The 64,775-nt window shown below is 46.1% G+C and overlaps 2 protein-coding genes across 2 annotated transcripts in view; one reads left to right on the top strand and one right to left on the bottom strand.

Annotated features, from left to right (window-relative positions):
- The first annotated feature begins 9,638 nt into the window (after positions 1 to 9,638).
- Positions 9,639 to 26,833, top strand: LOC144484288 (NACHT, LRR and PYD domains-containing protein 3-like). Its single transcript, XM_078202816.1, has 3 exons — positions 9,639 to 11,370; positions 18,654 to 18,740; positions 26,659 to 26,833. Exons 1-3 carry the CDS (start codon positions 9,965 to 9,967, stop codon positions 26,831 to 26,833), a joined length of 1,668 nt encoding a protein of 555 aa, XP_078058942.1. The 5' UTR covers positions 9,639 to 9,964.
- A 36,909-nt stretch (positions 26,834 to 63,742) lies between these two features.
- LOC144484287 (EEF1A lysine methyltransferase 3-like) overlaps positions 63,743 to 64,775 on the bottom strand; it is an 8,565-nt gene continuing 7,532 nt past the window's right edge. Inside the window, exon 3 of the mRNA XM_078202815.1 lies at positions 63,743 to 64,137. Coding sequence (XP_078058941.1) covers positions 63,743 to 64,137 — 395 coding nt within the window. The remainder of the gene's footprint in view (positions 64,138 to 64,775) is intronic.

The following is a 64,775-nucleotide window of genomic DNA, read 5'->3' as shown; positions in this document are numbered from 1 at the left end:
AAGTCTCATAATCCGGTTGGAAGCGTGGCAATGAAATTGCCTGCTGGTTTCAGCCTACAATGCCCACTATCTGATGAACAACTGCTCCTCCATGTGACACACTGTTTGGAGGAAGCACTGAGGATGGCAAGGGCAGGAAATATACTCTGGGTGGGGACTGAAATATCCATCAACAAGTCATGCTCAGTAGCGCCACCATTGAACGAGCGAGCAACGTCCTAAAGGGCATAGCTGCTGCACTGGGTCTGCGGCAGGCGGTGAGTGAATCAACAAAAGGTTTAACTTATTTGACCTCCTCCTGATCAGGCTGTCTGTTCCAGATGCACATGGTCAAAGTTGTCGGAGTGACCAACAAACTTTCCATTAGGAGGCAAAGTCCTGACTTACCTTCAGGTGTTGTGTGGATTTACCAACGAGTTAAATGTGATAGGTTTTGTACAGATCAGTTGAGTCAAAACTGCGCAGCCATTAGACAGTGTGATCAATCAGTAGGAGCAGCAGAATTGTATTCGACCTTCACGGCCCAGCATATCATCTGCTCTGCTATTGCCAGTGTATCAGTCCGAGTGAATGAACAGTGCAGGAGGGGATGCCATTGATAGCGCCGGGGGTACCTCAACAACAGGTGTCAAACTGGTGAAGGTTCAAGGCGGGAATGCTTTTATAGCAAACAGCAGAACAAGCATGAGGGAAGTGACCCGAAAACTAATGAATCGGATCCAAAGCTCTGCATCCCTGCCGGATTCGACCATGGCTGGTGTGAATTATTAACTAACCATCTGGAGTATTAGGCGCCCCAAATATCCACGTCCTAAATTAAATATGTTTCAGTATGTCTGAACATTCCAGTACAAAAGATAAAGCTGAAACATTGGCAAATATTATTAGCCAGAAGAACGCAGGAGGTGAAAGAAAGAATTAAAGCAAAATAGTGCGGATGCTGCAATGTGAAACAAAAAGAGAAAACCCCGGAAAATCTCAGCAGGTCTGACAGCACCTGTGAGGAGAGAATAGAGCCAACGTTTCGAGTCTGGATGACCCTTCATCAGAGCTCTGACGAAGGATTATCTGGGCACGAAACTTTGGCTCTATTCTCTCCCCACAGATGCTGTCGGACCTGCTGAGATTTTCGAGCCTTTTCTGTTTTAGGAGCCAGTAGATGATCTATTGTGACTGTCTATTGAGGTCCCTGTCATCACAGATGTCAGTCCTTAGCTAATTCAGTTCACTCCAAATGATATCATGAAATAACCAAAGTAAATGTAAACTGTAAATAGAACATAGAACATAGAACATAGAACATTACAGCGCAGAACAGGCCCTTCGGCCCACGATGTTGCACCGACCAGTTACAAACAAAAAAAAAAAAGTGACCCTCCAACCTAAACCAATTTCTTATCGTCCATGAATCTATCTACGGCTCTCTTAAACGCCCCCAAACTAGGCGCATTTACAACTGATGCTGGTAGGGCATTCCAATCCCTCACCACTCTCTGGGTAAAGAACCTACCCCTGACATCGGTCCTGTAACTACCCCCCCTCAATTTAAAGCCATGCCCCCTCGTGCTGGATTTCTCCATCAGAGGAAAAAGGCTATCACTATCCACCCTATCTAATCCTCTAATCATCTTATATGTTTCAATAAGATCCCCTCTTAGCCGCCGCCTTTCCAGCGAAAACAATCCCAACTCACTCAGCCTCTCCTCATAGGATCTCCCCTCCATACCAGGCAACATCCTGGTAAACCTCCTCTGCACCTTCTCCAAAGCCTCCACATCCTTCCTGTAATGTGGGGACCAGAACTGCACACAGTACTCCAAGTGCGGCCGCACCAGAGTTGTGTACAGTAGCAACATAACGCTACGACTCCTAAATTCAATCCCCCTACCAATAAACGCCAAGACACCATATGCCTTCTTAACAACCTTATCTACTTGATTCCCAACTTTCAGGGATCTATGTACACATACACCTAGATCCCTCTGCTCCTCCACACTATTCAAAGTCCTCCCGTTAGCCCTATACTCAACACATCTGTTATTCCTACCAAAGTGAATTACCTCACACTTCTCCGCATTAAACTCCATCCGCCACCTCTCGGCCCAACATTGCAACCTGTCTAAGTCTTCCTGCAAACTACGACACCCTTCCTCACTGTCTACCACACCACCGACTTTGGTGTCATCAGCAAATTTGCTAATCCACCCAATTATACCCTCATCCAGGTCATTAATAAATATTACAAACAGCAGTGGCCCCAAAACAGATCCCTGAGGTACACCACTTGTAACCGCACTCCATGATGAATATTTACTATCAACCACCACCCTCTGTTTCCTATCCGCTAGCCAATTCCTGATCCAATTTCCTAGATCACCCCCAATCCCATACATCTGCATTTTCTGCAGAAGCCTACCATGGTGAACCTTATCAAACGCCTTACTAAAATCCATATATATCACGTCCACTGCCTTGCCCCCATCCACCTCCTTGGTCACTTTCTCAAAAAACTCAATAAGGTTAGTAAGGCACGACCTACCTGCCACAAAACCATGCTGACTATCACCTATCAATTCATTACTCTCCAAATAACTATAAATCCTATCCCTTATAATTTTTTCCAACATCTTGCCGACAACAGAAGTGAGACTCACCGGTCTATAATTCCCGGGGAAGTCTCTGTTCCCCTTCTTAAATAATGGGACAACATTCGCTAACCTCCAATCTTCTGGTACTATACCAGAGGCCAACGACGACCTGAAGATCAGAGCCAGAGGCTCTGCAATCACTTCTCTTGCCTCCCAGAGAATCCTTGGATAAATCCCATCCGGACCAGGGGATTTATCTATTTTCAGACCCTCCAGAATATCATGCACATCCTCCTTATCAACTGTAATACTGTTAATTCTACTCCCCTGCAACCCAGTGTCTTCCTCAGCTATATTCATGTCCCCTTGCGTGAACACCGAAGAGAAATATTGGTTCAATGCTTCACCAATCTCCTCCGGTTCCACACATAACTTCCCTCTGCCATCTATAACTGGCCCTAAACTTGCCCGAACCAGCCTTCTGTTCTTGACATACCTATAGAACGCCTTAGGATTCTCTTTAACCCTATCCGCCAAAGTCTTCTCATGTCCCCTTTTAGCCCTTCTAAGCTCGCTCTTCAACTCCCTCCTAGCCAATCTAAAGCTTTCTAGTGCACTACCCGAGTGCTCACGTCTCATCCAAACATAAATGCTTTGGGCCATGGCAATATTCTGGCAGGAGAAAGACTGGAGAAAGTGATCGTACTTCTAACTTAATCTCAGATGTGGGGTGTTTGCTGACGATTGCACTGTTTTCAGCACAATTTGCAACTCCACAGATGCTGAAGCAATTACTGCACATATGCAAGAAAACCTGGACACCAGTCAGGCCTGGGCTGCGATATGCCAAGTAACGTTCGCGCTACAAAAATGCCAGGCAATTACAAATGCCATCAAAAGAGATTCCACCCCTCCCTCCTTGGCGATTGAATTTCATTACAATCATTGAATCCCCCACTATCACGATGCTGGGGGGGTGCAGCTGACCTGAAACTGAATTGTACCAGGCACAACATACTGGTGATGAGAGCAGGTCAGATTCTGTGGAGTGTGACTCACTTCCTCACTCCCCAAGACCTCTTCATCGTCTAAAAGGCACAGTCAGAGTGTGATGGAATCGTCTCCAGTTGCCTGGATGTGCGCAGTTCCAACAACTTTCAAGACGCTCGACAGCATCCCGGACAAAACAGCCACCTGATTGACACCCCATCTCACCAACATCAGCATTCACGCCCTCCACTATCGACACACATGGCAGCGGTGTTTACCATTTACATGATACACTGCCACAACATCATAAAAAAGTGGATCCTATCGTCTATCAGCAATCTGATGTCATGTTGGGCACGGAAGTTCAGATGAAATTAATCCCATTGAAATTATTGCTGGTTCTCTGGGATTTCTCACTCTCTTTGAAAATTATTTTCAATTAACTCTTTGGTTTATTTATATGTCGTTTAAATTAAGGACGAAATCAAAATGTGATCTTTATTCAGTGTTGAGAAGGGATCAGGACCCAGTCCAGGGACTGCCTCCTGTCCTCAAAACACCTGGGAAATCCCTGAACAGATCCTTTCCTTCTCATTCCCAGTGCTTACCTTTCACTCTGTTTTCCAATACGCTCCTTATTTTTCTTTACAGAAAGTAAAGGAAATCGCAGACAGTGGGAACCTCGCAGACTGTTCCAAACTGCTCCTAAATCTGGTGATAGAGAAAGGCCCTCGGGCTCTCAGGGTGATGTGGGAATCCTTTGTGGAAATGCACCGTGGGTTACCAAAGTTGGAGAAAATACTGAGAGAATTACCGACACTTGGTACAGTAAAATCGCGCAGTGAATTAACCATTGCAGATTGTTCTGATCTTGCACATAGCTGATTTCATGACTGTAATTCCTTTAATCAGGTCCTGATGCATTTGTTTACATGAACATCCCACAAGATTTATCGGAAGTACCCAGTAACCTAAAAGGTAAGTGATGACAGTGAAGATTGCAAACTAATTATTTCACTTCTAAGAGTCTGAATAATTAGTTGTCAGAATTTGGGAATCAGAAAATCGAAGTCTCGGAATCAGGGTTAAATATTGTTTGAATTTGTCGTCCATCCTCATCTGTTCTGCACAGGTTCAAGTTTGCAATTCATACGACCATACACATTAGGAGCAAATGTTGACCCCTCGGTCCCTCTAAACTGCTCCACCATTGATCAAGAAGGCAAATGGGATGTTGGCCTATATCGCAAGGGGAATAGAATATAAAAGCAGAGATGTCTTGCTGCATCTGTACAGGGCATTGGTGAGGCCGCAGCTGGAATACTGTGTGCAGTATTGGTCCCCTTATTTGCGGAATGGTATATTGGCCTTGGAGGGAGTGCAGAGAAGGTTCACCAGGTTGATACCAGAAATGAGGGGTGTTGATTGTGAGGAGAGACTGAGCAGATTGGGTTTGTATTCGTTGGAATTTAGAAGGCTGAGGGGGGATCTTATAGAGACCTATAAGATAATGAAGGGGCTGGATAGGGTAGAGATGGAGAGATTCTTTCCACTTAGAAAGGAAACTAGAACGAGAGGGCACAGCCTCAACATAAAGGGGAGTCAGTTTAGGACAGAGTTGAGGAAGAACTTCTTCTCTCAGAGGGTGGTGAATCTCTGGAATTCTCTGCCCACTGAAGTGGTGGAGGCTACCTCGTTGAATATGTTTAAATCACGGATAGATGGATTCCTGATCGGTAAGGGAATTAGGGATTATAGGGATCAGGCGGGTAAGTGGAACTGATCCACTTCAGATCAGCCATGATCTTATTGAATGGCGGGGCAGGCTCGAGGGGCTAGATGGCCTACTCCTGCTCCTATTTCATATGTTCTTATGTTCTTATGAACAAGTCCATGGCTGATCGCATCACAACCTTCACACTGCATTCCTGTTTTTCCCAATCATCTTTCGTCCGTTGTGCTTTATATTTTTTCACTTCAGCAACTCTAAATTACCAGAACCTCATTTTCTTGTTCTGTGTATTTTCCACCATAGTCCAGAAATACTTCGAATGCCTGAACTTCACTGAACCGTTGTCAAGTTTGTTTTTTCAAGTTTATTCTTTAAATAGTTCAAATCCTCAGTTAACTAATCCATTTAGGGGGATTAGTGGGGGTAAATATGTGGAGTTACGGGAAAGTGCTTGGGTGGGATGTTCTGGTGCAGAGTCGGTCCAGACTCGATGGACCTGGTGGCTTCCTTCCCCACTATCAAGGCTCGCCTTGTTAAGATGCTCGTAATGTCTCTGTTTTGCAACTCATAAACACCCTTCAACGTGTTCTGAAAGTCAAGTATCGAGAGCTCGGCGTGCCTTTGTGAGGGTGACCATCAAAGCTAATGAGTGCTGCTTATTGTGTTGCTGTTCTAAATTATGAATTACCTTTTTGCATTTGATCACTTTAATTTATTCTTCTTCCTTTTTGGAACAAGTAAATGATATGATGCGGCCCCTTAAATGTTCCCTTACGCTGTTTCATCGGGTCAGAGACAGTATTAAGTTATAGACAACGTTGTAATTATTTTCTCATCATCATTTAAGAAAGATGCATTCAAACGCCATCTCTTTGCAGTAGATTTTGACCCAGGTCACAAGTCTATGGACTTATGATCAGAGAGAGTTATAGTGAGAATGTCACTGTCAATGATTCTATGAGACTCTGACTCAATTGTAAATAAATAGTCAATGCGAGAGTGACAGCAGTGAGTTTTGGAATAAAATACAAAGTCTCTGTTACTCGGGTGCAGAAGCTTCCATATGTCCAGCAGCCCAGATTCAGTAACACGATTGCTCAGTGATTTGCTTATATTGGAGCAGGGGTTTGATGATGCTGAGAGCCAGTCTCCCATTTGGGACAGAACACAATTCGAATCTCACCCAATAAGAACAATCCTGTACTTTTAGCTGAGATAAGGTTGAAGAATATTTTCATGAATTGTGGGTTATTCTCATTTGGGGCACATGAATGAAAGTTCCGTGCCTTCTCCTGTTCCATCATGCAATACGAATTTGCCTTCATTGTCCGTATGTTGTGAGTGGACACAAAACTTCACCAGTCTGTGAAATAAGATTGTTAAACCCCTTATTCCCCCTGATGGGTGAGAGGAAAAGAAGACCTGGTTTTCCCAAGATCTGCCCAGCTACTATGTTCTTTATCTGACAAATGTGTTTCTTTTAAAAATGCAATTTTGCAGCTTTGATGTTTCAGCTGAGAGAGAATTTTTCCCTTAAGAGGTTTATATCAGGTTTACATTCGAGCTAATTACTTTGAACACATCCATAATAATCTGCATTTAATTGATCTGACCGGAGTATCCAGCTCAGCAAGTAGCCTGATATCAGAGAAGAAAGCATTGAGAGAGGGGGAAGGAGAAAAAGAAAGAAAAATGTACTGCCAATACAATGGCTTTTACATGGTTCCCTTGGGATCACTGTGAGATAAAAACTATATACATAAAAAGTTTAACTGCAAATTTGATCCATTTCCAAGTGCTGAAAACCAAATGTGCTTAAACCAACAAAAGTGGCTCGCTATTCAACCCATCAAATGTCTACTTGAGTCTCATAACTATAATTCTCCAGAGCAGATGTTCCGACTCTGAGGCCTACAGCTCCATTGGTGATAAGCCACATGAGTTAACTCTCCCGTCTAAACAAGCGCAGCCGTGTCCATGGATACGGTCAGCTGAGACTGCTCCACCCCGCCCATCAAAGTGTTCATATCCCCACCCGTTATGTGAACTGGCTAAAACTTTCTGAACATCACTGAATAAAGCAAAGTGCATATAAAAAATAAATCTCAGCCACTTGGAAAATAATATCAGCAAATAACATGCCATGTGGTGCAAGGTTCTTTCCAGCTGCTAACCCTCCAATCAGCTCGCACTGATGCCCAGATGTTGCAAGTGGACCTGATGGTTTCACCAAATGCCCAGATGTTGCAAGTGGACCTGATGGTTTCACCAAATGCACACCATATCTCCGTCCCTGTCGCTGTCTTCATCCAGCTCTATGTTCCCAAATGTGTAAAACAACCCACCATAGGCGACAGTAGCAAATTCAATAATTCAATTTATCACTGATTCCATCCAGCCCATGGTTCTTAAAACTGCACATCATACCATTTGAACTGAGAATAGAGACGTCAATTTATCACTCTCTATGTCAGCCTCTCTCTCCTTCTGACACGTTGTGTCGTTAGACAGTTTTTGATTGTGTTCTATGTTTCACTTCACAGTTGCCTCGAATTTACTATATTTCTGCACTATCTCCCCAAATTCTTGTTAGCTGCATTCCTCTCTATCACAGCTCTCTATCTCATTATCGTCCTTCTCACAGTGTGTATGAAAGTGACTCACCCGTGACACTTGCATATCATTATATTGTTCAACTTCTAAGGCCACATGACAATTTCAAGTTTTGCTTCACTAAACTTCTGTTTTAACCTTGCATTTTCCAGCTGCTCCCCCTATGCTGCCTCACAGGCGAGGGACACGGGTTCTTTTCCTGGTTTGGGTTACTGTCTATGTGGAGTCTGCACGTTCTCCCTGCGCCTGCATGGTTTTCCTCCGGGTGCTCCGTTTTTCTTCCATAGCCCGAAAGACGTGCTGTTCGGTTCCTTGACTTCAAGAAGGCAGCTCATCGCCACAATCGCAAAGGCAATCGGCGACGGACAATATATGTACCCTAGCCAGTGACATCTGGATCCAGTAAATGATTTAAAAAAACCTCTCCAATGGACCCTCTCGCACAAACTCTCTTGCACAATTTCTGTCACAATACACTCTCTCTCACACACATACACGCTGTCCCACATACACAGTTATACACATGTTCTCACATACACATTCTCATACTCACTGTCACTCGCGCACACACTCTCACACTCTATCCCTCACAGAGACTCACACACACGCACTCATACACACATTCTCAGACTCATCGTCACTCAGTCACACACAGATTCTCTGTCACATAATCTCTCGCATGGTCTTCCTCTCACATATTTCTCACATACTCTCACAATCTCTTTCTTATGTACACCCACAACACCCTCATTCTTCCTCTCACACGCACTCTCTTCCATACACGCTGTGTGTTTCTCAAACACACATCGATAACTCTGTTTTGCTCTCACATTTTCTCTCTTTATCTTATATCGACATTCTCACTCTCACCTACTCAGTCTCACAATATTATCTTTTCGCCTTTCCTCACGCACACTATCTCCCTCTTCATCGCTTCCTCTGTCATTCTCCCGAACACAGTCTCACAACCTTTATCCCTCAACCTTTCCTCTGTTATTATCGCATTCTGTTTAACACCCACAGTCTCAGGGAATTTTTCACTCTCATGTTCCCTCCCACACGCTCTCTGTCAGTTGTTCTCCTTCTCTGTCACTCTCACATAATCTCACACACACTCTCTCGCACACACTCCGCTTCTGTCTTTCTCCATCTCTCTCTCTCTCTGTGCACTCACTCACACGTATATTTGCACACACAAACTCCCCACTCATGTGCGGTAATTGTTCCTCAGGATTCTCGTCCTTTCTCTGCCCTGACCTGAACTCTGCTATTCGCTGTCGTGATACGAGCTCTGTAAGATTCAAATTGAAATAGAAAAGTGGAGTTTTCAACACTTTGCTGCTTGTCCAATCACAGCCTCCTTTCTCCACATATTTTCTTTATTTGTGGTCTAATTCTGTTGCAGGACAAATGACATAAAAAGAGAAAATTGCGGAGAAACTCTGCAGATCTGCAGAGGCAGAAAGGGAGACCGGTGTTTGGATCAGATTTGACTTCTGCAGAGCTGAGCTGTCCAGCCATATTTATTAGGCTGAATAAACAGTTCAGTGGCTGAATTTGGCCCATGGGCCATTAGTTGTGAAAGCCAGTTGTACAAAAATCTATGTTGGAACTGAACTAATGCCTGCAATATTTAATGGATTGGTCAATTTTACCGGGATGTTTGTAAAATGCCAATAGAACTAACTTTCTCTCCATTCTTATTGAAGATCTCCAACAGAAACACAAGGAGACACTCCGGGTACAAACTGAAACACTGAGAGTGAACACTATCCTCATAAAGGAGAAGGTTAAGATTTTCCAGCTGGTTGGTCGATACGCTGAGCTCACGGTTATTTCTACTGTTCGAGATCGGACACTTGTCGAACATGAACTGCTGGCAAGAGGCCGAGACCATGAAGAATGGAGAGAGAAAGATCTCCGGAGAGAACTGGAAAAAATCCGAACTGATCAACTGTTTCAGAGCAGCTTTTCCCAGAGAAAATTCAAATCTGGGAATTCAGCAGCAGTGAGCGGAGTGCCGGGAATTGGAAAAACAACAATGGTACAAAAGATTGTTTATGACTGGGCCACTGGGAAAATATACCCACACTTTCAATTTGTTTTCAGTTTCAAATTCCGGGATTTGAACACTATTAACTGTAGAATAAACCTGAGGAATCTGATACTGTTTTTCTATCCTTACTTTGGGAATATTCTGGGAGAGCTCTGGAAGAACCCAGAGGGATTGCTGTTTATATTCGATGGTTTGGATGAATTCAAGGACAGGATTGATTTTGCTGACAATCGGAGAAATACAGAACCTCAGTACATGTGCACAGATCCCGAATTCTGGTGTGAAGTGTCTGACATTGTGTACAGTTTAATACAGCACAAGCTGCTCCCAGGATGTTCAGTGTTAGTGACCAGCCGCCCCACTGCATTACATTTATTGGAAAAGGCTGACATCAGTGTCTGGGCTGAAATCCTGGGATTTGTTGGTGATGAACGGAAGGGATATTTCAACAAGTTTTTTGAAGATCAGACGGTGGCAGCAGCCGTTTTCAAACACGTGGAGGAGAACGAGATCCTGTACACCATGTGTTACAACCCTTCCTACTGCTGGATCCTCGGTCTGTCACTGGGTCCCTTCTTTACACAAAGAGACAGGAAACGGCAGCAAGTTCCCAAGACCATCACCCAACTATATTCCTACTATATTTACAACATTCTGAAAAACCATGGCCGAGAGATTGAAAACCTCCGTGATGTGTTACTGAAGCTTGGTGAGATGGCCTTCACAGGAGTGTCTGAGAAGAAGATTGTGTTTCGAGATGGAGATTTGACTAAGTACAAGCTGGAACCTTCCCAGTTCCTGTCTGGATTCCTGGTGGAACTTTTGGAGAAAGATGAATCTGCCCAGAGTGTGGTTTACACATTCCCACACCTCACCATCCAAGAGTTTGTAGCTGCACTCTCACAATTCCTGACTCCAGATCCCGGGGAGATCGGGAAACTCCTCAGTGAAGCCCACAGCGAGAAAGATGGGCGATTTGAGATATTTCTCCGTTTTGTTGCTGGTCTGTCCTCCCCACAGTCAGCTCGACCCCTGGTGGAGTTTCTGGGTCCGTTTCTTTATCAAACAACCTGCCGAGTGATTGACTGGGTGAAGGAGAAGGTTGAAGGGCAGATTGGAGACTCACAGACTGAAACTGGGAAGAGGAAGCTCCTGAACACATTCCACTACCTGTTTGAGTCTCAGAATAAAGCACTGGCTCAGAACACAGTGGGATCGGTGGAAACACTTCCATTTAGTGAACTGCGACTGACCCCGATTGACTGTGCGGTCCTGTCTCATGTCATTGGACTCTGTGATACAATAAAACACCTCGATCTAGGGCAATGCTACATTCAGTGTGAAGGGCTCCAGCGGCTGGGACCCGTTCTGCACAAATGTCAGGAATTGAGGTAACTGTTTGGTCTCAGAGCGGATATTTTCATTGCTGAGAAGCCATTTCCTTTGTTCCAAATAAAACAGAGACATGTTCAGTTGAGGAAGTCAAGAGGGAAACAATGTCCAATGGTCACAGAGAAAGCGCGGGAGAATGGCACAAAGTCATAAAGCTCATTTGAGAGCAGATGCAGACATGATGGGCCGATTGGCCTCCTTCTGAACCTGTAATAAATTTTTAATTCTCTGATAAAACTACAGCGGTTCAAGAAGGCAGATTCTCGTGAGCAAATAGGCATCGGCAATAAATGTTGGCAAAACCAGCGATGATCACGTTCCTTGAGTAAATAAAAGCATTATTGGGATAAATTTTAAATAATTAGAGGTGTAAAGGCCTCGTTACAAAATTTTAAAAAAGGATATTTCACTCTCCCAACAGAAACCATCTGATTATGTATGATGCTGGAAGGAAATTTGTTTCTCTTGTGTTCGGTACAGCTTACAGTTTGTGGCTAATTATTGTCAGGATTATTTTCCTGCACGCTGCCTCTGTTATGTATTATAGTTGGTATGTGTTTTATCGGGACAGTGTCCTTTTATAAGTCATGTGATAACTGGTAACATCAGTCAGGGTCGCAGTGGAGGTTCAGTCTTGTATTAAACCTCACAGTGTGCAGTTATGAAAAGAAACCTCCCTTAGGTTACAGCAGCCCACGCTGTTTCTGTTCCATGGTTCTGACTGCAGCCTCATAAAACCGGAATCACTCGCTGTGTTTAAAAAAAATAGCTTTATTCACACTGTATTTGCATCTTTTGCAAATCACTTTAAATCTTGTTGTTGATCCTTGTCCGAGCAGCAACATTTTGATTTGCTCCCTGTTCTCTCCAGCACCATCACTATTTTGAACATTTCTATCAAATGTCCTCTCAGCTTTCTTCCTTCCAAGGTGAACGACCTCTCCTATCGATCCTCGTGTCTGAAGTTTCACATCCCTGTAGCCAATCTTTTAAACATGTTCAGCGCTCTCTCCAATGTGTTCTAAGCCTTCCTAAAGTATGACGCGCTGAACTGAGATCTAACTGATGTCTTTTGCAGGTTCAGCACAGCCTCCTTGCTCTTGTACTCTATGCCCCTATTGACAATGCTATGATCCCAGCTGATTTCTGGACAGTCAGGTCGAAGAGCAGAAACCCGGCTCAGTAAATCATAACTTTTATTTATTGTTTTATTCTTTAGAAATGTAGATGAACAGAATAACAAGGTAGGCGATTAACTTTTAAGAAAAGAATAAAACCTTTGTTAAAAAAATAACTGCAATGCACCACCCCATCTAACTTCACAGATGTCTGCAGATCTGTAAGGATGACACGTGTTACAAAATAGATCTTATGCTTTAATGTTCCCAGTCAGTACACAGTTAATGTAAACCAACAATCCACCTGTGGTTCAGATATAGCACTCTCTGAAACTCAGTGACAGATGCCACCCAAAGTAACTTCAGTGGATTCTTCTTCAAATCCCCCCAAATGTTTGTAACAGTGTGAGAAAACCCGTCTCACTGGGACTGATGCTTCCGCTCCAGAAGCTCCACTCGAGAAACAAAAAGCAGCTTTTGGAATCTTTTCAATGCTTTCTCTCAGGTGCCTTCACCAAGGATCCCTGTCCAATATTTCAATGTTTCCTTTCATTATTCCTCCAGACTCAGCCGTGCCAACAGACACCAGCGCCTCATAGTCTGTATGAAGGTGTCACCAACTTTAGGAATATATCAGATATCTGGATTCTCGTGAGCAAACTTGACAATGTCTGCACCTCGCAGCTCTGTCTTTAACTAGAATCATAGAAACCCTACAGTGCAGAAGGAGGCCATTCGGCCCATCGAGTCTGCACCGACCACAATCCCACCCAGGCCCTAACCCCACATATTTACCCGCTAATCCCTCGAACCTACACATCCCAGGACTCTAAGGGGCAATTTTTAACCTGGCCAATCAACCTAACCCGCACATCTTTGGACTGTGGGAGGAAACCGGAGCACCCGGAGGAAACCCACGCAGACATGAGGAGAATGTGCAAACTCCACACAGACAGTGACCCGAGCCGGGAATCGAACCCGGGACCCTGGAGCTGTGAAGCAGCAGTGCTAACCACTGTGCTACCGTGCCGCCACTGGGAGCCTCTCTCTGCTCCTCTCTTTAACTTCGGGAGCAGTCGCTAGTTCAGATTCAGGTTTTTTTTGTCTCTTTGACTTCTGTCTTCCTGGAACTCCTCTTTTCCTCCTTGGTTTCTGACGGTGATTTATCTTGTGGGTCCTGCTTTCTGAGTCCCTGCATTGCCCTGCCTCTCCTGGCAGCCTCTGTGAACTCCATCTCGCTTCTTGGGTTAACTGGTTGCAACTGAAACTCAGTGTTTCTATCATTCATTGTGGACTTCTGAATAGAAACAACCATTTTTTTAACCTCTATAATTCTGACAATGTCGTAAAACTTAAATTAAAATGCAGGGACACAAAAAACCCGCAGGCAGGCAGCTTTGTTTAACACGAAGTGAAATTAAAGTTTTGGCTCTTTCTTAACACACAAGCACAGAAACACAAATTCAACTTAAACTCATGAATTATTATCTGATGCCTACAAACACAAACTATTTCACAGCAGTAAAGCCCAAGATGCTGTATTCTTTATTAACTGCTCCCTACACTTGCCCTGCTAACTACACTTGCCCAGTCCCTCTGATCCTGCAATCCATTAACAATTCCACCGATTATTTTATATTCCTTCCTCATGTGCATGTTTCTTGAAAGTATCACCTCACCCGTCTCTGCATTGAACTTAATCTGCCACCTATCTGTACACTCCACTATTGTCTGTTTTTCAGTCCCAAGCTCCCCTCCTCACAGTTTACGACGCCTCAAAGGTTTCTGTGATCAACAAACTTTGAAATTTTCCTCTATACTGCAAACACCTAGATCATTCACATATATCAGGGAAAAGCAAGGATCCCAATACTGACCTCTCGGGTTCTCCACTACCGACATCCTCCAGCCTGAAAAATATCCATTACTCTTTGTTCATCCAATTTTGTATCCACGTTGCTACTTTCCCAGTTATTTTATGAGCTTATGGGCGGCACGGTAGCGCAGTGGTTAGCACTGCTGCTTCACAGCTCCAGGGTCCCGGGTTCGATTCCCGGCTCGGGTCACTGTCTGTGTGGAGTTTGCACATTCTCCTCCTGTCTGCGTGGGTTTCCTCCGGGTGCTCCGGTTTCCTCCCACAGTCCAAAGATGTGCGGGTTAGGTTGATTGGCCAGGTTAAAAATTGCCCCTTAGAGTCCTAAGATGCGTAGGGATTAGCGGGTAAATATGTGGGGGTAGGGCCTGGGTGGGATTGTGGTCGGTGCAGACTCGATGGGCCGAATGGCCTCCTTCCGTACTGTAGGGTTTCTATGATTCTATGATTATGCCACAAGTCTGTTGTGTCACTGCATCAGATGATTTTTGATTATCCATGTACACCACATCAACAGCAGAACCATCACTGACCCTTTCAGTTGCTCCTTCCAATTCACAGCAATATAAAGCCAGTCACAAATGGCATTTCTTTTTACCAACCAATGAATTTAGTTTTCTGTGTGTCATTATTAGACTTACCATTTCCCTTTTGAACTCAGCGTGGGCCGGCTCAGAGTAGCTGAATGATCAACTGACCCTCGGACCTCAGCTAAGTTTAACACTACTGCTCCAGGCTGGAGCCGCAGACTTGACTAAATTGGATTGACCCACTCTTTTCGGTTGTGGTTACTCCCTCCTGGCCCTCTCTTCATCCACTCCAACAAACTGAGGTAGCTGGGAATTAAACCCGTATCAACTGCTTGGAAAGCAACTATGCTCATTATTATATCACTGTCATTGCATTTAGTGACTCCTGTGGTGTAGGTACACCCACTGTGCTGTGAGAAAGAGAGTTCCAGAATGTTGGCCCAGTCACTGTGAGGGAACGGTGCTATATTTCCAAGTCAGGATGGTGTGTATCTTGGAAGGAAACTTCCAGGTGATGATGTTTCCATTCATCTGCTGCTCTTGTCCTTCGGGATAGAAATCCCAAGATTGGAAGGTGCTGTGTAACGGGCCATTGGGAATTGTTGCACTGCTTCTTGTAGATGGTACACACTGCTAGCTGTGTACCTCTGTGGTGGATGGAATGAATGTTGAACGTGGAGCACCAGTCAACAAGCAGAGTTATCCTGGATGGTAGCGAGCTTCCTGAATCTTGAGCTGCACTCATGCAGACAAGTGGATGGTATTTAATTAAATTCCTGACATGTGTCTTGTCGATGGTGGAAATGTATTTGGAAGTCAGGAGGTGAGTTACTCTGCGCAGAGTTCCTGGCCTTTAATCTTCTCTAAAATCCACAGTAATGATATGTCTAGTCTGTTTCTGGCCAATGGTAGCATCGAAGGTGCTGATACTCAGGATTCAGGTGATGATAATCCCATTGAATGTAAAGGGAGATGATTGTATTCATTCTTGGTGGAGGTGGTCATCGCCTGGCACTTGTCAGCCTTCCTTGAATATTGTTCAAGCCTTGCTAAATATGGACAGATCCTGCATTACTATCTTGCGGAGTCGAGAATAGTGCTGAACGTTGTACAGACATCAGCAAACATCTCCACTTCTGACTTTATGATGGATGAAATTTAATTGATGAAGTAGCTGAAGATGGTTGGGACGAGGGCACTCTCCTGAGAACTTCCTGCTGTCATTTCCTGGAGTTGAGATGACCCTCTCTTCACCCACTCCCAACAAACTGAGATATCTGGGAATTAAACCCCTATCAACTGCTTGGAAAGCAACGATGCTCACAATTATATCACTGGAATTGCATTTAGGGACTCCTGTGGTGTAGGTGCACCCACAGTGCTGTGAGAAAGCGAGTTCCAGGATTTTGACCCGGTCACTGTGAAGGAACGGTGATATATTTCCAAGTCAGGATGGTGTGTATCTTGGAAGGAAACTTCCAGGTGGTGATGTTTCCATTCATCTGCTGCCCTTGTCCTTCCAGGGATAGAAATCACAGACTGGACAGTGCTGTGTAACGAGCCATGGTGAGTTGTTGCACTGCATCTTGTAGATGACCCAACAACCATAACTAACTTTGTTTGTGCTGGTGTTGCTCCAACCGGCAGATAGTTTTTTTTCTCTCATTTCCATTGACTTCAGTTTTTCTCTGGCTCCTTTTTGCTACATGTGGTCATATTCTGCCATGATGTCAAGGGCAGACACTCTCATCTCACATCCTGAGTTCAGCTCTGCTGTCCGCGTTTGCATCAAGGCTGTAATGAGGTAGGGGACTGAGTGAACCTGAGTAAGCACAAGCTCAGAGTCAGCGAGCAGGTCATTGCTAATTAAATGCTGCTTGATAGTCTCGATGACGCCTTCCTCTGTTGGTGATTGAGAGGAGACTGATGGGGTGGTAAATGGACAGATTGGATTTGTTCTTTCCTTTTTGTTTACGGTCATATCTGGGCAATTTCCCACTATTTTAGGTAAACATCAGTGTTGGAGCTCTACTGGAACAGCTTGGCGAGGAACAGAGCAGCTTCTGGAGCAGTAATCTTCAGTACAGTTACTGGAATATTGTCAAGATCTGTGGTCTTTGCAGTATCCATTACCTTTAGCTATTTCTTGACATCATGTGGAGTGAATCGAATTCGCTGATAAATATCTGTGATGCTGGGGACCTCTGAACGGTTTAGCCACTGAAGTTAGTTACTAATATTTGAGCCATATCTTTTGCACTGATGTATTAGTCGTCTCCGTCATGAGGATGGGATATTTGTGGAGCCTCCTCCTTCTGTTGTTTCATCATCCACTACCATTCACAGCTAAATGTGGCAGGACTGCAGAGCTTACATCTGAGCCGAGGAAACCAGAATTTCCTGAATGAGGAAACCTGCTGCTGGAAAATCTCCAGTCAAACTGTCAGTGATATGAAACCGGGTTTGCGGATAACCCTTTCCCTGGGCGGCACAATAGCACAGTGGTGAGCACTGCTGCTTCACAGCTCCAGGGTCCCGGGTTCGATTCCCGGCTCGGGTCACTGTCTGTGCGGAGTTTGCACGTTCTCCTCGTGTCTGCGTGGGTTTCCTCCGGGTGCTCCGGTTTCCTCCCACGGTCCAAAGATGTGCGGGTTAGGTTGATTGGCCAGTTTAAAAAATGCCCCTTAGAGTCCTGAGATGCGTAGATTAGAGGGATTAGCAGGTAAAATATGTGGGGGTAGGGCCTGGATGGGATTGTGGTCGGTGCAGACTCGATGGGCCGAATGGCCTCCTTCTGCACTGTAGGGTTTCTATGATTCTATGATTCAATGTGAGGATCGACTGGAAGTAAGAACTCCCGGTAATTCCCGGAGATAGAACACGAGCCAGACCTGCAGAAAATGTAGAGCCTGTTTACTGTGGAATGTAGCGGGAGACACCCCTCCCCTATAAACTAATCAAACAGAAATATTTCAGCTTTCTAATGGGAGAATAATCATTCCTTGTATCAAATCTCGGGGATGGATCTTAAAGCAACAGTTAGCACAGTTTCAAACTTTAACTCACCCTGAGATATTATACAGATGATATAATGTCAATAGTTAAGAAGCACGGGGAATCCCGAGCGATCCACTCTCACAGCTTTATCATTTAACCCTCTGTGAAATGTACAATTCTCAGAAAATCCTGGATTTATGTAACCAGAAATGATTTGAATTTCCGGAAACGTAGCAGGGTCAGTGAGATTCAGGAGGGTAATTCTGATGATCAGGAAATGAGACCAGAATGTGGGACATGTTTAAACGTTACTTGCTTGTTTACAGGATGTCGGCATCACCTCCTCGAGGGGCCATTAGCAGTGGGAAATAAATGCTGGTCGAGCCAGCGACACCCATATCCCATGGACAATTAAACAAAATATACATTTTGAGAGGTGTAAAAGAGTTAATTGTTCATCATTTTTCAATGCTGACTATTGCCTTTTCCATTCAACAGAAAGGGTTTGATATTATCTAATTTAATATTGTCACATTTATTAGTGCCAAAGCATACCGTACATAGGGAAGGAAAGGAAAGAGTCCAGAATGCAGTGTTACAGTCACAGCTGGGGTGCAGAGAAAGATCAACTTGGATGAGATATAATATCGTAACGTGAATCAGGTCACCACTCGTGCTAAGTTTCTGACACAAAAATAGATCCAGCTATTTTTTCTGCTGAACATTAATCTGAATTTAATGTGTTTCTCACTTTCTCCATTTAGTCTGCGTCGCAATGAAGTGGGAGATTCAGGAGTGAAACGACTGTCTGCGGCTCTGAGGAATCCAGAATGTAAAATACGGAAACTGGAGTAAGTATCAGACTGAGAGATTGTGTTAATAATCAGTGGATGGTCTGACACTGTAAATTATTATCAGTGTCAGTAATCGTGTCATTAATAAGCATTCCACATCATTCCTGTCAGTATTCGTGTTAAACACCACGGATTCGCTCTGATTCCTGAAATCTTTCTCTCTCTGATCTCCAGTTTGGAGAGGAACAGCCTCAGATATTCTCACCTCTGCTCTCAGTACAAACCCGTCAGTGATGTGTCTGAACCTGAGTTACAATAAACTGCGAGATTCAGGAGTGAAAGGTTCAACTAATCATTTATAGTTATTCTCAAATCCATTCATGAAAATAAAAAAGATGGACAAAACGATTAAATGTTTAGAGAATTCCCAGATATGGCTGGTCACATGTTCAATTTAGTTTAATTTGTCATTCAGATTATAGATGTTTATGTCTGTCGGCTTCTCAGTTTGATTAAACATAGAAAACTGCAGTATATCGGTGAGGCAGATTACAAACTACATTGAATTCTGATGAGTTTTATTCCGAGGAATCCACTCTCAAATTTACGTTAAATGGAGCTTAAGGAGCATCTGAAAAGAGAATGCAGAGATGGAGGTGGGGAGGGTTATGAAGAGAATTCCAGAGCTCACAGCCCAGCAGTTCAAGGCACAGCTCAGCTGGCAATGGCAATAATCCAGTAAGAAGTTTACCAACACCAGGTTAAAGTCCAACAGGTTTATTTGGTAGCAAAAGCCACACAAGCTTTCGGAGCTCTAAGCCCCTTCTTCAGGTGAGTGGGAATTCTGTTCACAAACAGAGCTTATAAAGACACAGACTCAATTTACATGAATAATGGTTGGAATGCAAATACTTACAACTAATCAAGTCTTTAAGAGACGAAACAATGTGAGTGGAGAGAGCATCAAGACAGGCTAAAAAGATGTGTATTGTCTCCAGACAAGACAGCCAGTGAAACTCTGCAGGTCCACGCAACTGTGGGAGTTACAAATAGTGTGACATGAACCCAATATCCCGGTTGAGGCCGTCCTCGTGTGTGCGGAACTTGGCTATCAGTTTCTGCTCAGCGACTCTGCGCTGTCGTGTGTCGCGAAGGCCGCCTTGGAGAACGCTTACCCGAATATCAGAGGCCGAATAATGGCAATTCTTTAATGGCAATAATCACAGTGCAGAATAGTCTGAATGATGTCCCTATTAATAATGGACATTGTTTTTAAGAACACAAATAATGATACTAAATATACCATTGCTATCAGTATTCGTGTTATTAAAAACACTGTCCGCTATTAGTAGACACAAAATAAGCTTGGGAGCAAAGTTGGAGACCATGAAATAAATGAGGCAAAGGCAGCCTGGATATGAAGTTATCTGAGTGACAGGAAACAGGCAGGAGAGGTGAACTGTACCTTTTCATTTATAGGAAGCTGACAGTGGCTTTCCCCAGCAACCAGTACTGTGTTACTACGACTAATTTTCTTTACATGTACTACCAAATGAGACTTGGGTTTATCTAAAGATGAGATGTGAAGCTCCAGCACACGGCCACCAGACCACAGAGCGGACGCAGCATATGATAGACCGAGCTCAATCACACCAAAACCAATGGATCAGATCAGAGATCTGCTGTCTTGCCATATCCAGTCATAAATAGTGTTAGACATGCCACAAAATGTTGGACATGCTGGTTACATGAGGCAACAAGGTGGCACAGTGGTCAGCACTGCTGCCTCACAGCGCCAGGGACCAGGGTTCAATTCCGGCTTTGGGTGACTTTATGTGTAGAGTTTGCACGTTCTCCCAGTGTCTGTGTGGGTTTCCTCTGGGTGCTCCAATTTTCTCCCACAGTCCAAAGCTGTGCAGGTTCGGTTGATTGGCTATGCTAAGTTGTCCCTTGGTAACTCAGGGTGTGTAGGTTACGGGGATTAGTGGGCCATATATGTGGAGTTACAGAGATAGGGCCTGGATATGATATTCTTTCAAAGAATTGGTGAAGACTCGATGGGCCAAAGGGCCTCCTTCTACACTGTGGGAATTCTATGATTCTATAAACATGCTACAAGAATTCCATCATTACTGATGAGGGAACCCAGAGCATCAGTGCCATCTTCAGCCAGAAGTGCTGAGTAGAATGATTAATCTCGGCCTCCTCCTGAGGTCCCCAACATTACAGATGACCATTTGATTCACTGCATGTGAGGTAAAGAAATGACTGAAGGCGCTGCATACTGCAAACTCTGTCAGCCTGGCTGTACCCCAGCAATGGTACTGAAGAATTGTGCTCCATAACTAGCCATTCCCCTAGCCAAGCTGTTCCAGTACAGCTACAACACTGGATCTACCGGACAATGTGGAAAAAAACAGGGCAAATCCAATCTGATGAATTGCTGCTCCATCAGTCTGCTCTTGAACGTCAGAAAAGTGTCATCCTTCCAGTGCCTCATGAACATCACTGCAGGAGTTCCTGAGGGTGATGTCCAAATCCCAACCACCTTCAATTGCTTTATCAATGTCCTGCCTTCCATTATAATGTCAGTAGTGAGGATGCTCACTAATGATTGCACAATGCTCAGTACTGTTCACAATTCCTCAGAGACTGAAGCAGTCCATGCCCATAAACAGCAAGACCTGAACAAAACAGAAAATGCTGGAAAGGCTCAGCATGTCTGACAGCTTCTGTGGAGAGAGAACAGCTAACCCTTCGAATCTGGATGACTCTTCGACAGAGCTAGCGTCTTAAGCTCTGAAGAACGTTCAGGCTTAACCTGATAAATGGCAAGTAATGTTTCACTGCACAAATGCCAGGCAAGGACCATCTCCAACAGACGGGAATCTAACCATATTCCCTTTACATTGAATGGCAGCACCATCGCTGAATCCTCGACCATCAACATCCTGAGTGGTGGGGGCGCACTGGGACCATTGAACAGACACTGAACTGTAAACACTATGGCTCCAAGGGTAGATCACAGTCTGGGAATTCGGAGATGAGGAACTCGCCTCTTGTCTCCCAAATTTTTCCCACCATCTCCAAGGCACAAGTCAGCAGTGTGATGGAATCCGCTCATCTTGCTGGATTGTCTGCAGCTTCAAAAACACTGAAGAAGCTCATCCATGGAAAAGGAGTCCACTGGATCAGCTGGCCATTCACCAAACTAAACATTGGCTGTCTCTACCACTGACGCACAGTGGCAGTATTTTACCACATACAAGGTGGAATGTAGCAGCTCACCAAGGTTCCTGAGCCAGCATCATCCACACAGGCACTATCCATCACCGAGATGGCCAAGGATATCAGAAGGATGGGACACCAACCAGCTTCAGACTTCTTTCCAAACCACACACCATTCTGACTTGGAATATATTGCTTTTCCATCACTGATGCGGGATCATAATGCCGGATGCCCCTTCCTAGCGGTTTTGTACCAGATGCTCTGCAGAATTTAAGAAGATGGCTCACCACCTCCTTCTCAAAAGCAATTGGGGATGGGCTGCAAGTGTTGGCATTGCCAGTGATACCATCATCCCTTGAAAGAATTAATAAAGACAAGCGCTACCCACTGTAGAGGTGGGTAATTGTGCCTGTGTGTAACCCAAACACAGTCACGGAAGAGAGAAAAAACAGCTGCGACAGGACAAATAGTGTGACCATTGCACAGGCCAGAGGAATTCTAAAGATAGATCTGGTGGAACTATTCAATATACTCAGCGAGGGTCTCAAATGTCCAGGTGTTGTGCTGTGTTCCATACAACCTGGATCTAGAGTGGAGAAGCTTTGAACAAAGTGTGATGCAATACAATGTTGACCAGATGCTTCATGATGAGGAACCCCATGGACCACAGGCCAGGGACATGGGATATGTGTCAGGGAGGATGGAGATTCAGTAATGCAGACATGTTTTCCAAGAACCTTAACTCACACAGCCATTCAGTGTAATAAATCTTCACCATCTCCAGCACTGTTGCTGTTTCTGTGAATGTTTTATATTTTCCCTGGAGCCGTCACGACATGAAACAAAGGTATTGGAATTGTATTGACCTGATTCAGTGCTGTATTTCCCATCTCACATTCCCAGTGAACTGTTAAGCACCCAGTAATATGGTGAAGGAGTTTTTTAGTGGTGCTCCATCTCTGAATTTACTGAAAATACATACATAACCAAGTGACCAGTAACAACAAAGTATAACCCTGTGAAACCCAAGGAAGCAACCCCACCATGACAACCACCCCCATCCCCGCACTTTCCGCTGAGCTGCAGGCAGCATCTTACCTCTCTCCTCTCCTCTGGGAATTTCGATGACCGTGGCCTTTGTCCTCGGATTTCCTGAGTCCTGGAAGGATCCGGCCAACTGCGGGTCCTCTGCACAGATGCTGGAGTTGTCTCTGTCATCATAGCTTCGTGAGGTGCTTGTGTCACAGTCGGAGCAGAAGAGGACCCACTGCCCACACCAGGGGCATCCTGAGAGGAGCTCCCAAATGCTGCAGGCAGCCGCACGTCTATCCATTCAGGGCAAACTGGACCCTCCCTGCTCAGCTAGGGAGGTCCTGACAGTTACTCCAGGCACATTTTCCCACCCCTCCCGCAGCCCGTGTTCCACAGAGCTCATGGAGGTGGTGAGAACATGCAGGTTCATCTGTATTTCCTGTGGGTGATAGGCTGGATGTGACTCTCCATGAAGGTCACCAATCTCTCTGTGGAGGATGCTATTTGTGCTCAGACCTGAAACATGGTAACACTGCTGGCCTGGATTGACTCCTCCATCCTTTGTGTATGGATACACACAGCCTTTGGAAACTCCACCGGATGTTAAAGTATCCTACGCTGCAGCTCCAGTATCTGCTGCATTGTTAAAGACTCCAGTCACATTTCATCTTCCTGAAGCTGACAATGACCTGTCCCCTCGAGAGTGTGAGTGAACTCAGCTATTCCTGCCTCCATTAGCTGCTCGGGTTTGTGTGTGTTCCTGTGCTACCAGAATGTAACCCCTTTGCTACTCGTGTGAGACAGTATCTGCTCTGGTGGAGATTATGGGGAATAATGTGACAGAGCACCCTCTGTGAACCCCTCCTCTTCTTCCGAGGTGGACACTTGTCTCCCTCTCGCAGCAGCTGTTGATTTGTGAGAGAGTGAAGAATGTTAGAGGGTAATGCACATTCCAACATGTCCTGGAGACTGTTCCTAATCCAGAGCTCCATGTGACCAATGGAAGACACACAAGCACCAGGTTTTGGACTAGGCAGCAGAGCCTCTCCTGTGCCCATCCATTCACTCACTCACTCTCTCTGGATCCACAACCCATCTCACCATCAGCGATTGCCCGCCCAGCCTCCAGGTCTCCCAGCTCCAGCACTGCATCTTCCATTGGCACAAGGATGACACAATCCAGACACTATCACTCTTGGCTCCTTCTCTGACGCTGTGTGCCCTCTTCTACAAGCACATAAATTTCCATTGATACTCACCCATTAAAGACACACACAAGCCTATGATGCTGCCAGACTGCCCATCATGGGACCACCAGGATGGTCACTCAGTGTCGGCAGTGCAGCAGTCTTTACTCAGAGAGTGGTTGGGGTGTGGAATGGACTGCCTGCTGTCATAGTGGAGTCAGACACTTTAGGAACTTTCAAGTGGTTATTGGATAGGCAGATGGAGCACACTAGAATGATAGGGAGTGGGATAGCTTGATCTTGGTTTTGGACCAAGCTCGGCACAACATCGTGGGCCAAAGGGTCTGTACTGTGCTGTACTGTTCTATGTCCTATGTTCCATGTAACCCTTCACAGGGAGGCTGACATGTTCCTGAAGATTGATGCTGCTGTCTGGACATTGCCAGTGTCTGGGTGGAGATGGTCTTTCCAAAATTTCTCTTTCATCCTTATTCACATATCAGCCTGTAGGCTTAACGCTCACCTTGTCAGAACATATCAGATTATTCATCTTTTGCCTCATTGCAGCCACTGCTCAGACCCTTGGCAGTGTCTATCCAGACTTGCTTGGGTTGATGTGACAGGTATCCTTCTCCAGTCCTGAGGGAACAAAACCTTCCTCCAAACCGAAATAGCCTTGAGAATTTCCAGGGAAGTGTCAGCGAATTGGGTTTAATCTGCCTTCTGCCATTTCAGCCCTTTGTTCATTAACCAGGGCTCCCTCACTGCTCCCTTCAGAGCCTTTAAAAGTGCTGCTGGCTGCCTTTGAATCTGGTGCCAGCATTGCCAAAATGGGGCCTTCCCCTGCAGCCAGTGGTTAAGCTCTGGAATGCACAGGGATTTGGGGGAAGGTGGAGGAATGCCACTTAGTGAATTGCACATTTGGAAAGTCAGTGCAGACACAATGGGCCGAATGGCCGCCTTCTGCTCTGTAACAATACTGTGATTCTGCCTGTGCTGCCTGAGTGGACGGATTCCCCTCTCCTGTCAGATATTTATGTGCCGGTTCTGGCTCTGTGTGGAGTTGGTTAGTTCAGTTGTCTCGGTGTCTCGAGTGTGATGTAGAATGACGCTAATGTTGAGGGTTTGGTCTTCGTACGGGCTGTGGGGTTCATGGAGTCCCACCTCCTCCCATTGCCTCACGTTTACTAAGTTGTGTCCCTGAAGCTACATGTAACTAATTGTCTCTCTCTATTGGAGAGAAATGTTAATATTTCATTGGGGACTATGGCGACTCACACTGTCCACACGGCAACATCACCAACTTCCAGTTGAAATATCGATAACATTTTCAACCACTGTCTTCACAGAATTCTTACGGAGCACAATGAGGCCATTTGGCCCATCGTGTCTGCACCAGCTCACCAAATTGACATTAGGAATTTGTGTCATTCTCCAGCCTTTTTCTCGTATCCATTCTCGTAGCTCATTGCCGATCTTCAAAAAATCATCTAATTCCCTTTTGACTGCTTAGATTCAGCCGACCTCCACCACACTTCAGTTGAACATTTCCAAAGGGAATTGGATTATGATCTGAAAAGGAAGATTGTGCAGGGTTACGGGGAGAATTTGGGGGAATGACACTTAGTAAATTGCTCATTCAGAGAGTCAGTGCAGAGAGCATGGGCCGAATGGTCTCCTTCTGCTCTGTAACAATTCTGTGATTCTACCTGAGAGAGATACCAATGGCCCTTTGTGGACACTGGCTAAATTACCTCACCCTGTCGACACTGCAACATCACCAGCTTCCAGTTAAAATCTCCATACATTTCCAACCATTATCTTCACAGAATTATTGCGGAGCACCACGAGGCGAAATGTGTCGGCACCGGCTCACCAAACTAGGATTAGGAATTTGTCTCATTCTACTGCCTTCTCCTCGTATCTTTGCACATTGTTTCATTCGATTGTTCATCGACTGCCCTCTGTGATGCCTCGAATCAGCCTGCCCCCACCACACTTCCAGACTGTACATTCCAGACCCGAACCACTGGCAGTGTGAGAAAGGTTTCTCTCTCATCATCAACCCCACCACACACTCCATTCCTGAGCCACTGACCATCCCATGTCCCTCCCTGTGACTCAGGGTAAGGACATGGGAATCCTGTGCTCTTCCCTTTCACCATCATCCTTTTTGTCATTTAATCACTCCGGCACTTCCATTTTGTTCTTGTCACCCGCCCATCCCCAGCTCCCTGTCACTTCAAACAATTTAATTCACTGCTACTCCCAAGTTTTAATTTTAGCTAATTGAACTGAAACTAAATCTGTTTCTCTCTTCACAGATGCTGCCTGTCCTGCTGCGATTTTCCACATATTTTATTCATATTTCAGATTTACAGCATCAATAGAATTTTGCCTTCTGTATGAACTGAAGTTGTGTTTCTTGAATGTCCCGCGCTGTACATTATTATTGTTAATGAACTTATTCTTAAAAACACTGTGGATTTACCCTGATTTCTGTTATTTTTCTCTCTCTGATCTCCAGTCTCTATGGTAACGCTCTCACCGATTCTTGTGCCGAGGACCTGGCCTCTGCTCTCAGTACAAACCGCTCACTGATAGATCTGAATCTGGGTTACAATAAACTGGGAGATTCAGGAGTGAAACTGCTGTCTGTGGCTCTGAGGAATCCGGACTGTAAAATACAGAAACTGGAGTAAGTAGCATACTGTGTGAGATTGTGTTTATAATAACTGAATATTCAACAATATAATTTCACCACTGGTATTTGTATATAAAATCACTGCCCATTACTATTGGTGTCAGTTATGAATAAGGAAAACTGATTTCCCTCTGACTCAAAGAACAACAAAGAACAGTACAGCACAGGAAACAGGCCCTTCGGCCCTCCAAGCCTGTGCCGCTCCTTGGTCCAACTAGACCAATCGTTTGTATCCCTCCATTCCCAGGCTGCTCATGTGACTATCCAGGTAAGTCTTAAACGATGTCAGCGTGCCTGCCTCCACCACCCTACTTGGCAGCGCATTCCAGGCCCCCACCACCCTCTGTGTAAAAAACGTCCCTCTGATGTCTGAGTTATACTTCGCCCCTCTCAGCTTGAGCCCGTGACCCCTCGTGATCGTCACCTCCGACCTGGGAAAAAGCTTCCCACTGTTCACCCTATCTATACCCTTCATAATCTTGTATACCTCTATTAGATCTCCCCTCATTCTCCGTCTTTCCAAGGAGAACAACCCCAGTCTACCCAATCTTTCCTCATAGCTAAGACCCTCCATACCAGGCAACATCCTGGTAAACCTTCTCTGCACTCTCTCCAATGCCTCCACGTCCTTCTGGTAGTGCGGCGACCAGAACTGGACGCAGTACTCCAAATGTGGCCTAACCAGCGTTCTATACAGCTGCATCATCAGACTCCAGCTTTTATACTCTATACCCCGTCCTATAAAGGCAAGCATACCATATGCCTTCTTCACCACCTTCTCCACCTGTGTTGCCACCTTCAAGGATTTGTGGACTTGCACACCTAGGTCCCTCTGTGTTTCTATACTCCTGATGACTCTGCCATTTATTGTATAACTCCTCCATACATTATTTCTTCCAAAATGCATCACTTCGCATTTATCCGGATTAAACTCCATCTGCCACCTCTCCGCCCAATTTTCCAGCCTATCTATATCCTGCTGTATTGCCCGACAATGCTCTTCGCTATCCGCAATTCCAGCCATCTTCGTGTCATCCGCAAACTTGCTGATTACACCAGTTACACCTTCTTCCAAATCATTTATATATATCACAAATAGCAGAGGTCCCAGTACAGAGCCCTGCGGAACACCACTGCTCACAGACCTCCAGCCAGAATAAGACCCTTCGACCACTACCCTCTGTCTCCTATGACTCCTGTTGCTTCTCTCTCTGATCTCTGAGCAATGGAATGTCAGTCCCACAAATCCTTATGTTGAGGGAGTGGGGGAATAACGTTATGGTTCACCCTCTGCGGTTCTCTCCTCCTCCTCAGATGTGCACAGCTCTCCCCGGACACAGCATCCATTGATTTGTGAAAAGGGGGAGAGTGAGTGGATGACAGTAAATGGAGGACAGGACATGGTGGTGGAGTCTCGCTGTTAGTAACAGATGTCAGTACAGCAGCGAGAGGTGAACTTAGTTCCAATGATCAAGAAGCAGAATCAGTTTGGGGAGGGATAAGAATTAACAAAGTTAAAAGATCACTTGTGGGAATCATTTCTAGGCCCCGAACAATATTCAGAATCTCCGACACAGGACACAGGAATATTAATGGGGTCTTGTAAAAACATTCTGCAATAATCACGGGTGATTTTAACATTCATGTACAAAGAAGAACAAAGAGCCATGCAGCACAGTAACAGGCCCTTCGACCCACCAAGCCTGCGGCGACGCCTCATTCTTATTCAGACCCAGTACTTATTGCTCATACGCAGCTTCTATTCCTCTGTTCATCTCCCGTTCATGTTTCTATCAAGATAAACCTTGAACATTGGGAACGTGCCTGCTTCCGTCAACTTCACTGGCTGCGCATTCGAGGCACCCACCACTCTCTATGTGAAAACTTTCCCCGCACGTCTCCTCTAAACTTTCCCCCTCTTGCCTTCAAACTGTCCCATCTTGTAGTTGACATTTCCACCCTGGGGAAAAGACTCCAACTATCAACCATATATCTGCCTCTATCAGGTCGCCCCTCAGCCTCCGTCTTTCCAGTGAAAACAATCCGAGTTTATTCAACTTCTCTTCATACCTTAGACCATATCTTCAGACCAGGCAACATCCTTGTAAACCTTTTTTGCACCTTCTCCAAAGCAGCCACATCCTTCTGGTTGTCTGGCGATCAGCACTACACGCAATATTCCATGTTGGGCCTAACTAAAGTTTAATACAGCTGTAACATAACTTGCCAACTTTGATACTCGATGCCCTGGCCAATGAAGCAAGCATGCTGCATGCCTTGTTGACCAAGTTATCCACCTGTGTTACCACTTTCAGGGATCAGTGGACAAGTACGCACAGATCCATCTGTATGTCAATGCTCCTGTTAGTTTTTTCAGACAGGGAAGGCTGGGGGACGACCATGTGGAGTTGTATCAAATTATAGAAATAACCCTTTCCCCTTTGTTTTAGGAGACAATAACCAGGGGCATAGATTTAAGGCATTGGGGAGGAGTTTCAGAGGAGAATTGAAGATGGCACAGTAGTTAGCATTGCTGCCTCACAACGTCAGGGACCTTTGTTTAATTCGGGCCTCGGGTGACTGCCTGTGTGGAGCTTGCATGTTCCCCCCATGTGTGCGTGTTTCCATCAGGTACTCTGGTTTCCTCCCACAGTCCAAAAATGTGTAGGTTAGGTGGATCGACCATGCTAAATTATCATTTCATGTCCAAAGATATGTAGTTTCAGTGGATTTGCCATGATAAATGTCCAGTGATAAGCAGTTGTGTGGGCCTGGCATTTTCAGACAGTCAGTGCAGAGCCGATGGGGCGATTGGGAGCCTTCTGCAGAGTGGGGATTCTATGGTTCTGTGGAAACGTTTTTTCACCCAGAGGGTGGTGGGAATCTGGATCTCACTGTCTGAAAGGGCGGTGGAGTCAGGAACACTCGCAACATTTAAGAAGCATTCAGACAAGCACTTGAAATGCCGCAGCAGACAAGGCTATGGAGCAAGTGCTGGTAGTGGATTAGAATAGATTGCTGCTTGATGGCTGACACAGACACGATGGGCCGAAGGGCCTCTTTCTGTGCTGACAAACTCTATAAAGGCCCAGGGGTTGGAAGTTATGAACCAGAACCTGAATTTTCACTGATTCCTGTGATTTCTCTCTCTCTGATCCCAATGCAGTGGAATGTCAATCACATTGATTTTTGTGCCCTGGGTGTAGGGGAACAATGTGACGGTGACTCTGAGGACCCGTTCACATGCTTACAGGGGGACACACGTCACCCAGTCACACAGCCCTTGATTTGTGAGGAAGAGTACAGAGTGAATGGAGGCAATTGTTAAGACGCAGACCAGAAACTCCAAGGTGTTTTGTGAAGTTAGCCTGGACACTTGGTTTTACATTTGATTTTGGCATTGATGAGCATGAGGTGTTTCACTCCAGGTATGAATCGAGTGACCCACTAGGATGCTTTTATCAAACACAGTTTATTTAAGAATGCAGTTGGAATATAACAACAAGAATTAGCATAACCTTCACCAATTGCAACACTTAAACATGACACAGTATAACTCTTAACAGCTAGCTATCTCTGTTATTCCAATATAAAGCAATACCCACAGACATACACCCTTCTCCAACATTAGTTAGCACAAAAACAAGTAAGCTCACGTGTTGCCGCGTTCCAGCTTTTTACCACTTCCGGAGAGCCAACAGACAATTGTTTTCAGAGAAGGATGTCGCCTCCGAACAGCCCAACCGCAGAGAGGTAACCCCAGTCTCTGACAGCTTCCAACACAGCAACACTTAAACAGCAAAAACTCCAACTTCAGAGAGGGGAACAACACTGCTGTTTGTCTTCACTTCAAGCAGCTTCTGAAAGCAGAATTAAAACTAGAATGCTCTGTGAAAAATAGCTGTCCCTCAGTCACATGACATAACCTGTCAATCACCCGCAATCAAGCTCTACTCTGCCATCCCAGGAGAAACACTGAAACAACAGAACACTGCATTAGTTCAGATTAAAATCAACATGATGTCAATTATACTGCTTCAGTAACAATAAAGGAAACCGGCTACAGATAGCACGGTGCCGACAACATAACCTGCAGAGAAACATGATTAAAATAGAATCTAGAAGCAGGAGTTGGCCATTCGGCCCTTCGAGCCTGCTCCACCATTCATTTTGTTCATGGCTGATCATCAAATTCAATATCCTTCAATATTCAGTATATTTCTTCAAGACATAGTTTGTGACAAAATGTACATTCCAACACGTCCTTCAGCCGGTTCCATGTGACCGGTGATGGGCACACAAGCTCTGTGTGTTGCAGGCACCAGAGAGTCTCCTGTGTCCATCCATTCGACCGCACACTCTCAGCTCCACAACCAGTATCACAATCAGCGATTTCCCACACTATCTGCTGTTCTCCCAGCTCCAGCGCTGCTAATTCTACGTGTAAGGATTACAAGATCTGGACGCTGTCATCATTTTTACTTCATTCCCTGACGTTTCGTGCTCTCTTCTACAGGCACATAAAGTTCCATTGTTACTCTCCCATCAAAGACACAAGCTTATGCTGGTGAGAACCTGACTGACCATCATGTCTACGCAGGGAAAGCCTGTTGCCTCTGACCATCCCATTCTCACAGTGCTAGAGTTATCTGACTAACTAGAACCCTGCAGAGAGAGGCTGACATGTCTCTGACAGTCGATGCTGCTGTCTGGGCATTGCCTGTGTCTGTGTGGGGATGGCCTTTCTACCATTTCACTTTCATTCTCATTCGACCCCATATGCCTCAGATTATATGTTATAAAATGCTTCACCACCTTGTCAGAACTTGGCAAATTATTAATCCTTTTGCCTCATGCAAGCATATAACCCACGCCTACTCAGGTCTCCAGTAATCTCCATCCCGATATACTTGGATTGATGTGGCAGATACTGTCCAGTCCTGAGAGAACAGAAATTTGCTCCAAACTCACGTAGCCTTGGGGAAGAGTACCAAGTGTTGCCAAGTGCATCATTGAATTGAGTTTAATCTTACTCCTCCCACTCCAGCCCTGTGTTCAGTAACCAGATCCTCCTCACTGGTCTCTCCAGAGCTGCTGCCTATCAAAGTGCTGCCCGTGCCAGCATTGCCTGAACCGGGACTTCCCGCAGCGAGTGGTTAAGGGCTGGAGTTCACTGTCTGGGAGTGTGGTGGAGACACGTTCAGTTGAAAATTTCCGAAGGGAATTGGATTATGATCTGAAAAGGAAGATTGTGCAGGGTTACGGGGAGAATTTGGGGGAATGACACTTAGTAAATTGCTCATTCAGAGAGTCAGTGCAGAGAGCATGGGCCGAATGGTCTCCTTCTGCTCTGTAACAATTCTGTGATTCTACCTGAGAGAGATACCAATGGCCCTTTGTGGACACTGGCTAAATTACCTAACCCTGTTGACACTGCAACATCACCAGCTTCCAGTTAAAATCTCCATACATTTCCAACCATTATCTTCACAGAATTATTGCGGAGCACCACGAGGCGAAATGTGTCGGCACCGGCTCACCAAACTAGGATTAGGAATTTGTCTCATTCTACTGCCTTCTCCTCGTATCTTTGCACATTGTTTCATTCGATTGTTCATCGACTGCCCTCTGTGATGCCTCGAATCAGCCTGCCCCCACCACACTTCCAGACTGTACATTCCAGACCCGAACCACTGGCATCGTGAGAAAGGTTTCTCTCTCATCATCATCAACCCCACCACACACTCCATTCCTGAGCCACTGACCATCCCATGTCCCTCCCTGTGACTCAGGGTAAGGACATGGGAATCCTGTGCTCTTCCCTTTCACCATCATCCTTTTTGTCATTTAATCACTCCGGCACTTCCATTTTGTTCTTGTCACCCGCCCATCCCCAGCTCCCTGTCACTTCAAACAATTTAATTCACTGCTACTCCCAAGTTTTAATTTTAGCTAATTGAACTGAAACTAAATCTGTTTCTCTCTTCACAGATATTGCCTGACCTGATGAGAGTTTCCAACATATTTTATTCATATTTCAGATTTACAGCATCAATAGAATTTTGCCTTCTGTATGAACTGAAGTTGTGTTTCTTGAGTGTCAGCGCTGTACATTATTATTGTTAATGATCTTATTCTTAAAAACACTGTGGATTTACCCTGATTCCTGTTATTTTTCTCTCTCTGATCTCCAGTCTCTATGGTAACGATCTCACAGATTCTTGTGCCGAGGACCTGGCCTCTGCTCTCAGTACAAACCGCTCACTGATAGATCTGTATCTGAGTGGCAATAAACTGGGAGATTCCGGAGTGAAACTGCTGTCTGTGGCTCTGAGGAATCCGGACTGTAAAATACAGAAACTGGAGTAAGTAGCAGACTGTGTGAGATTGTGTTTATAATAACTGAATATTCAACAATATAATTTCACCACTGGTATTTGTATAAAAATCACTGCCCATTACTATTGGCGTCAGTTATGAATAAGGAAAACTGCTTTTCCTCTGATTCCTGTTGCTTCTCTCTCTGATCCCTGAGCAATGGGATGTCAGTCCCACAGATCCTTATGTTGAGGGAGTGGGGGAATAATGTTATGGTTCACCCTCTGAGGTCCTCTCCTCCTCCTCAGATGTGCACAGCTCTCCCCGGACACAGCATCCATTGATTAGTGAAAGGGGGGAGAGTGAGTGGATGAAAGTAAATGGAGGACAGGACATGGTGGTGGAGTCTCACTGTTAGTAACAGATGTCAGTACAGCAGCGAGAGCTGAACTTAGTTCAAGATGCAGAATCAGTTTGGATAGAGATAAGATTTAACAAAGTTAAAAGATCACTTGTGGGAATCATTTATCGGCTCCTAACAACAGTCACAATCTCCGACACCGGACACAGGAAAAATAACGGGGCCTTGTAAAAACATATTGCAATAACCACGGGTGATTTTAATCTTCATATACAAAGAAGAACAAAGAACCGCACAGCACAGGAACAGGCCCTTCAGCCCACCAAGCCTGTGGCCCCTCCTAACGCTTATTCAGACCCAGAACTTACTGCCAATTTGCAGTTTCTATTCCTCTGTTTGTCTCTTGTTCATGTATCTACCAAGATGCACCTTGGACATTGGAAACGTGCCTGCTTCTGCCACCTCCATTGGCAGTGCCTTCCAGGCGCCCACCACCCTCTGGGTGAAAACTTACCCCACACACCTCCCTCCAAACTTTGCTCCTCTCACCTTCATCCTGTGCCCTCTTGTAGTTGACCATTCCACCCTGGAGAAAAGTCTCTGACTATCCACCATATTGATGCTTCTCATAATTGTGGACACCTCCATCAGGTCACCCCCCAGCCTCCCTTTTTGTAGTGAAAACAATCTGTGTTTATACAACGTCTCCTCATAACCTAACCGTCCTTGACCAGGCAACATTCTGGTAAACCTTCCTTGCACCCTCTCCAAAGCATTCACATCATTCTGGTAGTGTCGCGAATGGAACTGCAAGCAATATTCAAATGTGGCCAACTGAAGTTTCATGCAGCTGTAACATAACTTGACAACTTTTACACTCAATGCCCCGGTCGATGAAGACAAGCATGTTGTCTGCCTTCTTGACCACCTCATCCACCAGTGTTGCCACTTTCAGGGATCTGTAGACTTGTACACACAGATCCCTCTGTAGGTCAGTGCTCCTGTGGCTTCTTCCATTTACTGTATAAATCACTCAGATTGTCAAAAGTTGAAAAGAAGATTCGTTCACAGAATGTATTCAAGCAATTTCTTGGAGAAGCACGTTCCAGTGCCAATCACACAACAAGCTGTTTTAGACATGGTGATGTGCAAATGTGTGGCGTTTCCAACAAAAATACATTCCTTTCATTTGAAAAACAGCAGCAGAAGTGTTCCAGCCGTTGCTAATTCAAGGAGTGTATTAGATTAAGTGAAGATGTGGCACCGGGGTTGGCACTGCTGCCGCACAGCGTCAGATTCCCGGATTCATTCCAGCCTTGGAGACTGTGGAGTTTTCACGTTCTCCCCGTGTCTGTGTGGGTTTCCTTCGGCTGCTCCTGTTTCCTCCCACAGTCCAAATAAACTGTGTAGGTTGGGTGGGTTGGCCGTGCTAAATTGCCCGTTAGTGTCCAAGATGTGTAGGTTAGGGGGATTAGCGGCGTAAATATGTGGGGTTACGGGAAACCGGGCAACTGCAGATCTATTAGTCTGACATTGATGGTATGGAAATCCTATAATAATCTATAATAAAGGAAGTGATAACAGAACACTTCGAAATTAATGGCAGGATTAGACAGGGCCAACATGGATTTATGAAAGGCTGGCACGGTGACACAGTGGTTAACATTGTTGCATCACAGCCAGGGGCCCGGGTTCAATTCCAGCCTTGGGTGACTGTGTGGAGTTTCCACATTCTCCCCGTGTGTGTGTGTGTTTCCTCTGGGTGCTCCGGTTTCCTCCCACACTCCAAAGATTCCTGGGATGGAGAGGTTTATTTCACAAGGGAAATTTGAGCAGATTGGAGCAATATCTATGAAAGTTCAGAAGATTAAAAGGTGATCGCATTGAGGGGATGAGACAGGGTGGTTGCTGAGAGGCTGTTTCTTCTTGTAAGAGAGACCAGAACAAGGGGACAGATTTTAAAATGTAATTGTTAGTCCCTTAGGACTGAGATGAGGAGAAATTTATATTTTTAGATGGTGGCTGGTCAGTGGAATTCTCTTCCCTGGAGACGAGTGGCGGCAGAGTCATTGAATATATTTAAGGCTGAGTTAAGAATGATTTTGGATTGAGAAGTGAATCAAGGGTTACTGGGAAAAGAGTTGAGACTACAATTAGATCAGCCGGGCTGGAGTATGCTCGAGGGGCTGAATGACCTTCTGCTGTTCCGAGGTATTTTGTTCATATCCCAATACGTCCTTCAGACTGCTCTCTGTGACCAGTGATGGATAAACAAGCTCTATGTTTTGTCCTCACCAGACGCTCTCCTGTGCCCATTCATTAGGCCACCCACTCAACCCATCTCACCAGCAGTAATGACCCACTCTGCCCCCAGGCCTTCCTGATCCAGCACTTCATCTTCCATTGGCGTAAGGATGGCAAGACCTGGATGTCTCCACTCTTCTTCACTCATTCCCTGATGATGTTTGCTCTCTTTCCAAACACATAAACTGTTACTCACTCATCAAACACATGCAGTAGCCCAGGGTTGTCCAACGTGTGGACCAAGGGGCAAATGTGACCCTCGAAGCCCCTCAATGCGGCCCCCGGAGCGAGTTTCCAGAATCTCAGTCACACAGTTCAGTTTGAATGGAAGAATCTGCATGGAGCTGCTCCTCCAATCACATCTCGTTTCTTTCCCATGTTTGCTGCTGATAGGTTTTTGAGCCAATCTGCAGCAAATGTGGGAGAGAAACAATTTGTGATTGATGAGGATTAAACTCTAATAATCATCTTTATTTATTACTCATTATTGTGCTCAGCAAGTTGTTTCTTTTCATATCTCAGTTTAGTTTTTAATTGAAATTTCTGCTGTGCCAAACTTTATCATTCTGAAATTTACTCATCGGCCCCTTGAGTGAGAAAAACATTGACGTGTGTTTGCCCAGTGAATATGTTGGTCAACCCTGCTCGAGCCTATGCTGGTGGCAGCCTAACGGACATCTCTCATAGAATAGAAACCCTACAGTGCAGAAGGAGGCCATTCGGCCCATCGAGTCTGCACCGACCACAATCCCACCCAGGCCCTACCCCCACATATTTACCTGCTAATCCCTCTAACCTATGCATCCCAGGACTCTCAGGGGCAATTTTTAACCTGGCCAATCAACCTAACCCGCACATCTTTGGACTGACAGTCAATGCTGCTGCCTTTGCATTGTAAGAGTTTTAACAACACCAGGTTAAAGTCCAACAGGTTTATTTGGTAGCAAATACCATTAGCTTTCGGAGCGCTGCTCCTTCGTCAGATGGAGTGGAAATCTGCTCTCAAACAGGGCACAGAGACACACAATCAAGTTCCAGAATACTGATTAGAATGCGAATCCCTACAGCCAACCAGGTCTTAAAGAGACAGATAATGTGAGAGAAGGCAGCATTAAGCACAGGTTACAGAGATGTGTATTGTCTCCAGACAGGACAGCCAGTGACATTCTGCAAGTCCTTTGCATTGCCACTGTCTGGGTGGAGATGTTCTTTCCACAATTTCCACCTCATCCTTATTCACATATCAGGCTGTGCTGCACTCACCGTGGCAGAACACACCAGGACATTGATCCTTTTCCACTCTGAAACCACGTGTCTGAAACCTGCTCACCTCCCAGCAATCTCCATCCAGACTGGCTTGTACCGATGGGATAATCTCCTCCCATCCTGAGGGAACAGGACCTCCCTCTGAGCCTGAGCAGCCGGGAGGAGCCCCTCCAGGGAGGGGGGTGGGGGGCAAGCCTTGCTCTGCTTTCTGACATTTCAGTCCTTCATTCAATAAGCAGAGCTCCCTCACTGCTCCCTCCAGAGCTGCTGTTTGAAAGTCCTGCTGCCTTTGGAGATGGTGCCAGCATTGCCTGAACCGGGACTGCCCCGTGCCCGGGCTGCCTCAGTGGGCAGCTCCCCCTGCCTGCCAGCCGTTAATTGTCCCCCTCTGACAATATCACCGTCATAACTCTGCCTATCCTGCCCACACGGACACACCACCCATTTCCAATCCCCATGCTGGGACTTCAGAGCTTCTGGTAAAATCACAGCCATTATCTTCAACCTCACCACAAACTGCATTCCCAAACCATTGACCATCCCATGTCCCTCCCGAGCCACTCCGAGTAAGGACACGGGGATCCTGTGATTGTGGTCCTGTCCCATCATCACTTTTATCATTTAATCATTCCTGTAATTCCAGTTTGTCCTTTCTTTGTTTCTTCCCCAACCACCCACCGCTGTCACTTCAAACCTGTCAATTCACTGCCCGTTCCCAGTTCCAATGGAAGCTCAAACTTTACCCCTGTTTCTCTCTTCACATGTATTTAGCTAACCTGCTGAGCATTTCCAGTTTATTTATATTTCATTTTCAGCATTGAGTATTTCCTCATTCTACAGAAATGCAGGTTGTGTTTTTGGAATGTCTGATACAATACATTATTCTTGTTATTAACAGTATTATTTAAAACACTGGGGATTGAGCCTGATTCCTGTTATTCCTCTCTCTGGTCTCCAGTCTCGGACATAACGCTCTCACAGATTCTTGTGCTGAGGATCTCGCCTCCGCTCTCAGTACAAAACAGACACTGAGGATTCTGTCCCTGGGATCAAACTCCTTCACAGATCAATCTGTCCCTGCTCTCCGCCGCCTCATACTGACCTGCAGCAGTCTGGAGGAGATCCAGTGAGTGTTTGTGTTAATTTTTAGGGTAACAATTAAAATATGAATGGATTTAAAATATAAATGGGCCTGAACCTTCCAAGCAGCAGCAATGGTAAGCAGATTGTCGGTATGTTTAAAAATTCTCCCAACCTGAAACTGCTGCATATTTCTCCCAGGATCTTCAGCACTGCGACCCTGGGAGCTCCATCAGAGCAGACAAGAGTCGGGGAAGAGACAGCACACACCCTATTTACAGCACAGTGACCCCGGGGAGCTCCATCAGAGCAGACAAGAGTCGGGGAAGAGACAGCACACACCCTATTTACAGCACAGTGACCCCGGGGAGCTCCAGCACAGCAGAGTAGAGTCGAGGAAGAGAGAGCACACACCCTATTTACAGCACAGTGACCCCGGGGAGCTCCAGCACAGCAGAGTAGAGTCGAGGAAGAGAGAGCACGCACCCTGTTTACAGCACAGTGACCCCGGGGAGCTCCATCACAGCGGAGTAGAGTCGAGGAAGAGAGAGCACGCACCCTATTTACAGCACAGTGACCCCGGGGAGCTCCATCACAGCAGAGTAGAGTCGTGGAAGAGAGAGCACACACCCTATTTACAGCACAGTGACCCCGGGGAGCTCCATCACAGCGGAGTAGAGTCGAGGAAGAGAGAGCACGCACCCTATTTACAGCCCAGTGACCCCGGGGAGCTCCATAAGTGTCAGTTGATTGGGGGAGTGGCTGGATGAATAGTTAGACCAAAGGTTATGGGGAGAAAGCAGGATTAGGCCATTGAGTTGGACGATCAGCCAGTGTTGTGATGAATGGTGGGGTAGGCTCCAAGGGCAAAATGGCCGCCTCCTGCTCCTATCTTCCATGTTTCTGTGTCAGGTCAGGAGAGGTTGGGTCTGGATGAGGCCAAGTTCGGAGGTTTAGTCAGATTTGTTCAAGGGCTAGTGGGAGGTAGTCAGGCTGGAAGGGAGGTAGGGATGAGTTGCGGGGACTGGGTCTAGTCAGATTGTGGGAGGTGGAGTATGGGGATCAGTGGGAAGTGATTGGGGGACTCGGTTGTGCTATTCAGGCATTAGCCTAGGTGGTGAGCTGTCTAACATTACCTGAGTAACTATCCAGGTAAACTTTGTGGATCTGTCCCAAGTATCTGACTCTAACTGCAGCAGGGGAGTTCCCCAATAGTAGTTAATACCTCTGGGACAATTCCCAGGTCGATCAGTGCGTCAGGACATCCACAGGGTCCCGATGCTCATCTTCGGATGTGTGTCTGGCCTCTGGCGATCCAGAGACCAGAAGATTTGTCCCATTAACTCCAGTCTCCTGTTATTTACTCTGTTGTTCAATCTGTTTATTTCCTGTTTCATCTTTAATCTGTTTCAGGCTGGAGTGGAATCAGTTCAGTCCAAATGGAAAGCAACAGCTGGAGTCGCTGCGGGGATCCAGATCGGGACTGACAGTGACAGTGTGAACATTTCAATCTATAAACATTGCTGCTCCACCGGTTACAGTGAAATCCTGAATTGTGAAGATCTTCGACAGCTCCTTCCAAACCCTTCATTCCTGCCCCTCTCCCTCCCTATTCCATCAGCCCCTCCAGCCTGGCACTGATTTCCCTGCTTACCTGGTTTCCCAGCTGGAAAACTGTTGTAGTTTTAGTCTCCACATTGAAGGAAAGATTGCTGCAAACCATTGTTTAAGCAGCAATGTGTTGTCAGTGTTCTCAGCAACAGAGTCTTCAACCTCCTTTCAAAATGGAGCAGCAGAGATAATTCTCCAGAGAGAGAACAGTGTGTGTGTGATTCTGACAGTGTCCAGCAGGGGGCAGATTGGTCAATCTTGTCAGAGTTTCCTCTCTGTCTCTGTGAATGAATTAAAGGCTCCACCAGCCTCTCCTCAAAACCTCTTTCACTATCTGGTGATTAAAGTGACACAATGCCACCATCTGCTGGCGGCTCCCAGGTACTGCAGGCGCTGCTCTCTGTGAGCCTCAGACAAGTTCAGTAAGTCCCATGTCTGCATCTGGGAACCGGTTCCTGCAGCGTGAATATTGAACAATATTGACAGGGATTGGAGTTTGCAGCAGGAACCCCGGCTGGTGAATTAACCCTTTTATCACCAGACACTGTCCATGAACTCTGTTCCCTCATTCCCTGTGGGAGATATTGTCTGGAGGTTGTAGTTGGGGATGATCTCAGACTGTAATGTGTACATTTGGTGCAGTTATCAGACACTAATCCCATTCAGAATGGGAGTGGGTAAACTCTGCTGCACTCTGTAATTCCTGTTTCCAAGATAACACACCTGCACCTATTTCCAGACACACAGGCCCAAACGGACACCCACACACTCACAAACACAGACAATTGTACACTCTTATCCACGTACTGACACAGAGAGAAACACAGAATCTCTCTTAAATACTCGCAACATGCAGCCATAAACCCACAGAAACGCACATCACAAACCACTATCAAGCAACAAACCCATGCATTGCAGCGGTTAATGAAATCGCAGCGCCCTGTAACCAAATAACATTTCAGTTGGACAACAAGTGATAACATTTCCTCTGAAACCGACATCCCTCGAACGAAAGCAACACAGGAACACTGGAGCAGCATTGCACAGCATCAGAGCCTCGGAAATGCAGTTTCCTCTTTCCTTGTTCCTTATATCTCACTGAGCAGATGCAGAGCTATAGCATAGAAAGGTAGAATTCACAATTTCACTCTGTTCCTGCACACTCACCTCAGCTTTATTTAATTTCTGAATGTATGATTTATTTTGGATTATCCCAAAGATCTCAGGACAGATGCATGATGTCAGATATTACCATTATTTATCAAACTGTTTATTTTACCGTGACAGATATTACCTGGTGTTTGTCAGATTGTTGCTTTTCATCCATCTACAGTTGCAGATGCCGGTGCTGAAAAGTAGGTAGATATTCTACACCATTAAAAGCTTCACATTGAATCGGGGAAATTCTTCAAAGACTATGAATTAATCACTTTCAAATTAGTATCATTTCTTCAGAACAAACTATTCATATCATCTATTATGTCAATTTAAACTAACTTTATTGTGTTGTCTGGTCTGTGCTAGTTTTAACTGAATACTGCTCAGTATGTGACATGATCTGTGTTATCGAGTCTTGGAAGAGAAAGGGTTAATGCTGCTGCTCTGTAATTGTAATGGATATTCCTAATTTTATAATATGTATAACTGTAGTTATTTACAATTAAATGCTGATTGGTTAATTAGTTAAATGCTAATTGTGAATCATTGGAATGCTGAAACTAATATGTACACAAGCTAATAAAGGGCGGGGGACTGGTGTAAATAATTGTGTAATAATAATAGTGTAAATAGTGTAAACGCTAACAGTGAGCGTGAAACTGAAAAGACCATAAGATACAGGAGCAGAATTCAGCTATTCTGCTCATCGAGTCTCCTCCACCATTTAATCACGGCTGATAAGTTTCCAACCCCATTCTCCCACCTTTCCCCCATAACATTTGATCCCCTGACCAATCAAGAACATATCTATCTCTGTCTTAAATACACTCAATGAGAGAGTGAGTGAGCAGAAAGAGTGAGGGAGAGGGTCAGTGAAGAGCGAGTGAGGGGGAGTGAGGTTGAGGGCAGATGGTGTGAGGGGAGAGCACGATGGGAGGTCGAATGAGGGGGAGAATAGGTGAAAAGTGAGGGAGAGAATGGGGGAGGGAGAGTGACGGGAAGATAGCGCATGAGGGATAAGAGAATGAGAGGGGAGTGCGGGGGACGCAGGGGGAGGAGAAGGGTGAAGCGGAGAGATAGAGGGGATGGAGTGAGGGGGAGAGAGTGGGGGATGAAAGTGAGGAGGAGAGAGAAGAGAATGAGAGGTAGAGTGAAGGGGAGAAAGTGAGCGGAGATGGAGTGAAGGGACGGAGTGAGGGGGAGAAAGGTGAAGAATGAGGGAGAGAGTCAGAGGAGGGAGAGAACGGGGAGAGGAACTGACGGGGAGAGAGTCAGAGGAGAGAGTAAGGGGGAGAGTAAGTGAAGAGCAACTGAGGGGAGAGAGCATAAACGGGAGAGAGGTTGATGGGACGGATAGTGAAGGGGAGTGTCTGAGGCGGGATAGTGTGACGGAAAAGACTGAGGGGGAAGAGAGTGGAAGGTCTGAGGCGGGATAGTGTGACGGAAAAGACTGAGGGGGAAGAGAGTGGAAGGTCTGAGGCGGGATAGTGTGATGGAAAAGACTGAGGGGGAAGAGAGTGGAAGGTCTGAGGTGGGATAGTGTGATGGAAAAGACTGAGGGGGAAAGACACTGAAGGGGGAGGGAGAGAGTGAAGACAGAGTGAGGAGGAGAGAGAGGGGAGGGCGATGGGGAAGTGTGAAGGGAGAGAGACTAAGGGATGGAAAGTAAATGGGAGAGTGAGGGCAGAGACTGAGGGGGAAGAGAGTGAAAGGGAAGGAATTGAGGGAGGGAGTGAGGGGGAGGGAGAAATTAAGTGAGGAGGAAGGGAGTGAGGAGAAGAGAGGGTGAGGGGAAGAGAATCAGTGGGAGAGGGAGTGGAAAAGAGGGGAAAGTGTGAGGGAGGCAGAGTGTGCAAGGGGGAGAGATCAAAGGTTCTAGAATGTGGGTCGCGAGAGGGAGGGCAAAAGTAGGGGGAGAGAATGAGGTGGAGGAGGGAGGGAGGGGGAGAGAGAGGGCGAGGGCGTTTTTTCACTCACTTTCCTGCAATCCTTCCCCGTTGCTCCACCTATTTGCTTCTGTGTTGCATCTTGTAATAAAGTCGAGGAAAATCCCAACGTGATTTGTTGTTTTAATGCGGGGGGGGGGGGGGGGGGGGGGGGGGGGTGGAAGGGGCAGGGTCTGGAGATCACTGGCTCCACCCTCATCCCCACTCTCCCTTTTCCCTCTCACTCCTTCCTGTCGTGTCTGGGGCAGTTTCGGGGCTGGGGAGGATTGTCCTCATTCACTGGGGGAGGGGGGAGAAAACTGTCCTCTGTCCCCGAGGTTTAATGCAGCCTCTGTGACTAGGCCTCAATTCAAGGCCTAATCTCAGAGGGCCCTCAGAATGTCCTTTTGTATTTGCTTCATCCCCGAACACTGTCAGTGCTGAAGTGGGAGAACTCGATGGTTAAAAACAAAATAATGCATTTAATTCAGGATGTGATTGTGGGTTTTCCTGCTCTCTCTCTCTGTCTCCCATCGTTCTCCTCTGATTGTGAGTTATCAGTGAGAGAAATGGGAAATGGAGGGTAACAGTGAGGGGCGGGGGGATGGGGCGGGGGGGACGGGAGGGTAACAGAGCAGTTTGCTTGTGGGATCTTGCTGTGCATATTTTCCCTGCAGCCTATCCTGCTGGGAGACCGTGGTTCCGCTCCCCAAATTCAGTGTACTGACAACTGACTGTGATTGCTTCCATCTCCCACCACTGCCCCCAGCCTCATTTCTCAATGTGAATCAGTGATCAACACAAACAGTGGTCACAGGGTGACATGATTTAAAATGGTCAGACAGAAACCTTTCAGAGAGCATTTCAATCCAGATTCATCGTCAGAGAGAGAGAGAGAGATTATCCAGAGCAGGCGAGAGAGAGAGGAGGGCGATGGGTACGCACAGAGAAAGGGGGAGATAAACAGGCAGAGAGAGAGAGAGAGAACAGAGATAGATCATCAAGTGCAGGAGAGAGAAGAGTGGGGTGGATAGGAGCAGAGATGGTGGAGGTAAAAGAGAGAGGGAATCAGAGAGGAGTGACTGTGCTCGAAGTGGAAGGTTCCCTGTTCATGTCAAATGTACAAACAGCACCAAACCAGGAGTGATGTCCCCTTATTTTAACTGGGGAGGGGTGGAAGGAAGAGGGGCGGAGAGAGGGAGAGGTGTGGTCCCTCATTCCCACTGACTTCACCTCAATCCTCACTTAAATATCACATTGTATCTGGCCATGTTCAGACTGTGTGGGATCTTGCTGTGCACTCATGCTCTGTGCCTCCTCCCTGCCCCATATTCCTAACACTATATCAGTGTCCACATTTTAAACATAAAAGATTGAGGGAAAGGAGGGTGGGATATGGAGAGGAACAGGGTAAGGCAGAGCTGCAGAGAGGGCGTTTCGATCGAGTTCTCACAGGGGCTTGGAATGAAAAAGGCTGCGATTGGGACCCGGTTTAATTGGCCAATTGGACAGTGCCTGTGTTTTACTCTCAGTAATGTCACGGTGCTGTGTGAGAGCCCAGGGCAGCGCTTCAATCTACTTTTACTGAGTTTCTCTTTATAACATTCTCAGTCTCCCTCTCTCACTGTGAAGCACTCGGGAGGGAGAGGGAGCTGAAATTCACATTCCTGAGCCTGAGGAAAGGCTTGTTCTCAATCCCAGAGTCCTCCTTGTGTTTTTAGACAGGGCGCTGGGATTTGTGGATGGAAAGGATTGTTCTGTTTCACTGGCCCTCAATTCAAGGCCTGTGTGACTTGGCCTCAATTCAAGGCCTGTGTGACTAGGCCTCAATTCAAGGCCTGTGTGACTCGGCCTCAATTCAAGGCCTGTGTGAGTAGGCCTCAATTCAAGTCCTGTGTGAGTAGGCCTCAATTCAAGGCCTGTGTGAGTAGGCCTCAATTCAAGACCTGTGTGACTAGGCCTCAATTCAAGGCCTGTGTCAGTAGGCCTCAATTCAAGGCCTGTGTGACTGGGCCTCAATTCAAGGCCTGTGTGACTGGGCCTCAATTCAAGGCCTGTGTGACTGGGTCTCAATTCAAGGCCTTTTCTCAGGGGCACCTTCGTATTTCCTTAATTCCCGAACAGGGTTTAAGTGGCTGAATTCAATGGTTCAATAAAATGTGCAGCAGCCACTTCAGGGTGGGATTGTGGATTTTCCTGCTCCCCCTCCCACTGTTCTCTTCTCATCCTGAGCTTTAAAACATGATGCACAGCGTACATCATTATTTTAAACGGTCAGACAGCAACTTATCAGAGAGAGCACTTCATTCCAGATTCACGCTGAGATAGAGAAACAGAGCAGAGATCAGGACAGATTATCCAGAGCAGGAGAGGGAGGGGTGCAGAGATTGTGTATTGGAAAAGTCTAGATCTGGGGGGAGAGTGAAAGAGACAGAGAGGGGGGCGGGGGTGATAGAAGCTTCATTGCTGAGATTGAATGTATTGATATCGAATGAGGGAGATTCTCAGTGTTGGTGTGGTTTGTAAAATGAGTCAGAAACACAGCTGGAGGTGGGGGTTAAACGCAGAGGGAGAGACACAGATCAGGGAAGGGATGGGGGAGTGGGGAGCCTCCCTTGTTTCTTTACTGCCCAGCCTCTGGAGTAAAGCCCCCACCCACTCCCCCCACCAAAAATGTTTTGATGTGTTTAATTAATTTAATACTGGGACAGTCACCAGGCATTTGCACCTTCATTTCATTTTGAAATCTGTTCCCCTTTGGTCAGAGTTTAATAATGGGAAGGATGTGGAAATGAATGTTTTCTCCCCGCACCCCAGAGAAAACAAGGCTGAGAGGAGACTTGATAGAGAGATTCAAGATCCTAAGAGGTATGGACTGGTTAAAGAGTGAGAAAATCTTCCCTCTCAAGAGATGGTCAGGAACAAGAGGGTACAGATTATTAATGATGGGGAAATGGATCAGAAGTGAAGTGAGTAAAATCACTTCACCGAGAGGCTGCTTGGAATCTGGAATAATCTTCCTGAAAGCCTGTTCCAGTATTCAATAAGATGATGGCTGATCTGTGATCTAACTCTCTACCTCTTTACCCCTTGGACTAAGGGAAATCTATCAACCCCAGATTAAAAATAATAACAAGTGACTGAGCATCAAGAGCCATTTGCAGAAGATTGTTTCAAACTAACTCCACACCACATCTGACAATGATTTCATTCCCACATTTCTAAAATCCTAAACTGAGGCTACATCCAAATGTCCCCAAATCCTGGAGTTCCCAGCCAGCAGAAAAACTTGTTCTTTATCAGCCTCTCCCTTTACCTCATTATTTTCAATGTTTGATTAAATCAGGCCCTAATTTAAATTCCAGCGGTTAAGAATAATGTTTAATCTGCACTATTCATCAAATGTTCCCAACACAAATACTGTAATGGCCTAAATACAGAGTAAAATTCCCTCTGCTCTGTCCAAGGAATGTTTCATCACAGGTTTTTATTAGTTTAGGAAAAACAGGAATCAAATTGCTCAGCATCCCAGTGTGGCCTCCTATTTATTTCAATCAGCCCTTCACATTCAAACATGAAGTTGAAGCTTCAAATACTGTCTGTGGCAGCGTTTGTGGATTCAGTTGTTCTCCTGCTTTTTCACTTGTCTGAAGGATTTGAATTATAGACATTGTTTAATCATTCCTTTCTCTCAGCACATGGAACTGGTGAACCTTCAAGGCAGACAATGTCATGAAACTAACAACAAACTGTATCTTTATTCATCCGTCATTTCCAATCTCTGAATAGATCACACACATTTCCAGAATGCAGGAAGCTCTCAATGGAAACTGCTTCCAATTATTCCTCAATACAATTGTTCACACTTTACTGTGAAGTACATTCCACTGACACTCCCAAAGCAGCCACAGAAAAGTGACTGGTTATTTTAAACATTGAAACTGAACTATATTAACTTACGAATCCCTCACATTGTACAGAAATGTTGACCCTGTTTTGATGAGAGTGATCAGATTAACATTGAACCATGAAAGCAGCCTCCGTACTGAGATTAACCACATTTGCAGCAATTCCAGAGTATCAGAGACATTGCTCTGTGTATTGTGTGAATCCAGCTGTGAAATATCGGAACATTTTGAGCTTCCACTTTTCATCATTTATTAAAGTACATTGTTCCATCCCTTTTCAATCTAAGTTGTGTCGGTTTACATTTCCCTGAACTCAAACCTCTCCATCAGTTTTGTCAATTTACAAAATATGAATAACTTTGCAATTTGATGTTTCCAGCGATGCTGCTGACGATGCTGGATCATTGTTTGTGTCATTGGCCAGGATGTTTCGTATTCTGTCACATTAAATGGTTCAAAAAATATGACAAAACTGCAGATATCTTTCTGTGGCTGGGTGGGGAGGGAGGGGGGGGTGACAGCATGCATCTGTATCAATATATTTAAATCTCAAATATGTGTTGGCCATTTAACCCATCGAGCCTGCTCCACCACTCACACACACACACAGACATAAACACACAGAGACAGACACTCACACACACATACACTCAGACACACATTCACAGACACACACACAGACGCAAACACACGGAGACACACACACAACAGAGAGACACAGACACACATTCACAGACACACAGACACACACTCACAGATGCACACTCACGGACACACACACACTCATTCACAGAGACACCCACAGTAATAAACACACACACACACACACTCACAGTGATATACATTCACTCATGCGCAGACACACATTCACACACATGTGCACACAGAAATACACACACAGATACAGACACACACACAAACACATTGAAATACACACACACGCTCACACACACAGAAACACATGCACACAGTTGGAAACTCTCTCACACAGACACACAGAAATACAGAAACATAAGCGCACCGACGCTCACACACATTCATTGCGTTTTTTTGACTCCTCAATGCTCCAACTAAAAAGTACTGGGATCTGAACTCGAGACGGGGGTGGCACGGTCGCACAGTGGTTATCACTGCTGCCTCACAGCACCAGGAACATGGGTTTGATGGAGAGATCCAAACTCACACCACACCCTGATGTGGCAAAGGGGACACCAGGCCGAGCTACAGAGTTGGATGCAAAGAACAGCGGCGTGTGTTTGATTCTGGTGATGCTCACACTCCGAGCCGGTGTTGAATAATTCTGAGGCAGAGAGACATCAGATTGAGACCATATGACACATTGGGCCTTTACATCTCCCATAACAATCCCCCCCCCCCCCTCTCTCTAATACGATCTCCCTGTGTGTGTGAATAGAGGGATCTCAGAGTGAGTGTCCAGTGATTCCTGAGGGTAACAGGACAGCTCGATAAGGTGGTTTCGACCGGCAGACGGAATACTTTCCTTTACTGGCTGATGTATAGAATACCAGAGCAGGGCAGGTTCTGCTTGAGCTATATCAAACACTATTTAGACCTGGACTGAGTGTCCAGAGAGAATTATCCCCGTGTCTGTGTGGGTTTCCTCCGAGTGCTCCAGTTTCCTCCCACAGTCCAAAGATGTGCAGTTTAGGTTGATTCGCCATGGTAAATTGCCCCTTAGTGTCAGGGGGATTAGCAGGGTAAATATGTGGGGTTACAGCAATAGGGCCTGGGTGGGATTGTTGTCGGTGCCGGCACAATGGGCCGAATGGCCTCCTTCAGCACTGTCGGGTTTCTAAATTTACAGAGGAAGTTATCAATTGTGGCACAGATTCCAAAAGCAGGGAACTCATTTCAGGGAAGTTATTTCCATTTCCTCAGTTTTATCAACATTAACTTTGTAACCTGAGTAATCGCCAAACTTTATAATATTCTCTTTTCAGAAAGAATCTGGATGTTGTAGGATCTGATAAATATAGCAGGATGTCATCAGAATATGTCAATTTGTGCTCTTCTTCTCCAGCTAGAACACCTTTTATGTGCTGACTGTCTCTCACCATTTGTGCTCAGGATTCTATGCAGATAGTGAACAGAAGGGGGGACAGAGGACACTCCTGTCTTGTCCTCCTCTTGAGTCCAAAGACTTCAGAAATTTGACCATTCGCTCTGACAGAGGCCTGTGGAATTGAATAAAGGATCTGGACCCATCTTACAAAGTTGGGCCCAAACCCCAGGCCGTCTGAAGTCTGAAATAGGAACACCCATGATTCCTGGTCAAAGGCCTTTCCAGCATCGAAAGATAAGACCATGGCCTCAACTCCACGACCTTGGGCATGAGTCATGATGTAAAGGAGCCTGTGGAGATTGTCCCCAGAGTAATGCCCTGTTCTACTAGTTTGGTCTGGGTTTATGATCTCAGTTTTTATCCTATGGATAATATAGATATTATTATCTATATCGATAACATAGTACAGATATTAGATATTGAAAATTGAGTACAGCGACACAAAAAGCAGCACTCAGCAGCTTTTGCTGGACTCCCTCACTATGGCCTTTGAGTTGTTCTGAAAGCAAACTATCAAGAGCTCTCCGCGCCGTTGTGAGGAAGGCCATCAAAAGCTGACGAGTGCTGCTTTTTGTGTGGCTGTACTCAATTTTCAATTTAATTCAATCCATTTTAATTTATTTTTCTTCCTTTTGGAACAGCGAATGAGATGATGCAACCTCTGAAACACACCATCACTCAGCCCCAGTAATGTCAGGGGTGAGGGACCTCTTGCTGCATTGAGTTGATGATGGTGTTGAGATTGTTGAAGGGTCCAGTGCCTGGAGCTGGGAGCGGTCACAAACTCCCCGTCCATTCAAACTGGCCACTGCAGCCGCTTGGGGACATCATTGCAGGCCGCCGTGTGATTGGCTGCTGGCTGCTTTGTGATGTCACCTGGAGACAGGTTATCACCCCTGGTTACGGCCAATCAGTTTGGGGGTCACTCTGGGAGGTTGGGTTTCAGAGCTGGTCTGATGCCAGCTACAGAGGATGCTGCCATGTAAGGCATGGCACACATCAGTTAGAATATGGATCTTATTAAGTGATTAAAGTGGATTGGGGACTGGCTATCCGACAGGAAGCAAAGAGTCGGAATAAATGGGTGTTTTTCCGGTTGGAGGAAGGTAACTAGTGGCGTGCCGCAGGGATCGGTACTCGGGCCGCAACTATTTACCATTTATATAGATGATCTGGAGGAGGGGACGGAGTGTAGGGTAACGAAGTTTGCAGATGACACAAAGATAAGTGGAAAAGTGAATCGTGTGGAGGACGGAGAAGATCTGCAGAGAGATTTGGACAGGCTGAGTAAGTGGGCGAGGATATGGCAAATGAAGTATAACGTTGATAAATGCGAGGTTATACACTTTGGAGGAAATAATAACAAATGGGATTACTATCTCAATGGAAACAAATTAAAACATGCTACCGTGCAAAGGGACCTGGGGGTCCTTGTGCATGAGACGCAAAAGCCCAGTCTGCAGGTGCAACAGGTGATCAAGAAGGCAAATGGGATGTTGGCCTATATCGCGAGGGGGATAGAATATAAAAGCAGGGATGTCTTGATGCACCTGTACAGGGCATTGGTGAGGCCGCAGCTGGAATACTGTGTGCAGTATTGGTCCCCTTATATGAGGAAGGATATATTGGCATTGGAGGGAGTGCAGAGAAGGTTCACCAGGTTGATACCGGAGATGAGGGGTTTGGATTATGAGGAGAGGCTGAGGAGATTGGGTTTGTACTCGTTGGAGTTTAGAAGGATGAGGGGGGATCTTATGGAGACTTATAAGATAATGCGGGGGCTGGATAGGGTGGAGGCGGAGAGATTCTTTCCACTTAGTAAGGAAGTTAAAACTAGAGGACACAGCCTCAAAATAAAGGGGGGTCGGTTTAAGACAGAGTTGCGGAGGAACTTCTTCTCCCAGAGGGTGGTGAATCTCTGGAATTCTCTGCCCACTGAGGTGGTGGAGGCTACCTCGCTGAATACGTTTAAAGCGCGGATGGATGGATTCCTGATCGGTAAGGGAATTAAGGGTTATGGGGATCAGGCGGGTAAGTGGAACTGATCCACGTCAGATCAGCCATGATCTTATTGAATGGCGGGGCAGGCTCGAGGGGCTAGATGGCCTACTCCTGCTCCTATTTCTTATGTTCTTATGTTCTTATTCAGTATGGACATTGCACAGAGAAACTGTCAAAATGGTAGGTTAGAAAGGAGGTCACTGCGTTCACAAAACTGCCTCTGACCATCAGGTGACACTGCTGTGTGGATCCCAGGACCCAGTCAGGGAACTGAGTCACTGCCTCACAAAGAGAAGGGATTGTGACTGTCGGTGACAGCAGCCCGAGCGAAGCAGCAGATTCTGGAGAAATCTGAGCACAACCACTGCTGGTTTGAGGTTAGTTATTGGTTTGAGTAAAAACAATTAAACTCATTCTGACTACAGCCAGGGAAGAGATCCAGACATGACACATCAGGAAAAACATTAAACTGCTTTTCTGACCACAGTCTCTGAAGCCTCAGGACACCACAAGAAGAATCCGTCCATTCTGGTGACAAACCAAGGAGCAGACGAATCTCTCCCTGAACCTCAACCCACACAGGAACTGACTGTTCATCGATTGAAGAAACGATCAGAAACCAACTTCATCCCTTCAAGAGGATCCCAGAAACATCTTCTACCCCGGCTGTCAAAACCCCTTCACTGATCCTTCACTAAAGGAGATCTCTCATCAGGACTGCAACTTCGATCATCAGATTACAGCAGAGAAGTGGTGTGGGAACATTTCCTTTTTCACTCCTGTAACCTTTGTAGAGTGAGTTAGTGAGTGAATGTGAGACTGTGAAGTAGCATCAGTTTCTTGGTTATTTAGCTTCTTGTTTTATTTTTAAATTGTTTTTCATACAAAAATGGAAATAAATGAATATAATCTGAGCTGTTTTGTGCTGCAGGATGACATAGATTGGGACCGGAATATTGAAGGGTACAAGATGTTTGGGAAGGACAGGAAGTGAGGAAAAGGTGGAGGAGGACTAGCTCTATTAATTAATGATGGTGTTAACACAATAGAGAGGGATGGACTGAGCTCAGGAAACCTGGATGGAGAAACGGTTCAGGAAGAAATTTATGAGAAACGATAAAGTGAAGAAGTCTCTTGTGGGATTGACAGGCCCCTAAACAGTAACCACACAGGAGGAACAAGGTATAAAGGAGTTTGTCAGAAAGAGATGGCGATTATCATTCCGGATTTTAATCTAGATAAAGACAAAAATCAGACGGACAAAGGTAGCCTAGGTGAGGAATTGATAACTATTTTCAGGATAGTCTATTAGAACAACAGGTTTTGCCACCTACGAGAGAGCAGGCTATACTAGACCTGGGAAAGTACACAAATAAGGATTAATTAATGACCTGATAGTGGAGGCACCCTGAGATAACAGCCATCAGAATGTGATGGAATTTAGCATTCATTTTGAGGGAGGAACTGAGTCTAATATTCGAAACTGAAATAAGTTTAATATTTCACAATCCACAGACTAGATATATTCAACAAGAATGAAAAATTCCCAGGGGCAGGGGAGGGCCCACCCTCTGTGGTTAGTTAGAACAGATAAAGACAGTATCAAAGTTAAAGATAAAACATATTTGAGTGACAGATCAGAAGATTTGGCAGATTATCAAAAATAGTAAAGAATGACTGAAAGATGAACAAGGAGGGGAAGTTTAGAGTTCAGTAGAAAGCTCGTCACAAATCTGAAGACAGATGTTGAGAGTTTCCACAGATATTTTTAAACAGAAATGACTGAAAGTGAGTGTTTGTCCACAGAAAGTGAGCCTGTAGAATTAATAATGGGAAATAAGGATATGACGTGCGAATTGAACAGATACTTTGAATTGGTCTTTACAATCGAAGAAACAAGTAACACCCACCCTGCCCTATGATGCTGAGAGACCTTGTTTCAGTTATGTCAAAGTCCTCCAATGATTGGATATGATGCTTAAGGTGGAGGGTGGTTGTTTTCCATGTGTTTCCATGTTTTCCTGTAAGCAGTTCTTACCATGTTTATATGTTTGTTCCAATGCCTGCATAATGTTTAAAATTGTGTACATATGTTGTTACTGAGAGTTTTTGAAATTAAAGGGGAGGAGTGTTATATATGTAGTTTGGGGTGTTATGCCCCTTTAAGAGACCGGGATAGGTGACCCAGGGAACAAGCTGGGGAAGCAGTATTAGAATGACTATGCAACTATGAAGACGTTAAGTAAACTGTTCCTTGTTTTAATTATACTGACCTAAATGGTTGTCTTTTTATTGTTTATAATTAGATGGAAACATAATAGTTGGGCCTGGGACACTACCCTGAGGAACTCCTGCAGTGATGTCTTGGAGCTGAGATGACTGAGACCCACAACCACAACCATCTTCCCATGTGTCAGGTATGACTTCAACCAGTACAGAGTCCCTTTAAGAAGCACTGTCTGTGATCTTTCCCCATCATTCTGTAACTCTCATCAGAAATTAGTTTACAACAAGATTCTGAACTTTTACTTCAATCCTAAACCCCAAATCTATCCAATACAGCACGGTGATAGTGCCACACAGCACTCACTGTGAAGGTGGGACTTTATCTCCACAAGGAGTGTGCAATGGTCACTCCTACCACTGCTGTCATGGAGAGATGTATTTGTGGCAGGCAGGTTGGTGAGGAAGGGGTCTTGTATGTTTTCCCTCTTGTTGTTCCCTTCACTTGCCACAGACACTCTGTGTCCTTTAGCGCTCGGCCAGCTCAATCTGTGTGTGTATGAGAGAGAAAGAGGAGGCTGTGTGTGTGTGTGTGAGAGAGAAAGAGGAGGCTGTGTGTGTGAGAGAGAGAAAGAGGAGGCTGTGTGTGTGTGAGAGAGAGAAAGAGGAGGCTGTGTGTGTGTGTGTGTGTGAGAGAAAGAGGAGGCTGTGTGTGTGTGAGAGAGAAAGAGGAGGCTGTGTGTGTGTGTGAGAGAGAGAAAGAGGAGGCTGTGTGTGTGTGTGTGAGAGAAAGAGGAGGCTGTGTGTGTGTGTGAGAGAAAGAGGAGGCTGTGTGTGTGTGAGAGAGAGAAAGAGGAGGCTGTGTGTGTGTGTGTGTGAGAGAGCTGGTATGTTTGCATGTGTGAGAGAGGGAGGTGAGGGACTGGAGTCAGTGTGTGTGAAATAGAGAAATTGTCAGAGTGTGTGTGTGTCTGTGAGATAGAGTGGAGTCAGTGTGAATGTCTGTGTGAGAGAGAGAGACAAGAGTTGCAATGTGTGTGTGAGTGAGAGTGTGAATGTGTGTGAGATCGAGGAGAGCTGGTATCTTTATGTGTGTGTGTGTGTGTGAGAGAGAGGAGTGAGATTGGGATCAGTTTGTGAGCAGACATGTGTGAGAGAAACACTGTGTGTGTGTGTGTGATAGAGAGGTGAGCGCATGTATGTGTCAGAATGAGGGATGTGAGTGAGAGGGATTCAGTGTGTATGGCTGTGTGTGTGTGGAATAAAGAAAGAGGTGTGTCTGTGTGAGAGAGAGATGACAGAGTGAGTGTGGGGGGGCCAGTCCGTGCTGCGCGCCGGATTGGGTAGGGACACTGGGGATCAGCTTGTTAGTGTGTGTCTGTTGTGTGTGAGCAAGGAGGAGAGTCTTTCTTTATATCACACACACACCCCTATACACAGAATCTCTCCCCCCTCTCTCACTCACACCCATCATTCTGACTCACACATGGAAGCACTCAACTCTCTATCACACACACACACACACACTGTTTCTCTCACACATGTACGCTCACACACTGATTCCAATCTCTCTCTCCTCTCTCACACACAGAGATATCAGCTCTACTCTGTCTCTCACACACACACTCTCCTTTCACACTCTCGCTCACACACATTGCAACTCTTGTCTCTCTCACACACATTCACAGTTTGTGTGTGTAAGAGGAGAGTGTGGTGTGTGAGAGACAGTATGGAGCGGTGTGTTTGTGTGTGTGAGAGAGGAGTCTGTGTGTGAGCCTGTATGTGTGAGCGAAACAAGATGTGTGTGTGTGTGTGAAAGAATGAAAGAGGAGTGTGTGTGTGAGAGAGAGAGAGATAGTGTGGAGTGTATGTATGTGAGAGAGAGAGTGTGTCAATTTTTGGCATGTGTGTGTAAATGTAAGATAGGGAGGGAAGTGTGTGTGTCTGCGCATGCGTGCATATTTGAGTGAGAGAGAAAGAGGAGGGTGTGTGTGAGAGAGCTGGTATGTTTGCGTCTGGGAGAGAGAGGTGAGGGACTGGAGTCAGTGTGAGAGAGAGTGTGCGTGTGAGAGAGAGTGTGTCTGAGAAAGAGTGTGCGTGTGAGGTAGAGCGTGTGAGAGAGAGAGTGTGTGTGTGAGGTAGAGCGTGTGAGAGAGTGTATGTGTGTGTGAGAGAGTGTGTGTGCGTATGACAGAGAGTGTGTGCGTGTGAGCGAGAGAGTGTGCGCGAGAGTGTGTGCGCGAGAGAGAGTGTGCGTGAGAGAGTGTGCGAGAGTGTGTCTGAGAGAGTGTGTGTGCGTGTGAGAGAGTGTGTGTGCGTGTGAGAGTGAGTGTGAGTTTGTCTGAAAAAGTGTGTGGGAGAGAGTGTGTGTGTGTGACAGTGTGGGCGTAAGAGAGTGTGTGCCTGAGAGTGTGCTTGATTGTGTGTGTGTGAGTGTGTGAGTGTGAGAGCGAGTGCGTGTGAGAGGGAGTGCGTGTGAGAGGGAGTGCGTGTGAGAGGGAGTGCATGTGAGAGGGAGTGCGTGTGAGAGGGAGTGCGTGTGAGAGGGAGTGCGTGTGAGAGGGAGTGCGTGTGAGAGGGAGTGCGTGTGAGAGGGAGTGTGTGTGAGAGGGAGTGCGTGTGAGAGGGAGTGCGTGTGAGAGGGAGTGCGTGTGAGAGGGAGTGCGTGTGAGAGGGAGTGCGTGTGAGAGGGAGTGCGTGTGAGAGGGAGTGCATGTGTGAGGGCGAGCGTGTGTGACGATGAGCGTATGCGAGGGTGAGCATGTGTGTGTGAGAGTGATGTGTGTGCATGTGTCGGAGTGTGTGCATGTCTGACAGTGTGTCCATGTGTGAGTGTGTGTGTGCGAGAGAGAGTGTGTGCGAGAGAGAGTGTGTGCGAGAGAGAGTGTGTGCGAGAGAGAGTGTGTGCGAGTGTGTGTGAGTGAGAGTGTGTGTGAGAGTGAGAGAGAGAGAGAGTGTGTGCGAGAGAGAGTGTGTGCGAGAGTGTGTGAGTGAGAGTGTGTGTGAGAGTGTGAGAGAGAGTGTGCGACAGAGTGTGTGTGCAAGACTATGCGAGAGAGAGTGTGTGCCAGAGAGCGTGTGTGTGAGAGAGCGTGTGTGTGAGAGAGTATGTGAGTGTGAGAGTGTGTGTGTGCGAGAGAGCGTGTGTGTGTGCGAGAGAGCGTGTGCGAGAGAGTGTGAGTATAGGAGAGATGTGTGGGTGAGAGAGTGTGAGAGAGTGTCAGAGAGAATGTGTGTGAAAGAGTGTGTGTGTCTGTGTGTGTGTGTGTGTGAGAGAGGGTGTGAGGGAGACCGTGTGTGTGCAAGAAATAGGAGTGTGTATGTGTGTGTGTGTAAGAGAGAGAAGTATGTTTGCGTGTGTATCTCTTTGTATGTGGAAATGTAGGAGTGTGTTCGTGTGTGTTTACATGTGAGGAAATTGGAGGTGTTTGTGAGTGAGTGATAATGTTTTGGATAACTCTCACTCTGAGGGTTCACATCCACCCTCATTGCCACACACCAACACACTCACACCCGCTGATATTGGGAGTGAGACGGACAGACACACACTCTCCCCCGAATGGTCATCATTATTTATTACTCATGTTTTAACATTATCAATTCATTGCTTCAAAATTGTGTTCATTGCTCAGCAAGATGTTTCTTTTTATATCTGAGCTTTATTGTTGAACTCATGTTTAATGTTGTGCCAATCTTTTTCTTTCCAATATCTGTTCATCGGCCCATTGAGTGAGAAAATAACTGAACCTGGCTCTACACAAGAAGGTTGGAGCAGCCGGTAACCACTGGACCAGAGGAGGAGATTGCAGGTCTCTCACCTTCCTTTCTCAGACGGGCTGGAACAGAGATAATGAAGACACAGAAACATACGCTGACCATCCACCAGAGGAGCTTCTAGATCTTGGCTGACTCTTTGCTGACAGAGTTTATGAGAAGGAAGTTGTTGCAGAAACAAGTGATCCGCTGGAAGAGGAGCTCCTGGTTCTTTGTCTCCACTGTCAACGCAGACGCAATCTCTCTGGTCTTGAGGAGTTTGCTCCAATTGCTGAAGGAGTCATGGGAAAGATCAGCGGCCAGATGGTAGCAGTGGGCAGAAGCTGCTGTCCCGCTCCACCAAGGTGTTTGTGCCCCAGGAAAAGGACAAGTGAAGGCAAATGTCCACAACTGGCGGCAAGAGAGCAAGAGCACTGTTGGAGATTGAAGACTCGGGGGACAGTGACCCCCGGGGGGTGGTGGAGGGGGTGGAGGGGAGAGGAGCTGGACACAAACTACAAAATACAGGAGGGAGGGGAGTTACATTCGTATTATCTGTGATTTTCATTTACAATTAGCTTGATTCTGTTGTCTGGTCTGCGCTAGTTTTAAGTGAAATCTGTTCCACATGTGACGTGTTTTATATGCGATTGAGTCTTGTAAATAAAAGGTTAATCCTGCTGCTCAGTAATTGGTGCGAATATTACTCATTTTACAACCTGTATAACTGTATTTATTCACAATTAAGTGCTGTTAAAGTCAGTTAATAATCGGATTCATGTGTGTTTTCTCGTGAAGTTTTATTAAATCAGTCTATATTTCAACAATTGCCGACCTAAATTCCCAATGGAATTTCACAATTCACTCCCTTTCATTTGAGTTGTTAGATTCACTCAACCTGTGATGTGAGACATGCAACTCCGCCTGGGAGTTCACTCCCTCCCGCTGCAGCTTGACAGACATGTTCATCGATATGGTGGGGAATGCGGAATAGTCTGTATTTTGTCGAGTGTTAGCCGAGGTTCATGACACCAGACGACAATTTCATGGTCACCTTACACAACGTAGGTTCCGGAATAATGACCATGAAATCGCCGTCTCGTGATAAAAGCAAACTATTTGGTCCAATACAAACCTCACTCCCCAACCTCTCTATCCCCCTCCCCAGCAACTACCTGAAGCTAAATTAATGTCACAACATTACTGCCATCTTTTACCCAAAACTTAGCTTCAGACCGTGTCCCTCTATATTTAACCAGCCCGTCTCTGACATCTCCTCCAGTCACACAACCCTGTGAGATGTCTGCACCGCTCTAATTGTGGCATCATGAGCGTTCCACATGCAACATGACTTGCATCGATAAACTCTCATCTCCAACATTTCAATTGAAATTTCAAAGCTCAATGTCTTTGAAGCCGAATGGTCCAGATTGCCATGGCCTTCAATGTGAACAGGTTGTTAGTGATGTGACTACAGAGGTTGCCTAGGAAACAATGACTGAACACAGGGGGTGAATGTGAGAAGCTGAAGTTTCCACTTGAAGACATTCCCAGTGTCTCTGAGCAGCTGAACTGGGGAAGCCTTTGGGCAGAGACTGTGCTGCTGCTATTGCCCTTCCCGGCCACCAGGCGTCGCTGTAACGCTCCCGGGGGCTGCCTGTGCGCATGTGCGGGACGGGAATGCTCCCAGAGGTCAGCGCGCGGGACGCCGCCGCATTGATGCCGTCTCCCCTGGCAACCGCAAGATGGTCGCCGCCTCCCTTGGCAAGGGAATATGGCCGCTGGCCGTCTCCCTTGGCAACGCAAAATGGCCGCCGGCGGTGGGGGTGTCATTGCGGCGCGTGCGCAGTGAGGTGTGTCTGCAGCCATTGTCCAGGTTGCCCCCAGTGGATGGGGTTGGGATTGTGCAGCAGATGGAGCAACAATCCCAGTTTCAATAGGGGGACAGAAGCTGCAATGCTGCCCCCTGTTGGTCACTTCTCCCAGTCTCAGCATTGCAGAGTGTTTAAACAAGAGTGCATTGTCACAGCAGCACCTTGACCTTCAGTTTCAGTTTATTTATTAGTGTCAGAAGTAGGCTTACATTAACACTGCAATGAAGTTACTGTGAGAATCCCCTAGTCGCCCACACTCCGGCGCCTGTTCGGGTTACACTGAGGGAGAATTTAGCACGGCCAATGCACCCTAACCAGCACGTCTTTCAGACTGTGGGAGGAAACCGGAGCACCCGGAGGAAACCCACGCAGACACGGGGAGGGGACAGTCCGGGAGAAAGCTCCATTCCAACTGTCCCTGGAGTGTCAGATTAACCTGGGTCACTCACGCACCCCCGGCTAAGACTCACCTCCCTCAGACAGTGAGACCCTCCTGTATCACTCACCTTACTGTAGTCAGATACCCTCAGACTCAGCACTGGGCCCTGGGCGTGTTCTTTAAATGCTGCGATCGATCATGGAGGAAAGAGTTGGGAGGATTTTGATTTGATTTGATTCATTATCGTCGCGTGTATTGGGATACAGTGAAAAGTATTGTTTCTTGTATGCTGTACAGACAAAACATACCGTTCATAGAGTACATCGGGGAGAAGTAAAAGAGAGGGTGCAGAATGTAGTGTTGCAGTCATAGGTAGGGTGTAGAGAAAGATAAATCTAATATGTAGCAGGTCCATTCAAAAGTCTGAGGGCAGCAGGGAAGTTCTTGAGTCGGTTGGTACGTGATCTCAGACTTTGTATCTTTTTCCTGACGGAAGAAGGTGGAAGAGAGAATGTGTGCATGAGGTCCTTAATTATGCCGGCTGCTTTTCTAAGGCCGCGGGAAGTGTAGACAGAGTCAATGAATGGGAGGCTCGTCTGCGTGATGGATGGGGCTACATTCACGACCTTTTGTAATTTCTTGCAGTCTTGGACAGAGCAGAAACCAGACCAAGCCGTGACACAGAAAGGATGCTTTCTATGGTGCATCTGTAGAAGTTGGTGAGAGTCGTAGCTGACATGCCCAATTTCCTTAGCCTCCTGAAGAAGTAGACGTGTTGGTGGGCTTTCTCAATTATAGTGTCGGCATGGGGGGACCAGGACAGGTTGTTGGTGATCTGGACACCTAGAAACTTGAAGTTGAGACCCAAATGACAAGTTGTCATAGAGTCATAGATGTTTACAGCATGGAAACAGGCCCTTTGGCCCAACTTGTCATGCTGCCCTTTTTCTTTTAACCCCTAAGCTAGTCCCAATTCCCCACATTTGGCCCATATCCCTCTACATCTATCTTACCCATGTAACTGTCTAAATGTTTTTTAAAAGATAAAATTGTGCCCCTCTCTACTACTACCTCTGGCAGCTTGTTCCAGACACTCATCACTCTCTGTGTGAAAAGATTGCCCCTCTGGACACTTTTGTATCTCTCCCCTCTCACCTTAAACCCATGCCCTCTAGTTTTAGACTCCCCTTTGGGAAAAGATATTGACTATCTATTGTGTGTCAACCAAAGAATAGCCACAGAATGAAGGAGGCCATTCAGCCCATTCAGCTGGTGTCGACTCTCTGCTAGAGCAATCGAGCCAGTCCCACTGCTCCACCATGTCCCTGGAGCCCTGCAAATCTTTTCCCATCAGCTTCCCATCCCATTTCCTCCGGAAAGACAGCGAGGAGCAGAGAGGAAAGAGGGAGTTGGGGAATGGAAGGTTTCATCTGATGTTCTTTTTGGCAGATGCTCTGTGGCGGATAAAGCCGGCAGCTTCCTCCAGAAAGCAGCACAGAGTGAATGGAAGGGGCAGAATGTGAGTGAGATGAGACACGAGAGAGAGAGAGAGAGAGGGGTGAAAGCTTTCTGTTTGTCAGCAAAAAGCACAATGGTGGCCCTGTGTCCTTCAGGGAGCGGCCCAGGCCCAGGTCCATCGACGACGCAAAGATCATCGCCAGAGGCTCTGCAATCTCTTCCCTCGCCTCCCACAGTAATCTGGGGTACTTCCCATCCGGACCCGGTGACTTATCTATCTTGATACTATTCAAAGTTTCCAACACATCCTCTTTCTTAATGTCCACATACTCAATCTTTTCAGTCCGCCTCAATCCAGGTCTTTTTCCACAGTGAATACCGAGGTAAAATATTCATTAAGCACCTCTGCTATTTCTTCCGGTACAGACTTTCTCACCTTCACCTTTTATATGTCCTAGTCCGTCACATCTCATCCTTTTACTCTTCACATATTTATAGAACGCCTTAGGGTTCTCCTTAATCTTTCCTGCCTAGGCCTTCTCGTGACCCCTTCTGGCTCTCCTAATTTCTTTCTTTAGTCACTTCCTACAAGCCGTATACTCATCTAGATCCCTATCATCGCCTTGCTCTCTGAACCTTTTGTACGCTTTCCTTTTCTTTCTCACTAGATTCAGCGCAGCTTTCGTGCACCACGGTTCCCATAACCTACCAACACCTCCCTGTCTCATCGGAACGTTGTCATGCAGAACTGCAGACAAGCATTCCTTGAAAATCTGCCACCTTACTTCAATACTTTTCCTCGAGAATGCCTCCTTCCAATTTACGCCTCTGATCTCCTGCCTGATGGCTTCATATTTCCCCTTACTCCAGACAAAAACTTTCCTAGCTTGCCTGATCCCATCTCGTTCCAATGCTAGCGTAAAGGAGATAGAGTTATGATCACTATCCCCAAGATGCTCCCCCACTGAGAGATCCGACACCTGTCCAGGCTCATTAGCCAGTACCAGGCTTTAGTTCAGTCGGGCAGCATGGTCGGTGCAGGCTTGGAGGGCCGAAGGGCCTGTTCCTGTGCTGTAAGTTTCTTTGTTCTTTGTTCTTTGTATCAGTAAAGGAATTAAGGGTTGTGGTGATAGGGTGAGTAAGTGGAGCTGAGTCCATGAAAAGAACAAAGAACAAGAACAAAGAAAATTACAGCACAGGAACAGGCCCTTTGGCCCTCCAAGCCTGCACCGACCATGCTGCCCGACTGAACTAAAACCCCCTACCCTTCCAGGGACCATATCCCTCTATTCCCATCCTATTCATGTATTTATCAAAAGATCAGCCATAATCATATTAAATGGCAGAGCAGGCTCGAGGGGACAGATGGCCTACTCTTGCTCCTCGTTCGTTTGTTTTTATGTTCTTTTTTCGATTGGCCATGCTAAATTGACCCTTAGTGTCCAAAGGTGTGCAGGTTAGGTGGATTGGCCATGCTAAATTACCCTTTAGTGTCCAGAGGTGTGTAGGTTGGGTGAATTGGCCATGCTAAATTGACCCTTAGTGTCCAAAGGTGTGCAGGTTAGGTGGATAGGCCATGCTAAATATGTGGGGTTCTGTGGATCAGGCGGAGGGAAGAGCCTCGGTACGATTAGAGAGTCTGTGCAGACTTGATGGGCCAAATGGCCTCCTTCTGCACTGTAGATTCTATGATTTTTATTTTCAATGCAGTGAGAGTTTCTGCCTCTATCACCTATTCGGGCAGTGAATTCCTGCACACCCCACTCTAACACCCTCCTCCCTAACCCCTCCTCCCTAACCCCTCCTCCCTAACACCCTCCTCCCTAACACCCTCCTCCCTAACACCCTCCTCCCTAACACCCTCCTCCCTAACACCCTCCTCCCTAACCCCTCCTCCCTAACACCCTCCTCCCTAACTCCCTCCTCCCTAACCCCTCCTCCCTAACACCCTCCTCCCTAACACCCTCCTCCCTAACCCCTCCTCCCTAACACCCTCCTCCCTAACCCCTCCTCCCTAACCCCTCCTCCCTAACACCCTCCTGCCTAACACCCTCCTCCCTAACCCTTCCTCCCTAACCCCTCCTCCCTAACCCCTCCTCCCCACCATTCTCGGGGTGAAAGCACTTCTAAAAACCTTCTAGCCCAATTATCTTAAATCACTGCTGCCTGATTATTCAGTCTGCAAAGAGCACTAATTACCTTCCTGCTCTATCCATGCCCCTCGCAAATCTTTACACCTCAGTTAAATCTCTCATGGGCCTCCTCTGTTCGAATGAATCACATTGTGCACCTATCCAACCTTCTCTCACAGTTAAAATACTGAATTTCTGGCGCGGAGTTCTGACTGACGCTTCCAGCAAAAGTATTTGTTCTCTTAAATGTTGAAAATCACCTCAAAATGTAGCAAAGATAATGAATCAAAACCAAGACAGTCACCGGTTTATATCTCATCGTATTTTAATTCATTCTTGAGACGTGAGGGTCGTTGGTAAGTCCAGAATTCATTGTCCATCCCTCATTGTTCTTGAGAAGCTGTTGATCAGTTTGTTATTTGAACTACTGCAGTCCCACAATGCTTTGAGATAGGGTCACCCCCCCCCCCCCCACCACCCCCCCCCACCACCCCCCCCACTTCCCCACCCCTCCCCCTCAGTATTGAAGAGCTAATTCATTCACGTCTGGTCAACACTGCCGCATCCCGCTTAATTCAAACAAGATTGTGGGCAGAGTTTTACAACTCCTCCCACTGCTGGGATTTTCCGGTCCCGCTGCAGACAATGGAATATTGAACAGCTCACCATATTTTCCAGGCCCGCCCTCCACCGCGACAAGGCCGCACCATTCTGCCCTCTGTTTCTGTAACCATCACACAGGAGAACGCAATAGGAGAGGAATGATCGGACAGGGTAAATCCATCATTTCTGAGTTGCGCTCTGCACGGTTCGAAGTGAGCTCGGTGTAAGGTGAATTAAGATGGCTGTCAGGTTGCCTCAGCATCCAGTTAGTCTTTTCAGAATACAATGATACCAATAAAGACGGGGACAGTGCATCAGTGTCGGGGTTAAAGTGAGATCCAGGAACAGGGCGAAATAAAAAAATCTCACTCTGTGCACCATTCAACTATCCAACTCTGGGATGTGAAGCCCATCTGGATCTTGTATATTTCATTGATGTGACCTCTGAGATTCTCTGCAGCATTAACCCGTTATGCGACAGGCTCTTTCCTGGTAATTTTGTACAAATTGATTTCTTGTTCTGGGACACTGTGAACAATTGTGGAATCAAAATGAGTTGGAAGAACCTTCTCGTAGAAATCGATGACTCCCATGTGTTTGCGCATCTTCGAGCAGAAGTAAATGGTGGTACTTTGTTTGCTCAGGTAGAGCAGGGTCGTTATCAGCGAGTGGAATTCTGATGGCCTGTAGATGATATCTGAACCAAAGATGAAGTCATAGTCTGTGGGGAACTGTTTGTGGTCTTTGCCCCACAGTAAAGCAGACACTTTTGCACGCTTGATGCCGACCTCGGGGATGTTTTTGCTGACGTTGTACTGTAATTGAATCACAACATTCGGTTGGTCAGTCAAAGTTACATCACCACCTGCCGGAGGAATGTTAGAGAGGAACTTATTTCCATTTATTGCTTTTCTGTGACAGTCCTGTAAATGGTAAATGTGGACAGAGAAATCCTGGACAGGGCAGATGAACACGGCGAATGATGCACTTTTGCAGTGATTTGGCACTGAGTACTGGGCAGAGCAATCGATCGCCTTATTCATTGGGCGACATTTATTGACCTGTTTTCAATAACTCTTGATGGAATTTTTTGGAAGAAAGAAAAGGTGATCACATCGTAAGAAGCCTGACACGCCAGGTTAAAGTCCAACTGGTTTATTTGGAATCACGAGTTTTCAGAGCGCTGCTCCTTCCTCAGGTGAGTCACGAGTGTATTCACCCGAGCTAGTCCCACTGACACCCAAGGGGCAATTTAGCACGGCCAATCCACCTAACCCACACAGCTTTCAGACTGTGGGAGGGAACCGGAGCACCCGGAGGAAACCCACGCAGACACGGGGAGAATGTGCAGATTCCACACAGACAGTGACCCAAGCCGGGAATTGAACCCGGGTCCCTGGCGCTGTGAGGCAGCAGTGCTAACCACTGTGTCACCGTGCCAGCATGCCGTGAGTTGGACTGGCTTCTTTAAAAAGCCTGTCACCTGATTGGCAATCTTCATTT

The sequence above is a fragment of the Mustelus asterias genome, unplaced genomic scaffold (assembly GCF_964213995.1).
Source record: "Mustelus asterias unplaced genomic scaffold, sMusAst1.hap1.1 HAP1_SCAFFOLD_98, whole genome shotgun sequence".
In the NCBI taxonomy this organism is placed as follows: Eukaryota; Metazoa; Chordata; class Chondrichthyes; order Carcharhiniformes; family Triakidae; genus Mustelus; species Mustelus asterias.
The sequence above is the reverse complement of the archived record's forward strand: the minus strand, read 5'-3'. Positions and strand labels throughout refer to the sequence as shown.

Coding starts and splice junctions, on each gene's coding strand:
- LOC144484288 (XM_078202816.1), top strand. CDS start 9,965: ATGGTACAAAAGATTGTTTATGACTGGGCCACTGGGAAAATATACCCA. Junction 11,371..18,653: donor CACAAATGTCAGGAATTGAG/GTAACTGTTTGG, acceptor TTCTCCATTTAG/TCTGCGTCGCAATGAAGTGG. Junction 18,741..26,658: donor TGTAAAATACGGAAACTGGA/GTAAGTATCAGA, acceptor TCTGATCTCCAG/TCTCTATGGTAACGCTCTCA.